This window comes from Mus caroli, unplaced genomic scaffold, assembly GCF_978045245.1.
Source record: "Mus caroli unplaced genomic scaffold, Mus_caroli_1 scaffold_12, whole genome shotgun sequence".
Classification (NCBI taxonomy): Eukaryota; Metazoa; Chordata; class Mammalia; order Rodentia; family Muridae; genus Mus; species Mus caroli.
This window is the reverse complement of record NW_028227267.1, coordinates 14,906,345-14,978,276: the sequence shown is the minus strand read 5'-3', so window position 1 is coordinate 14,978,276 and position 71,932 is coordinate 14,906,345. Positions and strand designations below refer to the sequence as shown.

Here is a 71,932-nt window from a genome sequence, read left to right as displayed (position 1 = left end):
GAGAGGCTTTGGAAATACCCAAGCCTTCTTGAGATGTCTTGGATCCCTCTAGATATGGCTGAGCCAGTGAGATAACTGGCCGCTGAAGGTACCTGGCACCAAGCCTGATTGCCCTGAGTTCAATTCCAGGACACATATGGTGGAAAGAGAGAAGCAACTTCCACATGTTGTCCTCTGACCTCCACATGGAGACACCATCACACACACACACACACACACACACACACGAAGTAAAATGTAATAAGGAATACTTTAAAGATATGCTTATGTTGGGATGTGCATCTACTGATGAATGCCTCCCAGTAGAGAAGCACGTGGCGGCTCAGCACCAGCCTGGAGCCTGGAGGGAATGAACACTCCTCCACCTGCAGAGTCAAGGGTGGAGTCCAGTCTGTGATGCAGGCATCCAGGAGACACTGGTGTACAAACCATACTGCTACAAATGGCAGCTGCGGCTGAGTGACAATGGGACACTCATGGCTAGAAGTCTGGAGCGCCCTCTGCTGGTTTCTACCTGCAAAAAGATGAACTTGGTACTGAAAACTTTTTTTTTTTTTTTTTAAATTAGGGGTCGTGTTACCCAGGCATCTCGCAAAGTAGGCGGGTCGCCTCAGATTGCAACCTATACCTGCTCAAAATTTCGTCTCACATAAGCAGTGAGGACTCGGGCGTCACCCCGAATTGTTATTTTCCTTACTTATAAGAACTCTTAATACCAGCCTGTAGGTTTTTGTAAATTTGAGCTAAGGTAAAAAGCTGCTTTCAATGTCCACAGTATTTCTTCTTGTGCGTCTGTGTGTGGTACTTTAAAGATATGCTGTGTGTGGTATGTGTGTGTATGTGTGACCAAAGGCCATCAGTCAATGTCATGTCTTCCTTAGTTTCTCCTCACTTAAAATTGTGTGTGTGCGCCGGGCAGTGGTGGCCCACGCCTTTAATCCCAGCACTTGGAAGGCAGAGGCAGGTGAATTTCTGAGTTCGAAGCTAGCCTGGTCTACAGAGTGAGTTCCAGGACAGCCAGGGCTACACAGAGAAACCCTGTCTCGGAAAAAAAAAAAAACCAACCAAACAAAAACCACAAAAATTGCGCGCGCACACACACTAAAGAGCACCACTGCCTGTGCCATAGTACACTTGTGGAAGTCAGAGGACAACCTTGTGAAATCGGTTCTTTCCTTCCACCTTTTCATGGGTTCAACAATCAAACTCCGGTAACCAGGCTTCTTAACAAGTGCTTTTAACGGCTGAGCCATGTCACCAACCCCCAACTTCTTTCTTGAGATTGCTATGTAGATCAGACAGGCTCAGAACTCACAAAGACCCATCTGTCTGTGCCTCCTGAGTGTTGGGACTAAAACTATGCACCCCCACGCCCAGCTGCCCACCTTATTTTTTGAGATGGGATCTCCCATTGAAGATAGAGTTCATGGATTCAGGGAGTCTAGCTGGCCAGGAAGTCACAGAATCCCGTCTCCGCCTTCCAAATACTGAGATTATCCGGCACGCGTCATGCTGACCTTTCCACAAGACTGGAGTGGGGGTGGGGAGGAGGAGGAATTTAGAATCCACCACTGGTGTGGCAAACACTGACTGAGGTCTCACCAGAGCCCCCATTTAGTCATTTATTTTTACTTCTGTGTGTTTTTGCATGCAGGGATGGATTCCCTAGAACTGGAGTTACAGGTGGATTTTAGCTGCCACGCCAGTGTTGGGAACCAACTCTGGTCATATGCCGGAGCCGTAACTGCTGAGCCATCTCTTCAGCTCCCCAACCCCAATACTGATTTTTGGGACAGGGTTTGTCTCTCTCTGTAGATCAGCCTGACCCTGAGTTGGCAGTGATCCTCCTGTCTCAGCATCCTGGTGCTGGGGTTACAGGGGGCACCACCTTGCAGAAGCAGCAGCAGCTCTTCTGAGTTCATGCTTCCTTTTCCTGTGTGCCCTTCCTCTCTTCTTGCTAACAGAGGATGAGGAGGAGTTTGGTGAGGTCCTCAGAGGTAACAGGCTTCAGGGCCACGATAGTTGAGTTGCCCCTTGAGCTGGGTGGAGGCCGCTCTGCCTGGCCTAAGCATGTAGTGTCACTGTGGCTACAACAGGGACATGGGTAAGATGCACCCCATCCTCTAAGCCCTCCGAGTCTAATCTTAACCAGAGCCATCAAGACCCACATTCTCAGGCTCCCCTCATTCTCAGGCTCCCCTCTTTACTCTCCTTACAGAACCCACCGTATAATGAGCGCCCGGCTTGCCACTTGAGCGTTCCAGGGAGCCAGACCATGGCACTTGTTTGGTCATCGGTTTTTTGTTGGTTTTGGTTTGGTAAAACCAGTTTTTCACTACATAGCCCTGGTTGGTGTTGAGCTCAGAATTACATCAGCTTTAGCCTCTCATGTGCTAGAATAAAGGTGTGCACCTTCATGCCTAGTACCTTAGCACCTGGGGGGTGGTTAGGTCATCATTGTGTCATTTTAAGATCTACCAGCATGGAAGAACAACAGCTCTAATCTGTCTGCACCTCACAGCAGCTGGTGGTAAGAAATGACAGGTGCAGAGAAGAGGTGTGCCTATTGGTTAGATGGGAAGGAGGAAGATAATCTAGTGCTTTGCTAAGATACAGAGGCCACATCTTTCTGTTACAGAGACTTTTTGTGATGGTGGGTAGGAGTGTAAGCTTGTAATGTTAACAGATCATGGGCCAGAGGCTTCCTCTGTGAATGCCCAGTTTTGGAAAGACACCATCTTTGAGGGCATTCTGGAGGTACTTCCTAATATAATAACTTAATAATTTAAGGAATTAATGCCCAGGTCTTAACTGGTGTCTTAGGGTTTCTACTGCTATGATGAAACACTATAACCAAAGAGCAATTTGGAGGGGAAAGGGTGTATATAGCTTAAGCTTCCACATCACAGTTCATTATCAAAGGAAGTCAGGACAGGAACTTAAGCAGGGCAGGAACCTGGAAGCAGAAGCAGGAGTTGATGCAGAGGCCACGAGGGGTGCACCTTACTGCTCATGGCTTGCTCAGCCTTTCTTTCTTTTTTTTTCTTTTCTTTTTTTTTTTTTTTTGGTTTTTCAAGACAGGGTTTCTCTGTGTAGCCCTGGCTGTCCTGCAACTCACTTTTGTAGGCCAGGCTGGCCTCAAACTCAGAAATCCGCCTGTCTCTGCCTCCTGAGTGCTGGGATTAAAGGCGTGCACTACCACGCCTGGCTTCAGCCTGCTTTCTTATAGAACTCAGGACCACCAGCCCAGGGATGGCCACTTCTGTAATGGGCTGAGACCTTCTCTATCAATCACCAATTAAGAAAATGTCCTACAGGCTTGCTCACAGCCTGACCTTATAGAGGCATCTTCTCAAGTGAGGTTCCCTTCTCTTAAATGACTTTAGTGTCAAGTTGACATAAAACTACCCAGCAAAGTTGGTTCTGGTTACAACCAAGGCCAGCGCACCTGTTGCCATTTTAAGCCTCTCTAAATGTCACTTTCCTTGCTGCCACTTCAAGTAACAGGTGCTTCTTCCAGCCCTCTACCCTTGTGCCAGTTTTCTGTTTACAATGATGTGTGGTTCATGATGTGTTCATGTGGGTGTGCTTGTGTCTGTGCTGATACGAGTGTGTGTGTGCGCGCATGTGTGTGTGTGTGTGTAAGACAAAGGCTACTGGTTATCTTCTTCAACCATTCTTTGCTTCCCCCCTCTTTTAAATTTATTTATTTTATGTATATGAGCACACTATCTTCAGACACACTAGAAGAGGGCATCAAATCCCATTACAGGTGGTTGTGAGCCACCATGTGGTTGTGGGATTTGAACTCAGGACCTCTGGAAGAGCAGTCAGTGCTCTTAACCTCTGAGCCATCTCTCCAGCCCCGCTTTCCTTTTTTTTTTTTTTTTTTTTTTAAGATGGGGTCTCTCACTGAATCAGATAGGCAGGCTGGCCAGTAAGCTGCATGAATCCTCATGTCCCTGTCTCCCCAGTGTGGGGGTTACAGAAGTACTGCTGAGCCAACTCCCCCGTCTCTGTAGGTTTGGGTTTGTTTAGTCTTGTCTTGTTTTTGACTCTTTCTGGAATTTTTGAAACAGTTTATTATGTAGCTAAGGATGATCTCAAACTCGTGACCTGTCTGCCCGTGGGATGTCAGCTGTGTGCCACAACACACCTGGGATGTCAGGTGTGGGATGTCAGCTGTGCGCCACGACACACCTGGGATGTCAGGTGTGGGATGTCAGCTGTGCGCCACGACACACCTGGCTCCTGCTTACTATTTGTTTTTAGTTCTAGCACTCTGGCTACCTGAAATGTCAATACTTGCCAAACAAAGATTTCAGAGAACACCTTAGCTAAACAGGAGAGGTTTCAATAAGCTTCCTGAAGTGAGAGACTATATACTGGTGAATAGGGGAGCAGAAATAAAGAGAGCTCACTGTACAGGATTTAGGCATGTTTGATTCGATCTTAAAGTGAGTTCTGGAAAGCAAGGAAGTACGGTATACTATTCTAGATTGGACGCTTCTGGAAAGAAGGGGCAGCTAGCTACTTGATTTTTATGAAGCAGCAGAGTGAGGAGTGTATGGCCACAGTGGCCATTACTTAATGCCTTTCCTGGCTCTGAGGCATGGTGACAGGCAAGGGTGAGTGAGCAGTCACACCCAGGCCTTGGCCGATGACTCACGAGTGTCCAGGACAGCCCGGCTGGACCAAGGGCAGTGACTAGTTGGCAGTACCAACGAAGCTTTTGTCTTTCACACACAGCAACTGGAAGATTGTTGAGGGCAAGCATGTCGTGTTTTAATCCCCAAAGCACCAGTTATCACACTGACATTCAAACATCTTCTTCCATCTTTGATCTTACACAGCTACAGTGGTGTCAGTCCTCCATCCAGGACAGATATTCTTGGAATCTTACAGAAGATGGTAGGGCCAGTAAACGATGTTGGCAGGTAGATGGGTGTCAACACTATTCTCATAAAACTTTTAAAATGAACCGATTGTATCTTTTCAACTCTCCCAAGGACTAGACAGGGCTTGGCCTTTTCCAGGTGGTCAGGGAAAACAATTGGAGAAAATATTTTCAATGACGGTGGATGACTAAGTTAAATATTATGCTGTAAGTAAAGTTGGGGAAACAGTCTCTATTCACTTTATATGGCCTTTCTTTCCCCCATTCACAATAGCATGATCTTAATGCTATTCTACCCAGGATGAAATCTGAGTTGGTTCTCCCAAGAGACTATAGGTCTTTCCAGAAAGAATAATACGCTGGGATGTTAAGAAGTGAAGAGAGCGCCCTTAATCCCAGCACTTGGGAGGCAGAGGCAGGCGGATTTCTGAGTTCGAGGCCAGCCTGGTCTACAGAGTGAGTTCCAGGACAGCCAGGGCTACACAGAGAAGCCCTGTCTCGGGAAAGTGAAGGGAGCGCCAGCTAGTGCGGGCGGGCAGGAGCTTGTCTGGTTTCTTCTTACTGTTTATGGATGGGGTTTTTGTTTTTGCTCTTTGTATGCATGTCTGTGCATCATGCACATGCCTGGTGCCCACGGGAATCAGACGGGCGTATCGGAGTTACCGACAGACTGCTGTGAGCTGCCATGAGGGTTATGGAAATTAAATTCTTTGAAGAGTCACTGAGGTATCTCTCTAGCCCCAGAGTCTCTTCTGATACCTCTTTTCTGACAGTCTCTTTTTCCCATGTGTGTGTGTGTGTGTGTGTGTGTGTGTGTGTGTGTGCACGTGTGACCTGTCAGGGTCAGAAGTCCACCTCAGGTGTCACACTCAGGAAATACTGTCCACCTTCTTGAAGTCAGCGTCTCTCATTAGCCTGGGACTTCCTAACTAGTTAGGCTGGACTGGCTGGCCAGGAAGCTCCAGGGACCCTCTTTGCATTAGTTCCATTTCTGTTGCTGTGATAAAACACCATGATCAAGGCAGCTTACAGAAGAGTTTCTTTCAGAAGGCTAGAGTCTGTGATGTGAACAGAGGAAGCAGGCGTGGTCTCTGGGACAGCAAGCTGAGAGCTCACATCTTGAACCACAAGCAGGAAACAGAGAAAACAAACTCAAAAAGGGAACTAACTCTTCAAACCCTCAAAGCCCATCTCAAATGAAACACTTCCTTCAACAAGGCCACAGCTCGCTGGGCGTGGTGGCACACGCCTTTAATCCCAGCACTTGGGAGGCAGAGGCAGGCGGATTTCTGAGTTAGAGGCCAGCCTGGTGAGTTCCAGGGCAGCCAGGGCTACACAGAGAAACCCTGTCTCGAAAAAACAAAACAAAAACAAAAACAACAAGGCCACACCTCCTAAGCCTCCCCCCAAATCACCACCAACTGGGGACCAAGTGCTCAAACCCCTGAGTCTGGGGGTGGGGGTGGGGCAGCATTTCTCTCTCAGAGTGTCACACTCCAGTCTCCACTGCTGGGATTCTAAGTATGAGTCACCACATCCAACATTTTTAATGTGGGCCCTGGGGATTGAACTCGGGTCCTCATGCATGTAAGACAGTACTTCACTAAGGAAGCTATCTCCCCAGCCCCATCTGTTTTCTAGGAAACTGGAGGCCAGACCCCTAGCCCAGGAGCCTTCACTGCATAAGGAGATAAGCTTGCTTCCTGTATACTTCTGCACCCAACCTTCCAGGGCTGCCTCTCTTTCTCCAGTGCAGAGAGTCATAGAGGCCTAGCCTATTTGCCTTGACAGGTATGCGTCATAAGCTTGTCAGTTGAGATCCCTGGCTCCTGGGGCACTATGTACCTTCCAATTCCTGAGTAACCAGGGCACTCCCTCAAGCAGGGAAGCATCAGGCTGCCTGCGTTTCTCTGTGTTCCCTAGAAGTCAGCAAAGCATAGAGGAGTTTGATAGGACAACTAACCTGAGATATTAATCTTGGTTTACACTGTATAGCTTGCCAACACCACTGTATCCTGGCAACGACAATTGTATTCTGTTTCTGATAAGGGTATACAAAGTCTGACTGCTTGCAATAAACTTGTCACAGTCTTGCTGTGACCTCTCCAACCACCCACGCCAGATAGATGACATTCCCACTGTCCATAATCAGGTAGCTCTGACTCAGTAAGCAAGGACTGGCACTTACACCCCAGAAGTGCAAGCCCCTATCATGTGTTTAACTCTACAAGAGGGTCAGCCATTTTGCCCCTCTGAGACCCACAGAGTGTTTGCGGTCTTATTTGCATGGTTACATTGTAACTGAATCTGCATATTGTTGACTCATTTCATATTACTGAAACTTCAGAGGGGGGAAAAAGTGAGTTTAAAACTTTCCCAGGCAGCTGAGTGTGGTGCTACACATCTTTAATTCCAGCAATAGGAAGCTAGGGCAGGAGGGTCTGAACTCAAGGCCAGCCTGGGCTCTACAGCAAAAGCCTGTCTCCAAAATAACAAAGCTTTGCCACAAACCCTTTATGAAAACAGGAGAGTCAGAAATGTATTCAGAAAATGTTCATAACAATGAAGCTGTAACCATTCCACACTTGCTTCTTATTTTACTAGTTTAAAAGCTCACACTTGGGTGGCAGGGGTGGAGCACCCCTTTAATCCCAGCACTCAGAAGGTAGAGGAAGGCTGATCTCTGAGTTCATGGCCAGCTTGGTCTGTAAGTTCTAGGACAGCCAGGGCTACACAGAGAAACCCTAAAGATAAAAACAAAACAAGCAGCTTGTTTTTATAGAACAGTAATAACAATCCACTCTTGGGCTGGGAATGACTTACTGGATGAGTACTTCCCACAACACACAATGCATCCCCAGGGCTTCAAAACAAAGTAAAACAAACTTCAAAGCAGACAAACATCCTGTGGCCCATCAAACCGGCAAAACCGAGAAAGAGCATAGTACTTTGGCAAAGGTATGGATTAGTAGACAAGCTCATATATTGCTAGTGAAAGAATTGTTATAACCTATTTTATTCAGTTATACTTTTTTCTTCCTTCCTTCCTTCTCTCTCTCTCTCTCTCTCTCTCTCTCTCTCTCTTTCTTTTTGAGACAGGGTTTCATGCAGTCCAGGTTGGATGGAATTCTCTACACAGCCAAGAATGAATGACCCTGAATAGGATCCTGAGTTTCTTGCCTCCACCTCTCAAATACTAGGATTACAGGTTTGAGCCAGTATGTTTGATGGTACAACCTCTTTTAAAGATGACTTGAAATTTTAAATTTTTTAAATTTTAAATTGAAAATGTACAAAGCCAAGCTGGGCATAGTAGCTACATCTCTTGATCCCAGCACTTGGGAGGCAGAGGCAGGCAAAGCTCTCTGAGTTTGGGGTCAGCCTGGCCTACAGAGTTCCAGGGTAGCCAAGGTTATATAGCGAGATAGGCTTCAGATAAGCCTTATACATAACACTCTACACTAGCTGAGTTCTTGCTGGTTTTTAAATGCTTTTAAATACTAACACTAATTGAATATTTATTACAGGTTGGTCTCAACTCATTCCTCTAAGAATTATAATCAGAAACGCCTGATGCAGCTAATCTGGAATGAATGTAACCTTAACACCCTCCCTAAAAACCATCTGTATTAATTGCTTGTCTTTTTGCTACAACAAAATGCTCACTGAAGTACCTGCAGGAAGGGTTTATTTAGGTTAGTGCCAATAGATACCATCCATCATGGCAGGAAAGGCCAGGCAGCAGGAGCATAAGGTCGTTGGTCAAAGGCAGAGAGCAATGAGCCCTAGGCTCAGCTGGCTTTCATGGTCATGATTAATTAATTAATTTATCTATCTCTTTTAAAAGATTTATTTATTTTATGTAAGTACACTGTTGCTGTTTTTAGACACACCAGAAGAGGGCATCGAATCCCATTACAGATGGTTGTGAGCCACGAGGTGGTTGCTGGGAATTGAACTCAGGACCTCTGGAAGAGCAGTCAGTGCTCTTAACTGCTGAGCCATCCCTCCAGCTCCTCGTGATTTGTTTAAAATGAAAAAATATAGTAAGAATCACAGGAGCCATTGTGGGGTCAATAAAAACATTTAGACTCTGGCCTGGACAGCTATGCTTCTCAAATTTCTTCACCAGATATGTATATCAAAATGCTTCAAATTGCATCCCTGTTACCACAGCCCTCTCTAGCTGGGTCTCTGCTACTCAAGCTCCACAAAGAACAGGTTCAAAGCTCATGCACTTTGCCTTTTTCTTAATGAAACCTGCATCTCACAGCTCTTAAGTTCAGACACCGCAACATTTCATCCAGGGCTCCTACGGCTAGAATGTGAACAACGTTTCATCCAGGGCTCCTACGGCTAGAATGTGAACAACGTTTCATCCAGGGCTCCTATGGCTGGCTAGAATGTGAGTAATCAAGGGGGTTCTTTATGCTGCTTTATGGAGGGAGCACCCTGAGCTGAAAACATAGCATTAAATTTAACTTTACATTTTTAATTTACTTTTCAAATTTAATTAAATTTAGACCATGCTACTGTACCAGAGGCCTTAAAGGTGTCATTTGGTCCTGTCCAAAGTGACAACTGAGGCACCTAACTGGGCTTCCTCCAAATCACCATCTCTTCTCCTAACATCTCTGAGAGGGCAATGGTAATTCTACTTCATGCTTGGGAGCCTAGGACTCCTGGAAGTGACTGGGATCCAGAATACCCTAGATTTACGTTACAGCAGCCAGTAGCAGTCTTTCTTGCTGGGTCAAAGGTTTCCTAAAAGCTGTGCACAGTCCCAGATCTTTCACTATCAAATAGTAGGGACTCTGGAGACTTCTCATCTCATTTGACCTCCTGTATACGTTTATAATCGTATTTCTCTTTTGGTGGTGCTAGGGGTTAAACTTGAGGCCTTGAATACCAGACAAGCACTCTTGTCACTGAGGTACACCCAGACTTTTAACTTACATTTTGACTTAATGCTCCTGTTTGTTGTACTTGGCTACCATGTCCCAACAGCTCCTCTGAGTCCAAAATGAAGGGCTCCCTTTTCTTAGTGGGAACATCCTCACATCTTCTTCTCTGCCTGATCTGGGGAGCCCAACCCCCAATCTTCTGAGGAATGTCACATAGTCTTTGGCAAATATACAAGTCCAACTCCTCTTTTGTGATAAGAACCCACCCAGAAAGAACCTGGGAATCCTGGACTGCCTCTCCATACAAATGAGGAATTTGCTGTACTTTAAACTCTAGCCAATGATTTACACTGACTCTGAAAAAACTCCTTCCCATTCTCCAAAGTTCATATATAGCCTCTGTTCACCCAAATAAAGTGTATGTGAATTAGTTGTTTCACTAAAGATTTTCTAAGAGAGTTGTTTCATTAAAATCCTCTGAGAAGTCCCACCCCCAAACCCACACTCACTCTCAGCCAGAAGGGGATCGATCCTGCAGAGCCTACCCAATCTGATAGATCAAGCATGGTGTACAGTGTCTGGACACCCTGAGGAAGTATACTGTGAGGAGCCACCCTCACAGTCACCGTTACAAGATGGCGCTGATATCCGTTGCTCGTAGTAAAGTGTGCACAGGCGTCAGGGTATCTTTCCATTACCTGAGCCCTGCCTCTCTTGTGGCGTTAACTGGCTGATAGTGGGCAGCCAATCCGGGTGGTGCACGTCTCCAACCGTACTTCGCAGCCTATAAAATATAAAAGGGAAGGGTTTTCTGCTCTCTGGGTCTCCTCTCCTGAAGCTGATCATCTATCTCTCAAGATGTATTAAAGCTTTGCTGCAGAAGGATCCAAGTGTCCTGCGTGCGTTTTCGCTGGCGAGAAGGTAGAGCGGCTCATCTGGTGCCGAAACCCGGGATTAACATCATTGGCATCAAGGAGAACCCCCCCCCCCCCCCGGAGATGGGGTGGGTTCAGAACTGCAGGGAAAAGGTAAGTTCGGAGAGGTATGTCTGATCGTGAACCTCTTATCCCTTTTGATTTCGGTATTAATCTAGATGCACCCTAAGAAGGGGCAGTAGAAGCTCTAGTCTTGGTTGCCCTGGCCTTCATTCCATTTATTCTGTCCATCGAGGCTGGTGCTGAAATTTTATTCTGTCCATCGAGGCTGGTGCTGAAATTTTTATTCTGTCCATCGAGGCTGGTGCTGAAATTCTTATTCTGTCCATCGAGGCTGGTGCTGAAATTTTTATTCTGTCCATCGAGGCTGGTGCTGAAATTTTTTTTTTTTTTTTTTTTTTTTTTTGGTTTTTCGAGACAGGGTTTCTCTGTATAGCCCTGGCTGTCCTGGAAATTTTTATTCTGTCCATCGAGGCTGGTGTTGAAATTTGAGGTGTGGTCAGTCCGACGTAGATAAGTGGCACCACCCACGTATCTTGTAAGCCTCCCGTAGATAAGGGAGCAGAGCACCGTGTTTACTTTCGGCTTTGCTTAAGGAGTACCATAAGTCGGGTGTAGATCAGCCGCAGGCACTCACTCTATCATGGGCTCCTCACAGTCAGTGATCACCGGCAGTGCTAAAGCAACTCGATCTGCAGGTCGCCTCCCGTATGCTGCAGAATTTTGTTAAGGAAGTGGATCGCGTTGCTCCCTGGTATGCCTGTTCGGGGTCTCTAACTGTAGCCTCATGGAATAAGCTAGGAAGGGACCTTGACTGTAAGCATGAAGAGGGAGACTTACGCCTGGGCACCAAGGCAATTTGGAAGCTGATAAAAAACTGTCTAAAGGATGAAACCTGCCGACCCGCCATTGTGGAGGGACAGGGAACACTAGAAGAGGTTCAGGACAGTATGTCAGAAACCGAACGGAGCGAGAGAATAGGAGCTCGAAAAAAGAAAGACATATCTAAAGGGACCTCCCCGGGATTCAGAAGGAAGGGGAGAGAGAAAGAAGGGCAGTGAAACTGAGCCCTCTACTAAGAAAAAGCCTTATACTAATTTTTATCCTATCCATGACTTGGAGGCCTTAGAGATTGGTAGTTCAGGGTCCGAAGATCTAGACCCCAGTGAGGAGGCTGAATTAGAGGAGGAGGCAGCAAAATATAAAGAACAAAGATATAACCCTGACCGATGGTCGCGATCAGGAAGTAATAAAAAGGGTAGCATACCAGCTACTGTACCCACAGCACCACCGCTTTATGAATTGCAGTATAGCGCTAACTCTTTTTTTCCTCAGGAAGAGTTAAAAAAGATACAGATGGCATTTCCAGTCTTTGATACTGGGGAGGCGGGGCGTATGCACGCCCCAGTGGACTATAAACAACTTAAAGAACTTGCTGAATCTGTCCGTAATTATGGGGTCAGTGCCAATTTTACTCTGGTTCAGGTTGAGAGATTCGCCAATATGGCCATGACCCCGTCAGATTGGCAAATGATAGCAAAGGCTACACTCCCTAATATGGGACAATATATGGAAACAGAAAGGGGGAGTCGACGAGGCTCTGCCCTTAACACCGAGAGTGGCCGTCTCCATGGCACTCTTTACTCTTAATTTTTTGAATCTTGATGAACAAGGCCGCACTGTGGCTGATTGTCACTGTTCAGAACCAAACAGACCTAGAGAAATTATCAAATGGAAAGATGTCTTAACTGGAAAATGGAGAGGCCCGGATCCTATTTTAATAAGATCCAGGGGAGTTATTTGTGTTTTTCCACAGGAAGAAGACAATCCTCTTTGGGTTCCAGAACGCCTCACCCGAAGGATCTCCCCTTCAGATGTGGACAAAAGAGGGAACACTGAAACAACGATGGATACTGACCCTTCTACTGGAGATCCTGGTTCCTAGTATATCGGGGGAATTGTGTTGGGGTATTATGTCCACCTTTCCCCTGCCCATGCCTGTCATGCATAGTGCACAAGTGTTTCCACATTTCTTTACTACTGATAGGGAGCTGGGACTTGCCTTTTTACCATTAGATGGGCAAATTCAGGCTCTGATGGAAAATAGAACTTTTCCCTCAAAGGAAGCCTGTGCTTTGTGATGATCTCTGACTTGAAAGACCAAAGCCAGTGTATATCCTTATATAGTGTTTGGCCCCCTTTCTGTGGGTGGTAAGTAAAAAAAGTTTAAATAGTAATCAATTAGAGTTAGATTACTTGCTTAATGAATGTTTCTATGCCCTGTGTTAGGATGCTACAAAGTATCCCTTTGCTTTGGTTACTCGCATGCCTAAATTTGTTCCAGTTCCTGTGGCAGCCCCTAGCAGTTTAAGCTTATTTAAAGAAAAGAGAGATTTTAGAATCTCTGCTATTATAGTTGGCTTGGTAGTAACAGCAGCAATAGCTGCCTCTATCACTGCTTCGGCCCTTGCCTTGTCTGCTATGGTTCAGACAACGCAAATCATCAATGACCTTTCGGCAAGAGTGACATCGGCCCTGGACAGGCAGGCCACGGCCAACTCCCAGATATAGGGAGGCCTCATGTTGGTAAACCAACGGATCGATCTGGTCCAAGAGCAGGTGGATGTCCTGTGGCAAATGGCTCAGCTGGGTTGCAAACATAAGCTGCCTGGCCTCTGTATCATCTCAGTACAAATTGAGATTTTTACAAGAGCAGCTAACCTGTCAAAGGCTTTGTCTTGTTCTTTGTTACAGAATTGGACCATAGAGGGAGCTGAGGATCGCCATCTTACAAGTCAATTCGACACGTCTTGACCTGTCATTGACGGAAGGATTTTCTACCTGGATTTCTGCAGCATTCTCCTACTTCAAGGAATGGGTGGGGGTGGGTTTGTTTGGAGTGGCTGTGTGCGGTGGAGTACTGCTCCTACTATGGATGATCTGCAAACTTAAAGCCCAAACAAGGAGGGACAGGATGGTAGTAACCCAGGCGCTTGTTGCTTTGGAGCATGGTGCCTCCCCCGATATACGATTATCGATGCTTAAGCAATAGGTCGCTGGCCGCTCAGCTCTTGCACCCCACGAGGCTAGTCTCATTGCACGGGATAGAGTGAGTGTGCTTCAGCAGCCCGGGAGAGTTGTACGGCTAAGCACTGCAGTAGAAAGGCTCTGCGGCATAAGATGAGCCTATTCTAGGGAGACATGTCATCTTGTATGAAGGTTGAGTGTCCAAGTGTCCTTCCCCCAGGAAAAACGACACGGGAGCAGACCAAGACCCCTCCTGGTGATGAGCCTGGGAGGAGGTTTTGTGTAAAGCCCCTATGCTTGCACACTGGGGATTTGACCTCTGTCTCCACTCTCAGTACTGGGTGGCCTGTTGCTTCTAAAAGAAAAGGGGGCCGGGCGTGGTGGCGCACGCCTTTAATCCCAGCACTCGGGAGGCAGAGGCAGGCGGATTTCTGAGTTCGAGGCCAGCCTGGTCTACAAAGTGAGTGCCAGGACAGCCAGGGCTATACAGAGAAACCCTGTCTCGAAAAAACCAAAAAAAAAAAAAAAAAAAAAAAAAAGAAAAGGGGGAGATGTGAGGAGCCGCCCTCACAGTCACCGTTACAAGATGGCGCTGACATCCGTTGCTCGTAGTAAAGTGTGCGCAGGCGTCAGGGTATCTTTCCATTACCTGAGCCCTGCCTCTCTCGTGGCGTTAACTGACTGATAGTGGGCAGCCAATCCGGGTGGTGCACGTCTCCAACCGTACTTCGCAGCCTTTAAAAGGGAAGGGTTTTCTGCTCTCTGGGTCTCCTCTCCTGAAGCTGATCATCTATCTCTCAAGATGTATTAAAGCTTTACTGCAGAAGGATCCAAGTGTCCTGCGTGCGTTTTCGCTGGCGAGCCGGTAGTGCGGGTCAGTATACATGCATACTACAGCTGGCGCTCAATGTGCAGCCAACAGGACCTCTGGTTTGAGGGGGGAAAAGGTGAGAACCCCAAACCCCTGAGTGGCCATGTCCTCTCCTTTGGCATCAGCCCAAAGGCCCAAGCCTCCACACTCTGAGGGCAGGCAATTTATCTCTTCCCACCCCTCCTGCAGCCTTCCTGCTGCCATCTGTCAGGGCTATGGTGGCACATGCCCAGCGAGCAATGCACAACTGGGATGCACATGTAGGAAGAGGGATCGGCCTGGTGGGCACAGACATGCTGGCAGCCAGCAGCAGTGGGGTGGGCCAGGCCAGATGTCTAAATGGAAAGGACCTACCAGACTATTGGCCCAGCCAGATACATGCTGCCAAGTTGAATCCTTGGGACAGACTGTGTGTGCTAGCCAGCAAGGAGCTCTGAGACCTAGGCATGGTGGGTGGAGTCTCACTGCTACACTTTGAGCTGCATGGCTAAGATGAAATAGCCCACTCAAAACTTAAAATTTTCATGCTTCTTTGCCTAAAATTTGCTTAAATGCTTGTTTTTCCCTAATAACAGGAATATAAGAATGCTTATGCTTTTAACACAAAATTGTTTACAGATTGCAAACAATGATAACACTGACATATCTAAAATTTATCTTTTTGTAAATGTAAAAAATCTTTTAAGCTTCAGAGAACTGCCTTGGATCTACCCTTCACAGGTCAAAGGGACTACTTCAACAACTATTATTTAATCTTCAATTAATAAAAATAAGATAATCTACTTAAGCCAGCTTATTTTTTCACAAAATCTTACTGCCTATTCCAGATACATAATTAACATGACTTTTCCTTTCTCAGTTACCCCAAGCAGATGACATAAAGGATCCCCAACCCCTTCCCTCTGCTTTCTTTACTGTAACACAGGCGACTTTTCACTTAAAGGATGCCAGACCAGGATTAAGATTCCTATAACATATACCCTTTGCCTTTCTCCTAGGCCTATACCAACAGACCACCCATGTGCTGCCAATCAAACTGTTAATAGCTTCACGTGTACATTACACCCTCCCTTCTTTCCATCAGTATCCTATCCTGCAGGCTTATCTCTATGTGAAAAGCCTGTTCCTGCAGGCTGAGTGGAGACAACAGATGTTCCTTCCTTTGCTGTGCTGGAAGAAACGGGACCTTCCGTATTCCTTGGATCTGCTGCCTGGCCACAACAGCTGCCTTCATCCATACACACCAGCTGACTGGAGACTTTCGAGACAAGCTTCATCAGGCAATGGCATCCACAGATGACAGCCTTGGGTCCCTGCTGTGACAGATGACTCTCTTGCTGGGGGTCATGACTCAAAACAGAAGATCACTAGACCAAATGACTGCTAAAGATGGGGGACGTGGACATTAATTGAGAAAAAAAGTTATGTCTATGTAAATGATTCAAATGTCAAGACCAGTGTTAATACCGTCAAAAAACTCTGATGAGATATGCTCTTGAGATTTCAATCCACCAAGCACGTAAGTGGGTTCGACAATCCCTTGTCTTCCTGGCTCCCAGCCCTCATTAGCCCTCTGGTTTTACTTTGATTCTTTTTTTTTTTTTCTTTTTGGTTTTTTGAGACAGGGTTTCTCTGTGTAGCCCTGGCTGTCCTGGAACTCACTCGGTAGACCAGGCTGGCCTCGAACTCAGAAATCCACCTGCCTCTGCCTCCCAAGTGCTGGGACTAAAGGCGTGCGCCACCACGCCCGGCCTTTACTTTGATTCTTATACCCTACCTCGTCCAATTATAAAATGGCAGATACACAGCATAACAAAAAGAACTGCCAATTGGGTTCTGGTTCAGTACCACATCGTTCCCAACATAGAGGCTGAGGACTTTTCACGACACCTCTCCATTAAAAAATTAGACAGGCGGAGATGCTGTTTACGGAACTACTCACATCAGAAAGTAGTTTCCTGTTAGCAGGGGGGCTTCCTGCTGCTTCCACTCATAATAAATGCAAATTCTGATAACTGCTCCCTGCTACATACAAGTAAATCCGGTTTTGAGAAGCTTTTTATACACATGTAAGAATCACATGTGTGTGTTAGCAGAGCTGCACACAGGACAACCTGCAGATCTTGGTTCTCTCCTTCCATCTTGTGGATCCTTCAGATAGAACTCAGGTCATCAGGCTTGGTACCTTTACCCATCGAGCCACCTTGGTGGCCTCGATCCTTCCTTCACCCTCTAAACCAGTGGCTCTCAACCTTAATGTGGTGACCCCCAACTAAAAACTTTTGTTGCTACTGCGTAACTACAATTTTGCTACTGTTATGAATCATGACATAGACATCTGATACATGGCAGAAGCGGGAAGGCGGTGGTCACAATCCACAGGCTGAACACTGTTGCTCTAAACCTCTGTTTAAACCAATGACTCATCCTTCCAGGACTTAAGTCCTGAATAGTTACTGAACTTTTCTTGAACCTCCCTTAGTACATAAGCCCTTATTCTCTCCAAACTACCACTAGATAGGGAGTTTGTCTGTTGCTTCAGTGATTCCCAAACATTTTCCCTCCACTTCTATGAGAAGTCCTAATGAGGAAAGATAAGATATGCTACCACTTTTGAATGAAAATGGCTTCAAGGTGTTTAAGAGAAGATTGAAATCAATTTACTCATCCAAAGAACGCTGTCTTGGTGCCTGCGGAATGGCTCATGGGTAAAAGCCCTAGCCAGAAAAGCCCAAGGCCTGAATTTCATCCCTGGAGCCCAGTGCCAAGGTAGGAGACTACCCACAGGCTCATCTTCCTGCCCTCCAGATCTATGGGGAAGTAACACTCACAAGCTAACAGCAGGTATTGGGGCCTTTTCTCCTCTGCAGAGTTCCTTCTCACTTTCCCTGTCTACTGAAAACAAAGGACATTTAGTGTCATCTTCCAGATGGATTATCTAAAACACAGGACCTATTTTACCCTCCTAAATTCAAGAAATTGTCTAGTCTTTGTATATGGGCATTGAGCCACCAAGGTCACAGCATTATCATAATCTGGCCCTCCATACAACCTGTGAGGCAGGCAACCTTAAGTTGGTTCCACAATCCCTGACAACTCAAGTTCAATCCCTGAGACACAACAGTGACCAGAGTTGTCTACTGACCTCCATGTGTGTACTGTGAGATGCAATTTAAATTCTTTTCTTCCTCCCCTCCTTCCATAATCCCATTCAACATATAGTTAGGTGGGGTCTGTCTAAAGCCAATACATTTTCCATTTCATCAAGTTATCTCTAGGTCTTTTCTGGAATGTTCTTTCCCTAAGTGTACAAAAGACAAGGCCAGTACTGTGGAGGTAGAGATCAAGTGGACAAGTTCACCCAAAGGTTAAGAGTATCCGGTTTTATGCTTAGCATCTCAATTAAGCCATAGTTAGAAGCTGCCACGCCCTGAACCACTCTTTACCTTCTTTCCCTTGTTCATTATTTTCCAAAGCCTATCTAACAGCCTGGCCATCTTCTCATGCAATCTACAATTAAACCAACATCAAACACACACATACTTTAGGGACTGGGGATTTAGCTTACAGCAGAGTCCTGATATGGTCAGTAAGGTTTTGATTTGAGAAAGGGTCTTGGGGGTGTGGTGGTGCAGCCTTTGATCCCAGCACTGGGAGACAGAGGCAGATGGATCTCTGTAGTTCTAGTGTAGGTCAACTAAGAAGACTACGCAGTGAGACTCTTTTGAGATGGGGTTTCACATATCCCAGGCTGGCCTTGACACAGATACCTAGCTGAGGTCGACCCTGGCCCTCCTCTTAGCACCATCTCTGAAGTACTGGGATAAGTGTACATCTTGTATTTAAGATCTGGGGTCTCATAAAGCTCTGGATGACCTCCAACTTGCTATGCAGCTATGCAGCAGAAGCAGGCCTTGAATTCTAATCTTCTTACCTCCATTTTCAACTGTCTGTCTGCTTCTTTTTTGTGCTGATGATCAAACCAAGGCCTCACACATGCTAGACACGTGCTCTCTGCCAGCCTTTCCTCTGCTCAGCTTCCTATCGTGAAACAGTTACCTGAGAGTTAGTAACTGCCACACATTACACCCTACAGCTTTAACACTGCTCTGCAGCAGTAAATGCACAGTAAGTATCTGTAGGTAACTACACAATAGGTAAATGCACAGGCCACCACCAACCCTGACAATTCAAGTTCAATCCCTGAGACACAACAGTGACCAGAGTTGTCTACTGACCTCCATGTGTGTACTGTGAAATGCAATTTAAATTCTTTCCTTCCTCCCCTCCTTCCTTCCTTTCCCTCCCGTGTTCCTTCCTAAAGGTGCAGTGTTTAACCATTTGGGGAAAAAACCCTGCCAGTCTAACCCTTAGGCTGGTGCAGGAGGACAGCAAGTCAAAGCCAAGAGGCACACAGGCTTGAGAGCAGACCACACACAGCAAGACTCTGTCTGAGACATAAAGACGCACTATATTAATAGTGCAAGGGTTATAACAAGCCACATACCAACTTTCAAATGCTTTATTTTTTAGTGTTTAAAACATTTTAATACAACAAAGTTATAAAATAATATATATTAGTTAAATCTGAATTTAATTTAGAATCAGGTATTTACTTATTACAACACTGTGCTTCACGGTCTGGCTACCACAGGGACTTTCATGTCTTCAAGTAACACTAGTTTCTCTGTGGGTAGGGAGACCTTTAGGTAGAATTCTCAAAACGAACGTGCTTGGCTTAGTCCAAGCAACCTGCTTCCCCACTGAGTAACAATTTCATTTCCTTTGTTCCACATCACAAATACTTCATTATCCTAACAATCCATGAATTCAATGAAAAATTATTAAAATTAAACATTTTAAAGATGTTAATAACAATAGGCTCGGTTTGGTTCGTCAGACAATCCAGTAGTTCAGATTAAAAGAGATGTGAAGTAACAATGGAAAAAAGAAAACAAACAATAGAATATTCCTTCTCCCGTCAAAGCACAAAGCTTCCTTATGCCAAGATGGGAAATTCACAGAATAAAGAGTCCTTTGATTAACACAGAGTAGAATGTATCCTCAAAAACAACTTAGTGTAGCTGGAGAAACAGCTTAGGGTTCACAGGCCTTTGTACTGAACTTGATACAGTAATTCATCATATTAGTTACGTAAAATCAGTGCCACTGAATTTACAGGCAAACCAACACCTACTTTTACAGTAATTTTAGTCATTTAAAGCTATTCATAAGGAGAACAAACAAACAAAACCCTTTCTCTTTCCATCCAGTAGCCTGAAGCGTCTCTGATGGTACTTTAATCCTCAGCTGCAGAGGTAACAGGGGTGGGTGCCTGGGACTAACCTCACTCTAATACACACAAACTGTTATGTAAAGTTGCCATTAAACCTGATATGCTGTGAGTCTCAGGACAGTCGGGGCTATCCAGAGAAACCCTGTCTCAAACAAACAAACAAAACAAAACAAAAAACTGACATGCTTGCTAGGCAGTAGTGGTGATGCTTGCCTTTAATCCCAGCAATTTGGGAGGCAGAGGCAGGAGAATGTCTGAGTTCCAGGACAGCCAAGGCCACAAGGAGACTCTGGCGCTCGCCATGGCTGACAAGAAACCCAAGGAAGGAGTCAAGACTGAGAACAACGATCATATTAATTTGAAGGTGGCGGGACAGGACGGTTCTGTGGTGCAGTGTAAGATTAAGAGGCATACACCACTTAGTAAACTAATGAAAGCCTATTGTGAACGGCAGGGTTTGTCAGTGAGGCAGGTCAGATTCCGGTTTGATGGGCAACCAATCAATGGAGGATGAAGATTGATGTCTGTGTTCCAGCAGCAGACTGGAGGTGTCTACTAAAAAGGGAGCCTGCTCCTTTACTCCAGAATTTGTTATAGACCAAGAATACATTCTCAATTAGAAAGCCACAGTTTGGTCCCGCCACATCCTGACTACACAGTACAGTTTTTTCTTCTTTCATTTCCCTGTCCCCATTTCTTTATGGTACATAAAGTAACTGGTGTGTGTGCACAAGCATTGTGCTCTTTTGTTTCTTTTCCTTTTTTAAACAAAATGGCCAATGTTCTGTTCTGGTTGACATCAGATGGAGATGGTCCCTTCTCCATTAGTGACATGCTCATTCAGCTCTCATCTTTATATTCCAGTAAGTTATTTTGCTCTCATTGTTTTTCTTTCTTTCTTTTTTTTTTTTTTCGAGACAGGGTTTCTTTGTAGCCCTGGCTGTCCTTGAACTCACTTTGTAGACCAGGCTGGCCTCGAACTCAGAAATCCGCCTGCCTCTGCCTCCCAAGTGCTGGGATTAAAGGCGTGCACCACCACACCCGGCTTCATTGTTTTAATAAAAGAACACAACAACACCAAATCCTTGCATGCCTTGTTCAATTGGAGAATTTTAATGTTTTTGATTTATCTTTGTAAAACCAAGGACAAACTTTTTTTTTTTTTTTTGAGACAGGGTTTCTCTGTGTAGCCCTGGCTGTCCTGGAACTCACTCTGTAGACCAGGCTGGCCTCGAACTCAGAAATCCTCCTGCCTCTGCCTACCTAGTGCTGGGATTAAAGGTGTGCTCCACCACACCCGGCTTCAAGGACAATCTTTATAACCTGTACATAGCTGTTACGTGTCTTTAGGGAATAAATTACTCTTGAACAAAATGATCTTAGTTTTCCCTTCAAGTCAAGCATCTTGTTTTTATAAGCTTGTTTAAAATGAAAACAAAAACAAAACCCACAACCAACAACAATAACAAAAAAACCAAACCAAACCAAAAAAAAAAGACCAAAAATCAAAAACAAAAAACAACAATAACAACACCTCCTGACATGCTTTGGTGCCTTTCACGCTGTCTGAAGGAAAGCAAGTGAACTATTCTAAAGATTGTTCTTGTCTCCTAAGTCTGTCAGCTGAGAGGGCGACTATACTGTTTGCTTTTGCTATGGGACTTCAATCCATAAGACCACCAAATAATTGAGTGTACTAAATCAGAGAGTTTAAGTCAAGAATATTGTAAACATTGTTAAGCATTTTGGATCTAGAATCTTTCAATTATAAATTTTCTTTTTGCTGAATATAAAGAAGATACATTTTTGCCACGAATCTGAATTTATATGAATTAAGTTTTACAAAAAGGTGTGTGTGGTGGTGTACACCTTTAATCCCAGCATGGGAGGCAAAGACAGGTGATCCCTGAATTAAGAGAAACCCTGCCTCTGAAAAAACAAAACAAAACAAAAAGAACCCCCCTCCCCCAAACAAACAACCAAACACTTTTGCACAAATGTTCCTGAAAGACTACTTGCTCTCTGCTATAGAAGGATCCAGCACCCCTGTTCCCCACTTATAACTTACAGAGTTTTGGAATTCTCAGTCCTAACAGGCTACAGGTAGAATGGGGCTGGTCACCACTTACAGTGTCAATGTTACGCTATTGGAAGTGGGTTTTCTTGGTTACAGTCCATATTATTTAAATTGACTGGTTCTAAGATGAAGCCCATTGCTTTAGAAAGGTATTTTTGCCACAGCAACTCTGGCCTCGTTGGGAAGTGTAACACAAAGGTTTCTGCCAAAACTATGTGGTGGTGAGAGCAAGCTTATGCTCCATACGAGCTCGTTCCTTTCCGCCCAGATCTACCTTTCAGTAAGATCCTGTTTGCACTGTGCCTTGCACACACAGCCCTGGGCTTCGCAGAACAGGGAGGGCAGCGACGCTGGGATTAGGATGTAGGCAATCCTTCCTTTGCATCCCCAACAACTCAAAACCTCTCCTTGCTTCCGTACTAAGCTGTCAAGGATAAAAGTCTCACACGACTGCAGAATCAAATACAGGGTTCAAAAGCGTGGAGCCTCTGCACGCAGCCACATCATGCCCAAAATGTAAACAGAAATTCTATCTTCATTATGGTTAGGTTTTAATAAGAAAAAAGATGTGAGGACAAAACCTGAAAACTAATGTTTCTCTCAGTTTTGAGACTTGAAGAGGATTAGCTCTGTAAACACTGTCTTATAGTAGCTACTAGGTTATACATCCAGCTTATCTGTTTCCTCCAAACAAACAGGAGTGACCCAAGGCCACTCAATCCGTACAGCAGGCTGCTGTCAGGCACTCTCACCATCATTAGCTCGGCAAGGGCAACGCCAGCTGCACCTGTCTCCTATTGTGTTCTATGATAGAACCCATATGGAGGAGAGAAGCCTGATGTTAAGATATTTAATATAGTTAGCATCTTAAAACTAATGTAGAAACACATTTTTGGAACATTTTCCCAAAAGCCAACACTGTCTCTCCCCCTCCCCCCAGGTAAACTGGATCCTGCTCTGTGGGGGGGGCGGGGGAATAAAAAGAGGGGTGGCAGTATATCCCTTGGCCCTAAGTCAAATTACTCAAACAAGCATGGCAAACCTTTTCTCCAGGATTATGAAGTTTCTTTAGATAAGATATTGGCGTTTTTGATCCTGGCTTGTAATAGAATCAATAATTTAAATACTGCAAGGATTTTGAAGTACAAGATTTAAAAACATAATTGAACTTGATTGCTTTACATCACCTCTCAGGTGAGAAATGAGCGCTGTCTCCAGCCTCCTCAGAGCAGGGCTTCTCAGCACGGGGGAGGCCCGTTTGTCTACTAGACAAACCCCCTTCCTGCCTAATCCACTCAGTGGCTTCCGAGAGGTGGAACTATGACTCCAACTGCAAAAATGACCATTCCGCCGCCGAGACAGAGGAGTAAACACCGGCTGTGGCCTGCGGGTGACTGCAGCGCACCTGCCTGCAGCTCTTGAGTCCTTGTTTGAAAATGAAACGTAAAGACTATACAATTAGTATTCCAATTCTACAACCAGGTTAAAACTGTTATGTACAACCAATAGAAAATAAAGTGACAAATGGTATCGGAGAGGTGGCAGTAATTACTGAAGCTAAAGTATTTAGTTCTTAACTGCCAAATTAAGACTCTAGAAAGAACATATGTATATAATTTTTTTTAAATAAAAAGTAAGAAGCCTTTTTCTATCCACGCATGTCTCAGACTGTGTACTTTCCATGGTCAGAAATGAGAACTTTCAGGAAAAAAAAAAACAACAAAAAGAGGACCCCCCCTACCCTACCCCCACCCGGAGAATTAGCACTGTGCCCACAGCTTGTTCTGTTCTGTTTTGGTTTTTTCCAGAAGAAAAGAATTCTCTGCATGCACATTTACTCACTCACTGACATAAGAACTCTAACATCTGGTAAAACACTCATGTGTTCACTTAAGTCACATTATTAAAAAGCAGTATATTGGGTTGTCATCTGCCTAACTAACAGTTACAACAAGTATTTAGTCCAGGACTTACAGCACTACAGGAACACCACTTTACTACTGGGAACACAGCCACTTCCCTCAGGAATCCTTTCTGTGCTCACACGGAAGCTTCCGAACAGATAAGGACCAGCAACTGATGCTGCACCTGTTCTGAAATGCTGACCCCGTACCTGCATTCGTGGGGAGGCCAGCGACACCTGATCAGCGTGTCACCTCACACGTTGCCCCTTGCATTCTTTTGTTTCACAAAAGCTGCTGCGTTCAATGTGTTTTTCTTTAAAATGGCTCAAAAGGTAAAACATATTCACCAGCAAGACACTCACTTTGCAGACATTCAGAGTAGTTCAATGAACACACGAGAACGGCTCACTAGGTAAGGAAAGCCAGCTGCAGAAATACTCTTGACTTGAGTCCTACTGGGAATCAGTAAAAATGCTTCAGCCAGCCCAAGCTGATGTGCTTGAGTTCGGTAAGCAAACACTCAGCATGCACAGGTAACGAACGGCCTGACATCACCCCGCTGGGTCTTCCTACAGTGAGGGGCGGAAACTCTTCCCATGACCTCTCCATTCAAACAGCTAGATAAGGAGTCTTGTGTGTTCTTTCTTGAGTTTTACAGTCACGGCCTTTCTCAGAACGGGAAACCTGTCAACACAGAAGCCAAATGCAACGTATCCAGGAGCCTGGGACAAAGTATTCATTTTCATTCCATAACTACTGTATATTTAACAACAAACTCATTACAGAGAGAGAGTCTTCATCCAATTAGTCTTTTCATTATTGCTGGTTTAGAAAATGGCCAACAATATTCATTAGGTACTGTGCCATTAACATTGCATTCAAAGAAAGAAAACATAGGAAACCAAATCCTCGCCCTCCTACTCTGATGGTACGCCCTGGTGTTAGCCAGAGTGTGGTAGTACAGAAAGAGTCTTGTTGTGATATAAAAGGCAATAAACACGTCAATGGAATAGTGTTCATGGGCAGCCAAGATGAAGAAGATTCCAAAGAGGTTGAGAACCCAGGATAGAGTGTGCAAGAAATTCCAGCTTCTTGGTGTATCTAGGAAAAGGAAAGAAGGGCCATTTAATAACACATTCCTGCCGTGCTTCTTAGCCACATGTTTCTCAGGGTAGGCTCTAAGCTTCCGCGCCCCTAACCTCTGCCCCGCACCCTTTATTTCGGCTCTGTCTCATGTAGCCCAGGCTGCTGACCTGGATGTGTAGCTGAGGATGAACTTGAACTAGGATCTACAGGCATCTGTCGTCACACCTAGCTTTATGTGGTGCTGGGGATCAAACCTGGGGCTTCCCGTGTGGCAGGCAAGCAGTCCAGACTGAGTTGTATTCCACCCCAGCCGCCTATTCTTTCTCACTTCCTCCCTAGCTCCTTCTCTGCAACAAGCTATCTAATATGCATAGAAGCATTAAAGATATACTTACACTCTGTGACAAAGAAATTCAGCATGGTTAGAACAACTGTGTGGCCACTGAACATGTAGTCTCCACAAGTGTGGACGCCAGTCAGAGTCATTCCAAAGCCGCTCCAGATGGCAAATGCCCGTCGTAGTTTCTCCCACACACTTCCATATATCTACAAAGAACGCTGTGAGTTAGTTCTTCAAATGCTTACTGAGGCTCAGAGCTTGCCCAAATCCATTTCAGGCAATTCATGATTCAGAAATAAGAGCATCCAGGTAAAGGCAACTGGTCTAACTCAGCTAATTCAAGGTGGGCCCAGAGAATTAGCAGAGCTTGACTGTACTTAGAAAATGCTAATTAAATGAAATCATCCTAATCCAAACTCCTTTACAGTAAAAAGGTCAAGGCAGGCATATAGCGTACGTTCATATACCAACACTTCAGAGGCAGTATATCTATCTTTGTGAGCTTGGGGCCAGCCTGGTCGACAACCAGGGCAACCAGGGTTGCACAGAGAGACCTCATCTAAAGATAATAACAAAAGCAAAAAGTGCAAAGTCAATGTCAAGAATGACGGCACATGTTCAGAGTCAGATTCAGGAGGGGCAGGAATCCAAGGCTAGTCTTGGTCACAGAGGACAGCCCAGGTTACACGACATTTTATCTTAAACAACAAGCAGCCAGGCAGTGGTGGTGTACCCCTTTAATCCAAGCACTTGGGCAGCAGAGGCAGTCACAGATCTCTGAGTTCAAAGCCAATCAGATATACAGAGCAAGTTCCAAAACAGTCACAGCTACTCAGAAAAACCCTGCCTCAAATAGTCACTATAAAATAAGAACATCCCCAATGTTAAGGCCTAGGTAAAATGTTAAGGCCTAGGTTGTCTGTATAGCAGCCATTTTGTGCTGTTACTGTTGTAAGGAAACTTTGTCATGTGCTGTTACTAGGACCCTTTCTCATTCCTGAACTGACTGCGTATTCGGTTACCTTCTGTGCTTTGATGCTCCTGGAGACTAATCACAATAGAGGTCAGTTAGAACTCCTTTCTTTACTTAGTCACAATAAGCTTGGACCTGGACCAACAACCCAGCAACACTTCCTGCATCTAGGTATCAACTTTTTTGTTTCTTGCCTTTATAAGCTAACCCTGGGATGGACCCCAACATAAGAAAGACACCTGCACCAATACAAGAAACCATTTGGAGTAAAACTTCCATTTTGAGTAGGAGGTTGAATGAATACTAGACAAGGCAAGTCCCCTGCCACAGTGGAACACCCCAACCAATGAGGACAGGATAAATGTACAACATAGACATGTTCCTAAGGAAATCCCCTATCCCTAAATTCTGACTGGCAGAATAACTTAGCACAGATGTTTTCGTATCTCAGGCTCTATAGGAGTCTAGCTGGGCACCACAGTTCAGCTCCCAAGTCTGTACTGTGTCCCTGATGGATCAGTCTTAGGGTGTGTGTTCAATAAACCAGCCCTGTTTGACAGAGATCTGTGTCTGAGTAGTTTGTGCAACAACTTCCAGTCCCTAACAACCACATTTTGCTTTATTTACTTACTTTTCTCCCATAATGTCCATGTTTAAATCTCTATTAAAATATTTTAATAAGCTCTAACGTTCTTTTAAAAAGGAAAAATATTAAAAAGAAGCAGCAAGGACATGAACTATGCTGTAACTTCCAGGCTATCATTTATTAACTATTCTCCCTGTCCTCACTGTCACAGAAACTCAGACACTGGCGAGGCCATGAACTCAACCAGATCTTAGCCCTCTAGGCCTTCCCTATAGCTACAGGGAGCCATGTTCTGTACAATAAGTTGTATGCAAAAATGTGAAAGCTCTATAGGATGGCTACAGAGACTAACATAGAGGAGCTCCTTTCTACCACCCCATTTGCCTTCTACTGACTACCCAAACATAGCAACTGAAGCTCCAGCAGCCATGGAGGACCACAATCTGGCTTTGAGATGCAAGTCTCAGGCAGGATAGAAGAGAAAGACCAGAGGGTTACAGATGTTTCGTAAGTCAATCATACCAGAACATTTGTGTGTGTGTGTGTGGGGGGGGGGGGGAGTGGGGGGCGGGCGGTTAAAAAGGAGAGATATTTTGAGACAGGGTTTCTCTGTGTAGCTCTAGCTGTCCTGGAACTTGCTCTGTAGACCAGGCTGGCCTCAAACACAAGAGATATGTTTGCCTCTGCCTCTGAGTTCTGGGATTAAAGGTGTGCACCACCACCACTGGGCTGGATAGTATCTTAATCATGGACAGGGGACAAACAAGTAATGCTAAGCCGGGCGTGGTGGCGCACGCCTTTAGTCCCAGCACTCGGGAGGCAGAGGCAGGCGGATTTCTGAGTTCGAGGCCAGCCTGGTCTACAAAGTGAGTGCCAGAACAGCCAGGGCTACACAGAGAAACCCTGTCTCGAAAAAACCAAAACAAAAACAAAAACAAAAAAAAAACCAAACAAACAAGTAATGCTACTCCCAAATAATTACCACTCAGTAATTCAAGCCTTTTCATTTTTTCCCATTCTGCATTTCTCATACATCCTTCTAGAAACAGAACTGAAATAGAAAAGAATGAATAGGAAGCTGTCTAGATACAATATGCAAATTAGCTTTGTGTTGCTAAGTTTTAAAAATAGGCATGTTCTTAGTTCTGTCTTGGTTCCATGATTTCAAGCCATTAATTTATCACAATGAAATGCCTCTGGTTGGTCTCAATGTAAGGGATTTGACATCTGGCTTTTATCCCATCATGCTCTACTTTTTATGATTGCTATAAATAATGTAGGTTAATAGGCAGGCTACATTATACTTTAAAACAATTAGCAGCATTTAGGGCAGATTTAGATGGAAATATCCATACGTTAACTAATTAATAAAAAAAGTCACTGGAGACAGAAAGAAAGCTGTCCAAACAGGAGTGTGACATCTAATTTGTTCTAATAGCATAAGTTTCTTTGCATAAAGATCCAGCTTTCTCTTAAGTGGCTATTCTGATAAACCTCCTTAGGATTATCAGGAAATTCTTATCCATATAACAGGAAAGCAAAATGTTCTACCTCAAATACATTCCTTTCAGATCTCTGGATCTGGTTATTCATAAAACTGCACTAGGTAATAGGTTTAAAAATCTCTCCTTGAAGCCGGGCAGTGGTGGCACACGCCTTTAATCCCAGAATCTGGGAGGCAGAGGCAGGCGGATTTCTGAGTTGGAGGCCAGCCTGGTCTACAGAGCGAGTTCCAGGACAACCAGGGCTACACAGAGAAACCCTGCCTCAAACAAAACAAACAAAAACAAACAAACAAAAACAAAACAAAACAAAACTCCTTGAATAAAAAGAAGTATCTATCTATATTAGTTTAAGCAACAGATGCAAACACAAAAGTGTGGGGAACCTCCAGATCTGCCTAGGAAAGGCCTTTTGCGGAAGGCGGAGATCGTGGGTCTGACACCTTCTAGCCCAGACACAGATGGCCCATGTGTCCACATGCTGCTACCTGGAAAATCTTGTCAGGACAATAAGACTGTCACTAGTGGCACCAAGCAGTTCCTTTCCTGATCTTGCCAAGGTTGGTATTACCACTCCAAAAGCCCCACGCCATTGTTCCTTTACATAGGAAAGACATGAAGTTTATGTCAACATGTTGGCAGAGGCTCCTAACTCTGTACATAGCTCTGGAGTATTATTAAATTTATATGCCCTTTCTTTTGTTAGTCATCAAGACTAAAACTGTCAAACTTTCTGAGGGGAAACACAACTTCACTATAGTTTGTTTACAGTTTCGTTTGAATTTCCTAATCAGTTAGCATACTATTGGGGGAAAATGTTTTTACCCTCACTTCAGACCATGTACAGAAACAATTTGGGGAGATTAGAGTCTATATAAAAATGAAGACCATAAACCGCTAGCTACTGTCTTTCCTAGCTGGCACTGACTACGACGGACAGACACTAAGGAGTGTGGGTGGGAAAGGGAACCAAGTGGCTGCTGCTAAGGATGCAGGGAGCCCGCCATCCTCAGCCATCCCCATCTTCAGTCAAATGCAGCACTGTTACCACTGCCAAAGGAGGTTCCAAGTGCTGTGACAGTCAGTGCACAACTCTGGGTCACGGACTTGTTCTAAAACAGTCAGAGCACTCTTGGTGAGTCAAGGACTCCTTAGCTGTCACAAGGAGGCCCAAAGCAGAAGAAAAGCCTGGCAGAAGAAAAGTCTGCCTTCTCTGCACATCCATCTCATTTACTGTGGGCGAGTCACATGCCTAACTTCTCAAAGGCATATTAACCACGGCTTCTACTCAACGCAATTCACCTCTCTTCAAGGCTGAGATGAAGGTACAATGAAACTCAAGGAGGAAAACTGAGGCACCTATTGTCAGCTGCCCCAGTGTCCCTTCCAAACCTATTGTCCTAAACTTGCAGTGATGCTGGAGCCCCACAGGAAGGTTACCCCATCGTGAAATCACAAGCAAGAGCAATCATGTCATGAGAGCTGGCTATCTCCTCAAGCAATAACAAGGACTGAGGTAATCACCAACCAGACCACACTTAGACCAAGGCAGCCTTACTATGTGTACTTCTCATGATTACCTCAAATTTTTCTCTATTTAAACCTAAAGTTCAATTGGTACCCTAAGACCGCAGTTGGTGATGGGGGGGGGGGTTTGTCACTGGATCCCGGTGTCTGTTTCTCTTCCCAAAGTGGCTGCAAAGACTGTCTGTCTTGCAGCAAGCACTCCTGTCCCTTTAAGTGGTACAATGAATGGGTGGGTGGGTGGCTCAGCTTAGCCTGCTGGGACTGGGAGGTTGGTACTGGACTGGAGGTGGCTCTGAGGTTAAGAATATATACTGTTCTTTTCAAGGACCCCAGTGAGTTCCTAGCCCTCATCAAGGATGGCTCACAACTGCGTCTGACTCTAGCTCCAAGGAATGCAACACTCTGGCCTTTGTGGGCACTCACACACATGTGCATATCCAGACAGAGATACATACACACAATGTTAAAAATTAGTCTTTAAAACTTAAACCAGGCATGACAGTGCACAGTTTTAATCCCAGCACTCAGGAGGCAGAGGCAGGAGGCTTTCTCAAGGGCAGTTTAATCTAAAAACCAAAATTTTAGAATAGCCAGGGGTAGACATTGAGAAACTCTGTCTTAAAAAAACAAAACAAAACAAACAAAAACAAAAATGAAACACAACAACAACAAAACCCAACCAACCCCCCCCAAAAAAAACAAAACAAAAAAACAACCTTTGATAATCATTTAAGGCTATAAATCAAAGAAATAATTGTTTTGAAGACAAAGATAGCTATGAACACAGCTAATAAACTGGGTCAGTAATACAGGAGACACTCATGGTGGTGCCCTACAGTCTACTTTCAAGGAATGTATTTAAAGTAGCTGGGGAGGGGAGGGTAGGAGGTGGGATATTTTATTTATATAAGTTATTAATACAACTAAATTAAAGTTGTTTCTTTTTTGTTAATGTAATTTCTAAAACAAAGTCGATTTTCTCAATTGCTTAAAAGGAAATTACAGAGAGCAGTAACCAGGAGACGCTTAAGATCTGTCTGCATACAAAGCCAAGTAATATAGGGAAGGACTGTCACTCTGATGATGTGTTTTCAGCAGGGTCTTATATCTCAGGCCGAGCTGGGCCTTACTATGTGCTCTGGCTGTCCTCAAACCTGCCAATCTCTTGCCACAGCCTCCTTTGTGCTGGGATTACAGGCAGAAGTTGCCATGCCTAGTTCCTGGTGACTGTTTTTCATTGTTTTGTTTTGCTAAGGAAATGCATGAATGGATCTGGCAAGATGGTTCAGTGGGCAGACACACTTGTGAGCAGACCTAATGACTGGACTTCAACCCCTGGTTTCACAAAACAAGAGGAGAGAGAACTGGCTCTCAAGAGCTATCCCCTGATCTGTTCTTGCTTTGGCATGTATGTGCCCACACTTGCATGTGATGTGAGTACCCCTAACTTTAAGACGCTTTGACAGGCGTTTTTTGAGTGGTGTCTGGAGGCTGTAAAAAGCAAATGCGGACGATGCTCATCACTGCTCTTCAGAAAAAAACAAGCTACAGAAAAAGCACAAGGTTGCAACTGTACCTCTGTCCAAAATACCTGAAAACTACCTTTGTTCTTTTGCCTTTTTTTAAAATTTATTTTTTACACTCTATATTCCATCCCCCCACGACCAAAATTAGCTTTTTTCAAGTACACGTTTTAGAACTATGTATCACAATTTTCAATGTGCCTATCGTTAATAATAATTCTATTTCCAAAACCTTAGAGGTAAACATAGTGCTTGCCTAGCATGTACAAGGCCTTGGGGTCAAGGTCCCTCTGAATGAAGCAGAAAAGCTCTCCTGTCTAAGGATACTTACTATGGCACTGTTTAAAACACCTTGGAAACAACCACATTTTACATCATCTGCAAGTCGGGGGGCGGGGGGGGGGGCGGGGGAGAAGGTGGGAAAGCTTACAATGGACTATCCCACAGCTATTAAAGTGGTGACCTTTTTAAACAGATGGCAATAATTGTGTACTCATTTTTAAAAAGTAATTAATAAGGCTAGGGAGATGCTTCCAAGCAAAAATGCCTTAAATTCAGAGCCCGAAAACCCATGCCAAGAAAAAAGAAAAAGGCTGGCCTGATATACTGGAAATCCCCAGGGCAGCTATCAGCCATGCTAGCAGAACTAGTAGCTCCAGGTTAAGTCAGAGACCCTGAGCCCTGCATCAACACACACACACCTACATCAGGCCCCACACATATACAAAAGAGGAAAAAGTAACATGCTAGCACCTTAAACGTCAGCTACAGAACAACCTCTGCAATTCATCCATCATTCAAAAGGTGTCCATCAATATCAATTTATGAAATAAATAAAAACTCTACTGAAAAATTATTTGTGTTGCTTAGTGTGGTACCTAGCATCTTTAATCCTAGCAGTTGTGAGGCAGAGGCAGGAGGATTTCTGTGAGGAGTTTCAGGCCAGCCTGATCTACATAGTGAGTTCTAGGCTATCTAGAGCTGCATAGAGTATGTCTCCAAGAAAGGAAGGGCTGGAGGCAGGAAGGAAAGAAAGAAGAAACTTCAAACCAGACCTGTGTAACTGTTAAGTTTTACTTGTAGGATGGCATGAAAAAGGTTCTATATGAGTTTTTTGCTTTTTTAACATACATTTATAGATCATTTGAGTTCTTACAAGAAACTTGTACAACTCCATAATAAAAGAATCTTTTTCTGCCAAGTGGCAGTGGCACATGCCTTTACTCCCAGGATTCAACAAACAGGGGCAGGTGGATTTCTGAGTTTAAGGCCAGCCAGCGTGGTCTACAGAGGGAGTTCCAGGACAGCCAGGAATACACAGTGAAACCCTGCCTTGAAAAAACAAACAAAAACGGCTTTTCTATATTGAAAACCACAAAATGCCCCAATAATTTCTAACCTTAAAAAGATTTGCTTCCAGTAAGTCTGACCTTTCACAGCCCCTCTCTCACTGCCCAGTCTCCTGGGTTGAACACCTGGAGAGCTGTGTTCCCCTTCCTCTTGGCAGTAGTTTTAGCTCTTCATCTCCTTTGCGTGCTTAATCTTCCTTCCCTAACTGGCACGTCAGCTATTTCTACTGTGGTAGCAAAGGCAATGGCACCTAATTTTGTTTTACAAACGTTAAAACAACAACAAAGGTATTAATGTAACCATCAAGTCCTTTGTCTGCCTATGTAGGTTAATTTTTTTTTTTTTTTTTGGCCAAATTTAACCATTTGCAACAATTTTGTCTATCAAGGACAGGATTGGTCTTTGACTTTTGTCCCCGTTTCTTTTAGACTGGGTCTTTCTCTATTGTCCTGGAACTCAGTATGTAATCAGGTTGGCCTCAAATTCAGAGATGCATCTGCCTCTCTGCCTTCCCAAAAGAGGGGATTAAAGGTGTGGTACTACATCCGCTGAGAGGCTCAACTTTTAAAATTATTTTACAGATTTGTTCTTTAAGTAGTGGGGTGGGGGTAGGTCCTAGGGACTGAACCTCAGTACCCCCTGCACATCAGACAAGCACTCTACCACTGAGCTTAAATTTACAAAGCAGATCTTACCCTAGATCTAAAAGTAAAAACAATAAAATTTACAACCCCCTCTTTTGTTCCCTATGGGCATAATTTGCCCTGTCTGTTTAATTAGAAGACTATATCTACTATACAACAAAACAAAATGTATAAAGCATATACCAAAACCAGAGGAAAGGTTGACAGAGTGTTGAACTCATCTGAACCGGAAAATGCTTAAGGAAAAGGAAGGCTCGGAGCCATGAAGGGGCCACAGAATCACATGAAGAACTAAAGATGCTGAGTGTATGGAGAACGATATGACCACACATGAGGGTATGATCATGAAACCCACTATAGTATATAATACATGCTAAAAAAACATTGTAGGGGCTGGAGAGATGGCTCAGTGGTTCAGAGCACTGACTGCTCTTCCAAAGGTCCTGAGTTCAAATCCCAGCAACCACATGGTGGCTTACAACCATCCAAAATGAGATCTGATACCCTCTTCTGGTGTGTCTGAGGACAGCTACAGTGTACCTAGATATAATAATAAATAAATCTTAAAAAAAAAAAAAAAAAAAAAAAAGAACTGGACATGGTGGTGCAAAAAAAAAAAAATCTTTTTTTTTTTTTTTTTTTTTTTTTACAATTAAAAAAAAAGATGCTGAGTGTGGTGAGAAAGGGAAAATGCAGCAGAAAAGGATGATTTCCCATTGTCCCACAGCACGGAACAAATATCCACAGATGAAATCACAGGGAGGGAGTCTAGCTTAGGGTTACTTAACCCGGTTATTTCCGGAAGTTTACTACCGATATGGCAAATACAAACAAAACAAAACAAAAAAAACCCAAAAACCCACATTTTAACACAGAAAGCAAGCTCTTTACCCTCCTGCATATACTGTGTCATTAATCCAACAAGAACAAGAGAGAACAGAGAGGAGGTAGCAGGCTACCTTTCCAGTACACTGCAGGTGCTGTCCTGGCACGGAGAGGGAGGTCACAAACATGGTAAAGCAGCGAAGCAAGAATACAGTGCCCATCAGACTACAGAGCCTTCGCAGAAGGATCGACCTGTGAACAGAGCGACCAAAGCAGAAATCAGAGACACTCCAAACGCTGAGGCATCAAATACTTTTCTAGAGAGAAAGCAATAAAAAACCACTAGCCTTTAAGGCAGAAATCTTTCTCCCCACTTATATGTTCTGTACTAAAGGGGAAACCATAAAGACAAATGTGACAGTGTTTACCTCTGGCCGGGCTGTGACTGGAGTTAATAATGAAAGGACTAGAGGAGCACTCAGATGGTATGCTAAAATCTAGACGTTTGCTCCCAAGTTGTTTACTAAATGCAGATCTGTTAACTTAGAGGGAGAAAGATTCATTACATTTAAATTACACCTCTATAAAGTATTTGGGATGTGTATATATGTATGTGGTTTTATTACTAAGCTTGTACTCAAAGTAATGGGTTTAGTTATAAATGTGTCATATCTTATTCTAACTCAGGAGAGGACTCTTAGAAAACCATGTAAAATATCGTCATCCAATAGAATTCTACAGTGATGGGGATGGTCTACGTACCATGTAGCCTGCTAGATACAATGTGCTGGAGCACCTGAAATGACCCTCATGTAACAAAGATCCGAATTTAATATCATCTCATTAAAATCACAATAGCCACATGCAGGTAGTGCAGATATGAAAGAGCATCCTTTCAGGGGTAAAATACGGCCATACCAAAGTGGAAATTTTCAAGACACAAGTACTATTGTGAAGCTTAGTATCAGAACTATTATAATTTACTAAAAATAAAAAAATTACTCAGTACTTGCTATGAGATACAAAGATGGCCCAATGTAGCCACCCAGGGTTTCTGGGTCCTGGTTTGAATTTTTATTTTTAAAAACTGAGTTTCTCTGTGTAACCTGCTGTCCTGGAACTTACTCTGTTGACCAGGCTGGTTTTGAACTCAGAGACCCACCACCTATCTCTGCCTTCTGAGCACTGGGATTAAAGGTGTGACCCACAACCACCACTGGCTTTACTCAAAAAAAAAATTTAAGATTTACTTTTATTGTTTTTAATTACAATGCGTAGGTATGTATGTTTGCCTCTGGGTGTGTGCATGGAAGGGCAGGTAGCCTTGGGGGCCAGAGGGGCAGGATCTGAGAGAATCAGCATGGGCACTGGGAACTCAACTCTGATGCTAGGAAGAGTAAGTATCAAGTGCTTTTTACTCGAGAGTCATGTTGCTAGACCCTTAAACTGTTTATAGTAGGGTAAGGTTAGTCAGAAGATCTACTACAAGAATGGCTATATGGGGGGCTGGTGAGATGGCTCAGTGGGTAAGAGCACCCGACTGCTCTTCCGAAGGTCCAGAGTTCAAATCCCAGCAACCACATGGTGGCTCACAACCATCCGCAACGAGATCTGGCGCCCTCTTCTGGAGTGTCTGAAGACAGCTACAGTGTACTTACATATAATAAATCTTTAAAAAAAAAAAAAAAAAGAATGGCTATATGACAGTCATTCTAAGCTGTTCCTAACTTAAACTTAAGCTATGAAACTAAGCTCTTAAATACTAAGTTTTATGTTAAGTACATCTAAAACGAAAACTTTGAGTAATCATAAACTGTGACATCATTTATGCCATTATTTCTTTAAATGCCCTAAATTTAAACAGACAAAGCATTTGGGAAGCTTTCCCTCAAAAGTAGCACTGAACATAAGACAAGGTATGTTTCAATCTTTAGTGTACACATCTGGATGGAGTTTAGGAACCTGCATTTATTTCAACAACGTTTCAGAGATTCACAATCAAAGTGATACAAAGATGACACCTGAGAAATATGTTTGAGGCTGGAGAGATGGCTCAGATGTTAAGAGTACATGCTGCTCTTCTAGAGGACCCTGGCTCAATTCCCGGCACCCACACAGCACCCCACAACTGCCTGCTACTCGAGTTCCAGGGGAACTGATACCCTCAAACAGACATGCAAGCAAAACATGGAGGGGGGGGATGTAGGGAGGAAGGAAGGGAGGGAGAGGGAGGGAGTGAGAATGAGAGAGAGAGAGAGAGAGAGAGAGAGAGAGAGAGAGAGAGAGAGAGAACACCATTACTTGGATTTATCTGGTCACTAGTATGCTTCACTGAGTCTACCAAAGTTTCTGAGAGGTTAAATTTTTTTTTTTTTAACCAAGTTTTGGAGACTGGCATTTTCATCTAGCCTTTGATCACAGCTTTTGTGCCCATGGATTTTGCCTGAATTTTTTTCTTAGACACTTTTGTCTAGCATCTACTCTGAGAAATTCCCTGAATTTCTTACAAGGTTAAATTTGCTTTTATTTTCAGGAGTGGGTAGATTAAAATCCACAGGGTCTTCTTGTAAGGCAAAGTTAACCAGAAAGCAGTGATATACACACTTTTAAATCATTTCATTTTAAAATATGAGCACCCACAGGACACAATGTGCAATGAGAAATGGGTTCATTATGGCCTCAAAATGGGACAAAAATAGCAGTCATCAACCTTTGTTTTCACCTTCAGCGTACTAAAATAGCTGCGGCTAGGATGTGTGTGGCTATCACAGACCTTCCTGAGAAGAGAGGCCCTCAAGTTGCAAGACACCACCTCACTCCTTTTCAGGATCCTAAAAGCAATGGGGCAGCGAGCGGCTAACCACAGGACAGTGTTTACTGTTTCTTCATCACTAAGCCTTGTTTTCTTTCCTTTTTTTTTTTTTCATTTTTTTTGTTAGATATTTTCTTCATTTACATTTCAAATGCTATCCTGAAAGTCCCCTATACCCTCCCCCACCCTGCCCTGCTCCCCTACCCACCCACTCCCACTTCTTGGCCCTGGCATTCCCCTGTACTGAGGCATATAAAGTTTGCAATACCAAGGAGCCTCTCTTCCCAGTGATGGCCGACTAGGTCATCTTCTGCTACATATGCAGCTAGAGATACGAGCTCTGGGGGTACTGGTTAGTTCATATTGTTGTTCCACCTATAGGGTTGCAGACCCCTTCAGCTCCTTGGGTACTTTCTCTAGCTCCTCCATTGGGGGCCCTGTGTTCCATCCAATAGATGACTGTGAGCATCTACTTCTGTATTTGCCAGGCACTGGCATAGCCTCACACGAGACAGCTATATCAGGGTCCTTTCAGCAAAAGGCGCCTTCTTACCCTTATGCCTTCCTTGCTGTCTTTATAATTGTTTAAAATGCCTTCCCTTGGTTACTTCTTGATGAAATTGCCGAGAAGCCCTCTCTCTCCAGCTAGCAACTTCTCTACCATCTCAGATATACAGAGCACAGAAGACAGTCTTGTTTAATGGGCTTTCCCTCCTCCATTCAAACACTTAACCAAACACTGGCCTCGGAAGTATTTCTGTCTTTCTATAGAAGTGGCATTCCTAGCTTATGTCTAAGGAAAGGCGGACAAGGAGCAAGAGGCAGACATAGACTAGCAAGGACTGACTGACTAAGGCCGATTATCCTTTTGCTTATAAAATACATGTACAATATTACTAAACTTATTGGTCTCACGACCTTTTAAAACTAAACCCAATTTTCCTATGTCACTGAATAGAAGGAAATCTTCCAGGGAAATGCAGAGCGAAGGACTGGGCTTGACAATCCTACATGAGAGTCAGCCATTTCCAGTCTCAAGGAATCGGTGAATACCTGTGCTTGTGAAGAAGGAGAACCAGGATCCAAATGTAGCACAGAATCACGCCACACACTTCAGTCATGGAGAAGGCCCACGGGATCCTAGGAACACTGCAACAGAAAAACAGTTCTTTCTGGAACTGAACACATGCAGATGCACCCTGCAACTCAACACTTTTCGAACAGCAACCTCAGAACTGCTCTGTAGAACGTCACTTCTCTTAGGAAATATCTGCAAAGCCTAGGGAGTAGAAAATCTGCTTCAAAGGGTATTGCACTCATCAGAACCTACTCGCTGTCGCAGACTTCCTGGAGTAGTTCTCTATAAAGAAACAACCCTTCCCTCCCACTCTATTGCACACAACTGCTTTTTTAAAAAAAAAAAAAAACAGCAGACTTTGTTTTTAACTATGTCTATGTATATATGTGTATCTGTGTGCATGTGAATACAGGAGATTGAGGAAACTAGAAAAGAGCCTCAGAGCCCTTGGAGTTTGAGTTACAGCAACTGCAAGCTGCCTGGAGTGGGCATAGGTCCTTTGCAAGTGCGGTACACATGACACTCTGAGCCCTCTGAGCCATCTCTCCAGCCCAGCACCCAACTTCTGAAACTGCAGGTTTAGGACTGAATGAGTGAGGGAGCTTACAAGTGAATACACAAGAAGGAAACAAATAAGGAAAAAATGGCTTACAGTCAAAGTTTTCTGAACTGAGAACAACCAAAAACCAAGTCCTCATCTAACAAGTAATGAGTCTGAGGTGTTTCTGGAGGTGCCCACCTAGCCAACAGTGCACTGCACAACTTTACTGCAGTCTTGGTTCTGAACACAAACATGTTCTTCCAACTGCATGCCACTGCTGCATCCAACACTAGTGAATGCTGCCGTAACACCTCAGCTCAGATTCAAAGGCTGCTATATGTTAGTTTACCAAGTCTTCTGCTCGGAGAGAACAGACACGCAATCACCCATTTTTCTATTTGCTACTCCTTAGCATGTAAGCAACAAGCTACCACATTCTTGGGTTGTTATTGCTGGGTGGCACTGGTACATGCCTTTCATCTCAGCACTTGGGAGGCACAGGTAGATGAATCTGAGTTCAAGGCCAGCTTGCTCTACAAAGAGTTCCAGGACAACCAGGGCTACACAGAGAAACCCTGCCTTAAAAAACAAAAAACAAACAATAACAAACAAACAAACAGTTAAAAAAACTGCTGTTGAGTGTCATTTAAAAAAAAAAAAGGTAGTGTCACACACCTTTAGATCTAGAACTCAAGAGGCAGAGGCAGGGGATCTCGAGTTCAAGGCAAGCAAGGACTACAAAATGAGTTCCTAGGTAGCTGGGATACACAGAGAAACTTTGTCTTAAAAAAAAAAAAAAAAACAACAAAGAATTGTTACATGAATTTTGGCTCTTGGTTAGAATAGATTTAACAATTTCTAACTGATCCTGAACTCAGCATTTTGTATTATGAATTTATGTGGGGGGAGTCTTAGAATTGAGGACTATAAATAAATAAATAAATAAATAACACTGATGAACTCTGAGAAACAAAGAAGATCCCTCTGTCCTCAAGTATCAAATATTCAGCCAACGTAGTATTATGTACACTTGCCTTCTCAACTTAATAGCAAAATTATATGCATGCCAAAAGAATTATCTGGAGATAAATTTATGATATATTATCAGCAAATGTTTGATTTGCTAGAACCAAGGGCATGTGCCATGATACCCTTAAAATTTATTAATAATATACATAAGCCACTCGTGGTAGGCAAATACCTTTGTTCTTAGCACTTAGGAGGCAGAAATCTCTGAGTTTGAGGCCAGCCTGGTCTACAAGAAGAGTTCAAGGACAGGGGCCTGGAGAAATGGCTCAGAGGTTAAGCGCACCAAAGGACCCGAGTACAATCCCCAGCACCCACAGGGCAGCTCACAACTGTCTGTAATTCCAGTTCCAGGAGATCTGGAACCCTCACACAAACATACATGCAGGCAAAACACCAATGTGTATAAAAAAAAGTTAAGAAAAAAAAGAGTTCAAGGACAACCAGGGCTACACGGTGAGACTCTGCCCCCACAAAATTACACACACACACACACACACACAGACACACAATTTTACAAACTTAGGAAAAAAGTAAATCTACTTCCTTCTCAAAACTAATGCTAATTCCTGCTCCCCAGAGGGAGTTTACTCTATTTCATCCCACAGTAAATCTTCATAATGCACACACACACTCTACACCCTGCTTCCTTCGTGTCTCTCATCCACTATTTAATAATTTTGCTTAAGAACAGCTGTTCTTAAGCTTTTAGTCAATATAAACTTATATTCATACAAAAGTTATACTGAAACTCTTTCCTGTAAAACTCCTTGTAACTTTCTAGATCCAATGAAAGCCTCTATTTAAACAGATTTCTCTGTCTTACTGATGCTCTCCCTGCCTCTTCCTCCCCATCTCCCATTACTCCTCCTGGTACAACGGCATATAATGGCATTCTTCCTCCCTTCTATTTTTATTTCTCTTCCTATGGTCTTGCCCTTTGCCTTATCATAGCAACCTACACTCATGATTATAAACCAAACCTTGACATTATTACTATTTCTTCTCATAACTTCAAGCATAATATGTAATTATGGCATATATTATAAATATATTTATTAACATAAAATATAAATGTTTAGGCATAACATATAAAAATAGATAAAAAACAAAACCAAACAAACCCCAGTTCATCCCTACAAGCAGTACACCATCTTACAATACAGTCTCCCCAAACAAAGGCCCCGTGATCAAGCTCTAAGCCTACTTCTTTGTAATCCTTCACTGACCTTATAGCAATGATCTGATTGTTTCCAACTCCTGTGCCCTCTTACTATCATCAATTTATATGGAAAAAAAATCCTGGTCCATCTGAAAAACTTACAAGAATAAGTACTTACTACTCTTTTTTTCTTTCTTTCTTTCTTTTTTTTGGTTTTTCAAGACAGGGTTTCTCTGCATAGCCCTGGCTATCCTGGAACTCACTCTGTAGACCAGGCTGGCCTCGAACTCAGAAATCCGCCTGCCTCTGCCTCCCGAGTGCTGGGATTAGAGGCATGTGCCACCACGCCCGGCAGTACTTACTACTCTTAAGTCACCCAATTATTTGTATTTAATATTTTTGCCATATTGCTTCATTTCACACATTTAGATTCCTCCAGAGTAAGTTACAGATACACCTCCCTCTAACTACACATATCTCTGAGAACAGGGATGGACCTTCAGGCATCTGCTCCCTGAGAACTGCAGGACTGACTCTGCATCATCGGCTAATATGCAGCCATGGTCATACTTTTTAATTATCCTCAACATGTCCTTTGCAACTACATTTTCTTGATTAGGATTCAATTAACATGTCCCTTCAATTTCCCTCATGATTCCCCCTGGGTTTTATTATGACATTTCTGGAGAATCTAGATCAGCTATTATGCACAATGTTCCTTTTTGTATATCTATCTCCTAATGATCAAATTTAGGTTAAAGTTTTCTGAGGAGTGAGATTATCAGAATATCATCGAGGTGATGCTTTGAACATCCTATCCAGTGCCTAGGTTCAGTTTGCTCCACTGTGATGGTGGATCTGACCACGTGGTTAACGATGACCTTTGTCAGGTTCCAGCACTGTTTCCTCTGCAATGGAGTAATGTGGAAATTGGCCCTTCAATCATGTGAATATGCTGCTGCTCTGCGGTTGTCCATCAAATGGATATTAGCACCCACTAATAGCTTGCCAGAATCAGCTGCACATTGACGGATGCAGACACAGTCTCATTTCTCATCCAGTATTTCTCATCTGTTCCAGTCATAGAGTGTTTTCCTTTAAAATCCATTACTATCTTAAAAAAAAAAAAAAAACAGGAAGAATAGTTTATTGAGAATACAATAAGGGGCTGGTGAGATCGCTCAGTGGTTAAGAGCGCCGACTGCTCTTCCAAAGGTCCTGAGTTCAAATCCCAGCAACCACATGGTGGCTCACAACCATCCGTAACGAAATCTGATGCTCTCTTCTGCAGTGTCTGAAGACAGCTACAGTGTACTTAAATAAATAAATAAATAAAAGAATTCTGAGAATACACTAAGAGGTGAGCAGGCTGGGTACCAACTAGAATACTATTCCTTGGAACAGGCGGTCTCATTACTCTTTTTGATATCCCCACAAGATAGCTGCAAACGTAGCTCAATGTGCACTCTGCCCTGGGCTCAATCAATAGCAATGGAAAGCAAGGTGGTACTCCTTATTTTTAAAGATCACTGATGTAAAAACCTTACTGTTCTTTTTGTTTGTTTGTTTTTCATAATCAAACTATTTATTTTTATTTAATATATACTTAGTTTTATTCAGTATATAATAAGAACAGAATCAATCCCTGAATTAATTTGTACTATTACAAATAAATTTAATTAATATAAAATAGCCCATTACAAACAGCTTCCTAACAAAGTATCTCTCACACACTGCCCAGAATTTGAATCTGTGGCCCGCCTATCTCAGTTTCCAGAGTACAGGTATGAGCCACCATGCTTAGCAAAGCATATCCTTTGATGGCACCAAACACAGCAAATGGAGCACACATGCCAGCTCTAACCACAATGCAATTACCCTACTTACTACCACTGTGTGAGTCTAGAAACTTCTATAAACGCAGCATCTAGAAACAAAACTCACCTGTCCAGGAATATATCTGGGAGTGGTGGGTAGGTCTGCATGTCAGGCACTCGCTCATGAACGATAACCATAATGAAAGACGTAAACCCAAATACTATAAAGACATATACACAACTCAGGATGGTCTTCCAGTACTCTGGGTCCAGTCTTCGAGCAGAATGTTTGTTTTTGCCATTCATGTACTGGTACTGATCAGAACTCAAGTCAGGGATGGGCCCATCACAGCTGTGAGTGGGCTCTCCGTTACAGAGCCAGTCTGCACTCTGAAGAGCACTAAGGAATGGAGTCATGGGACTCATAGGACTGTCACTGTTGTAGCCCATCTCTTCCAAAACATCAATATGTATTTTCTGCAATTTTCGGACTGAGAGCATTAACCGTTTAATGTCTCCTAGGACTTTGATTTCCAGAGGAGGAGAACGGAGATCATATTCAGTCAGCGTGAGCAACGTGATTCCATCAAGGCGGTGCTTGTTGCATAAAATGTCCACATACTCAAAGAAACCTTCGTCCTTCAGCCACACAGCCACATGCTTGGTAGTCCAGCGGCGAATGCAGAGTTGACTAGGACCTGCCATTTCTTTCTCCACTTCCTGTCAAGGGAAAACAGGGAAACAAAACAAAACCTTGAATGTAGTTCAACATCTTCATTAAAAACCAAATGCAAGTACACATACCAAAACACAATAAAGTATCTATACTGCCCCCACTGGCATCTCTAGTCAGAGAAACAAAAGTGATTTAGCAACGAGTGATTCCAATAGATTAGCACTTTTATGAGGCTGACAGCAACGGTTCTGGTGTTATGGAGGGCTGTTGCTGAACCCAGGACTTAGAGGTAAGAGCAGTGATCTACCCTGATCTACCACCACAGCTTTAGCACTTTATAGAAAGGTATTTTACAAATGGCATTTCCACAGCATGTCAGCCATGATCACTTCAAAAGATTACTACTGAGAACAATGATGCACTGGATATAATGGGGGGGGGGGAGAGGGGGCATTTTAATACTTTTTATAAAATGTAATCTATAAAAGATATATTAGAAAAAATTAATTTCTGAAATTGTCTTGTCATAGAAAAAAATTCTCCATTTGAGGAGGAAAAGAACACAAATTATAGATGGTATTATTCCAGGAAACTGAATATAGATAGATTTGAACATTTCTATCTACTAGTTATGAAATAATTTATCTAACAGATTAAAGGTTTAAAAACAGCTGTGAGCTCAGTTCCTAATAGTTTTGTTGTTTTTCAGAGAGGGCTCCTCTGTGCAGCCCAGGCTGTCCTGGAACTAGATCTGTAGACCAGGATTGCCTCAAACTCACAAAGATCCACCTGCCTCTCTGACTCCTGAGAGCTGCGATTAAAGCATGCACCGACACTGCTGGCTCCTCCCTGCGAGTCCCACTGGAGAACTGAAAAGGCCCTTCTTAGAATTAGTTGTCAAAGTTTGAAAAAAAACTGACATGCCAATGAAGCAAAACTCAGATTATAGTTATAAAAGACTACTTAATACAGCTTTTTAAAGCACTCATGGTTTTTGCTGCTTTGATCTTACTCAGCTATTTATACTCTTTTTATTTTGTAAAACCTGGGTCTATTTCAATTTTTAAAATGTATCAGATACATGGGAGACAAAGGCCTATATGAGAAAGAAAAGGGTAACAAAAAACTTCTTCTCATGTGTCTACTTCTTAACTATTAAAGCCAGTGGGTTTTCTAGATTTAAAATAACTCACTATATTTCCTTCTGAGTTGTTTAAAAACAGGATAGGTTTTATTTAATCCACAATGATACAGTGACTATCTAGCTTTTTAAAAAAAAAGAATAAACCCAAGTGTCGTAAAATATTCTGGATAGATGTGTTATATATTTCTTTTGTGAACGTTCATTAGACTATAGTATTTGGGAAAAGGCTTGCTTTAAAAAGTGAAGCAAAACAATACAAATGAGTATCCCCCAGGACAAAGGTTTTCTACAACACCCAGGACAGCATCATCTTCCTCTCCTCCCTCTGGTCTCCTGATTTAACCTTCACTGTGGCTTTATAGCACACATTCTGGAGTCAGAAAACCTTCCTGGCTTCTCTAGGTTAAGGAAGTGAAAGGCAGGTGATAAACACTTGTCTAAGGCCTGTCATCACTGAACAAAAGCAGACATTTTAACTAGTAAGCTCACTCCTACCATCAAAAACATTCAGGAAATAAGAAACAGACATGAGAAAATTTACCCAAAAACAAAAATGTCCAGCATGACATCATCAACTCACATTTTTCTTTCCCAATCTTAGAAAATGAACATCCTACCACCCATCTACTACAGGGAGCACTGCTGCAAAGTTACATATGTAGAATTCCATTAACTATGGTTCTGCGATGTTTGAGTTTACACTCATTGCTGGGTGGTTTCATCCTCCCTGCTTCATCTGTATCCTCCTCCCCCGGTGCTGATTAAATCATCAGACTTGGATACCCAAGGAGATGTGCTGTAAACTCAGCAGCAGTTACCAAGCAGCAAACCTCATCTACAACAACCAACATTCCCCGCTCTATCTCTATTCTGCTCCTTTCCCTTCGCCAAGGGCTCACCGCCAGCGGGTTCCAAGTCACTCCCATCCTTGGAGCACGGCTCTTAGGACAATTTCATCTCATACTCGGAGCAAAATAATTTTCTCTTCTTTCATGTTTCTCCCCCACACTAACTCACCAGTTCTTTCAACTTCAATCAAGCTAGCTGCCTTTGATGCCCATGCTTTAGCCACTAGATAATTGGAGTTGTAACACAGAAGCCAGCCTTTGAGCCTGCTGTGAGAATGCCCTAAAAGCATGACACATTCCACTGCTCTGCCTCATCAGGTTAGTGCATGTCCTTTAATTGTGTGCTACTTCAGAATAGTTACAGGGCCACAGTAACCAATAGTTAGCTCCAACTGTGAGAGCATGTATTAAAGAAGAATATAAAAAATGATAGTAAGCTTTAAGGTCCATTTAATAACAGTCATGTTGAACCACAAGAATTGCAGGGAACAGAAGACTTTGAATAAAGAACATGTCAGATTACTAGTTCTATACAAACCAAATGAATTTTAGTCAATAAATGTTCAAGGATGCTTTCCATTTTAATAACTGATTCATATCAATTATCAGCAGGACCGCTGCTTCTGGCCAAGATATAAGAGCAGAACAAATTTTACTCTGATTTAAAATAATCAATCAATCAATAAAATATATGAAAAAACAACTCAAAATGCTAGACCATCAGCCACCCCCACCCCGACAGTAAACAACTGAGGTGAGCTCATATCACTTCAGCTTAATGCCTTGAAAGTGTTCAAGCCAGGAGAGCCATAAGGTGAGACACAGGTTCCTGTGTCTCTCTGAGGCCTGGCAGACATGCTGAGCTGAGCTGAGCTGATGGCTGTGACTGTATCTGTGGGCTGAATACAACAGAGACCCTCAGATGGGGCTATGCAGAGATCCACAAAAGGTCTCCCTTGAATACTCATCAGAACATGCATGAGATGGAAAAGAAACCATCCAAAAGGTTTCCTAACTTCACACACGGACAAGAAAAAGCCTATCTCAACCAGGCTGAACAATAATTCACAACCCATGGGGCTTTAGGAAGAACACACAACAATACCAGAAGGACAAAATAAAATCTAAACCATTGTTCTCCACTACGGCTAATTCTCCTCACTTTCCAGGGGTATCCTTCAGCATGTGGATGCAATCTTTATGGTCACTACTTGTGGAGAGGGTGACTAGCATGGAGAAGGTAGACACTAGAGATGCTGGTAAAATCTTATAGTGTTGCCAGCTGTGGTGGTACATACCATAACCTCAGCACTCTGGAGGCCACCGCAAGAGGACAGAGAGAGTTCAAGGCCAGAGTGAACCACAGAGAGAGAATTTAGGAGGACTAGATAGTGAGAGCCTCTGTGCTGCCTGAATTGATCTAACTTGACAACAGGTTAGAGTAATTTGAGAGGAGGGGACCCCAGCTGAGAAATGCCTCCACAAAAGACTGGGCTGTAAGCATGCCTGGAGAGCATTTTCTTAATTAGTGATTGATGATGGAGAACCCAGCCCATTGTGGGTGGGGCCATCCCTAGGTTGGTGGTTCTGGGTTCTATAAGAAAGCAGGCAGAGCAAGCTATTAGAGCAAGCCAGTAAACAGCACCCCTCCCTGGCCACTGCATCAGCTCTTGCCTCTAGATTCTTATCCTGACCTTCGGTGATGAACAATGATGTAGAAGTATAAGCCAAAATAAATGTTTTTAATCCTAGCATTCAGGAGACAGAGGCAAGTAGATCTCTATGAGTTCAAGGCCAGCCTGGTTATATAGCAAGTTCCATACCAGCCAGATCTACATAGAGACCCTGCCTCAAAACAAAAAACAGCAGAAAACTATGGGGGTAACTAGAATTATCTCTCTGAAAACAAAGAACTGTTTGGCCCTTAAATGTTATTTTGCTGCTAATGAGAAAAATTACCCTAGGGAAGACTTTTCTCTGCATCTTGTGACTTCAGGAATATTTCTAACATATATAAGAATATAAAGGTATCTAGAATCCATAAACAAGACATTGAAATTCATGAAAACGATCCCATAGAAACTGACCAGAACAGAGAGAGATAACAGAATTTAGCTGGGCGTGGTGGCGTCCGCCTTTAACCCCAGCACTTGGGAGGCAGAGGCAGGCGAATTTCTGAGTTCAAGGCCAGCCTGGTCTACAGAGTGAGTTCCAGGACAGCCAGGGCTACACAGAGAAACCCTGTCTCGAAAAATCATCCCCCCCAAAGAAATTTATGTAATGATAACTGTACTATACATTTAAGTATGTTAAATAGAAAGCAGGCATGCTGGGACACGCCTATAACCAGCACTAAAGAGGACGAGTCAGTAACATCTAAAATTTGGGGCTAGTCTAGGCTACACAGTGAGTGTGGGGCAAAGCCCCGCTGGACAGTGAGGCCAGGTCTTCTTCCCTCAGGAACTAGAAAGAGAGAAAATTAGGCACTCGAACCTGTGTTCTCAGATATGGCCTACTTTCTCTCTGAGCTCCTCCTTCCTTCTTTCTCTTAGCCATCTTGTTTTAAATCTATGTTGAAAACATCTCTTAATAAAAATCTCTGCCAGGCAGTGGTGGCGCCCACCTTTAATCCCAGTACTTGGGAGGCAGAGGCAGGCGGATTTCTGAAGGGCCAGCCTGGTCTACAGAGTGAGTTCCAGGACAGCCAGGGCTACACAGAGAAACCCTGTCTCAAAAACAAAGAAACAAACCAACCTCCAACTCTGAGACTAGAGAGATGACTCCACAGTGAGGAGCAACTGCAGCTCCTCCAGAGGACTCAGGTTGGCATTCAGATGGCAACTCACGTTTGTCTATAAGCCTAGGCGCAGGGGAATCTAGCGTTCTCTTCTGGCTTTTATGGGCACCAGGCACACACATGGTGTACAGACACACATCATGCAGGCACAACGCCCATAAATAAACATAAAATGATTTAAAAATGTAATTCCCAACTATGGAGGCTGGAGAGAGGGCTCAGCGGTTAAAGGACATGATGCTCTTATAAAGGACCTGAGACTACAAGTCGGGTGGCTCACAGCTCCCTGTAGCTCCATCTCTAGGTGCTCTTTACCAACACCTAAAATCATGTGCACATACCCGAAGACAGATACCTATGTGTGCACACATGAAATGAAATGGATCATAAAAGCCCCAGCTCTGCTTCAAAGGGGCTCACCCTGAGATCCTTTTCTGCATAAACACCACTAATCCCAGTTTGGTCTAAGTTGAAGTCCCTAAAAGATTTGGGGAATTCCTTGGGTTGCTGGAGTGACAGGGTGGAACTCAGCCTCCTTCTCTTACCCTCTTGATATGACTTTCTTACGCATGTTCCCCTTGAAGGACAGCTGATTCCCTTCAAATGACAACTCCCTCCCATCTATGTCCTTCTTGTGTCTCCCCAGGAGCAGACAGGTTAAAACTTGGTAAGTAGGGCCCATGTTCCTATTTAGCATGGAAGAAATTACAGACAACTTCAAAGGGATCAGCTGGGCATGAGTTTAATCCCACAGCTCAGGAGACAGCGGCAGGTAGATTGCTGTGACCTCAAGTTCTGCCTGATCTATACAGTGCGTTCCAGGACAGGCAGGGCTACATAATGCAACCATGTCTACAGGTAGGGGTGTGTGTGTGTGTGTGTGTGTGTGTGAGAGAGAGACAGAGACAGAGACAGAGACAGTGAGAGACAGAGAGAGACGGAGAGAGAGAAAGGAGGCAGGGCAGAAAGAAACACAGGAAAAATTATATGGGAAGAGAAATCCCTCACTCTGAAGTCTGACTGAAGCCTCCTGTTTACTGAGAAGCAGGAATCCAGCACAATTAACAACTTCTGTAAAAGCTACCAACAATAGAGATACTCCTTTCACACATAGATGTTCTATGTTAAAGTTATAAATGACCAGGCATAAAGCCTAAATGTGTCTGACCCACTGTGAAGCCTCATTCTTTTCCCTAAATATTTTTCTGAAAATCTCAAACAAGACTGTTAACTTCGCTTACAGCAAAGGCACCTCGAGATCTAGACTTTTACCTTATCAGTCCTGTCCAGTGCCCTTCAGGATCTCCTTTAGTTTTTTGCAACCCCCTTTGATAACTGCTTCAAATTCACCAAAATCACATCCCTAAGTGTTGTAAGGACAATGAAGTGGCTCTCAGAGAGGCTACACCACAGCCCTGCTTTCTTCCTGAGCAGCTCCTCCCAACCCAGCTTAACATCTATAAAACTCATTAACAGCTAACAACCCCCAACTCTGCTCTAAGGAGGGGGCGGGGGAAGGGAGGGGGAGGGGAAGAGAGAATATTACCACAGTAATGGCAATAAAAGAGATGAGGACAGACATCATTAACGGGGTGAGGTGGGGGGTGGGGGGAGGGGCTGGGCTGCAAGATGGTTCTGTGGGTAAAGGCATTTGCTGCCAAGCCAGACAACCTGAGTTTGATGCCTGGAACACACATGTGAAAAGAGAGAATAGGCTCTGTCAAGTTGTCTGCTGACCTAATCCTGACTTCCTGCATAAATAAATGCAAACAAAACACTCAAATCTTTAAAGAAATTGAGTATGTAATACACTCTTACCAAGAAAATTTCAGGCCCAGAGGGCTTCACTGGTGGTGTGCTGGCTCAGGCCTTTAATCCCAGCACTTGGGAGGTAGAGGTAAGGGGGTCTCTAAATTCAAGGCCAGCCAGAGTGAATTCCAGGACAACCTGAGCTACATAGAGAAACTGTCTTGAAAAGCTAACCAACCAAATAAATACAATTCTCTACAAGCCCTTCAAGGAAAGGCTATTTATGAATTAAGTCCTGAAAACAGAATCAAGAGATAACAAAAAAGCCAATACAATGAACTGTTAGCCCTCATGCACAGAGCTACAAAAACAAATTTAATGACATAAAATTAAAACCAAGTGGCATTTATCTCAACAATGCCAAGCTAATTTTGTATCTGAAAATAAAAGTAGCCAACTCCCCATATTAACAAGGTAAGAGAGCAAAACCACAAAACCATCAAACTATGAAGAAAACATTTGACAAAATTCATCCATCATTTCTGATTGTAAAAACCCATCAAACTAAAAATACAAAGAAATAGCACAACTTGATAAAAGCATCTTTGAGGAGCCTGCTAGTATCAGATTTCATGAGGAAAGCCTTCGTCTTGATGCCTGGGATAAAGATGATTCTTGATGCCCCTAGTAAACATCAAAGGCTCTAACAAAGGCAACAAGGCCAAGTGAAGCAAAAGGTGTGTAGATAACCCGACCGCTCGCTCATACAGAAGCCCCAAAGGTGCTGTGGTAGGAAATCCACTAAAACCGGAAAACAAGGATGACAGACACACAGTCAGTAAGCGGTCCACAGTTAGGGGACCAACGGTGCACATAGCTCAGTGGTGGAGTGCATGCTCATACGGAGGAAGGCCTACTAAAAACCCATCCCCAACACATACATACATGCATACATACAATGCATACAAGCATGCATATTGGCCAGATGTGGTGGCACATGCCTAGAGTCCTAGCACCTGGAAGGCAGAGGCAGGGAAATCTCTGTGACTTCCAGGCTAGTCTAACTTACATAACAAGTTCCAGGCCAGCAGAGGCTACACAGTGAGACCCTGTCTCAAAAAAACAAAACAAAACTAAACTAAACAATCAAACAAACATCAACAACAACTACAACCACAAAAGTGTCTAAAGAATTAATATGAAGTTTAGCAAGAGCATTACATAAAAGTTAAATATCCACCATCAACTACAGGCCTGGCTCAGGTGGTGAACTGCTTGAACACTCACTGGATTCCCAGTACCTATGTGAGAACCACTTAAAAAGACTGAGGGGGCGGGGCAGAAAAGGAGCAGGGCACCAGCCCCAGCAGTGGGGAGGTGGAGACAGGTGGATCCATCCCTACAGCGAGCGCACAGGCCAGTCAGCCACCCAAATGTGTAGGCTCCAAGTTCCCACATTCAGTGAGCGATCTCATCTCAAAAACAAACATGCATATGTATGTATGTATATATGTATGCATTTGTATATACGTGATACATATTCAAGGAGCATTTTAAAACTATAAAAATTACAACCTATAAAACTAATAGTTATATTTCTCTCACATATAAAATTTCTCTAAAGGAGACCTTATCCTGGCACAAGTGCTGATGAGTGTTCTGAAACATGGAGACTACACTGTACCAGTCACCACACTGGCATGTCCAATTCCTCACTGTTAACAGCTGTTCACCAAGTTATCACTATTACCATATCACCACAGGTTGCATTTCTATAAAGAGAATACATATATCAAAGACTCCAAGAGGTTATCTAAACACTAGCGCAATGACATCATTCCATCTTGATTCACTGTGGTTGGCTGTGCTGCTGAGGCTCACGGAGTGACCCTGCCTGGCTCGGTGCACACTAACTGTAACCCTTTGTTTCCCACAGGGCTGGGGTCCCATGCATGTACACTATTGGCATCTGGATCCACATTTAAGAGCACTGCACACAAAGCATGTTCCTCTCCCAAAGGTATTTTGTTTTGGCACTACTGGGGACTGAAGCCAAGCCTCCTGTACTCTCTCCAAGGGCTCTATCCCCAAGACCCCCAGGGCTGAAGTGTTAACTGGCATGTATAAGCGAAGCATTGCAATTTGAGATAAAAACTAAAAGCACATTCTGAAGTCATGAGCAACTAAGAAATCCTGCAACAAAGGTTAATACTGTCTTATCAAGACACAAAGTCCACTCCTGCACTCAGCCTTGGTCTATCAGGCGGTCTTAGTTCATTCTAAGTTATAGATAATAGATAAAATGAAAGTAGCTGACTGTTCTGTATAGCATGCAACAAATAACACTTTATCTTTTGTATGTACTCTGGTTACTCAGTTAAGACTTACTGAGCACATCGGCTGTCTTAAACTTCTCTTCTGATCAGATTAGTTTAAATCCTGCTGACTAAAGAGTTCAGAGTTCAATCCCTACCACCCTCGGTTGCTTGAGTCAGGCCTCACTAGGAGCCCAAGATGAGCTCCACATTGAGGATTACTAGTGAGCACCACCATGCTCAGCTTGAGTCCAGTATATTTCCTAGAATGCATTTATTTACTTGTTGGGGGAGGGGAGGTACATGCACCTGCGTGTGCAGACATGTCTGCTCCATCACAGAGATGGCCTGCTCTATCACAGAGATGTCCTTCTCCATCACAGAGATAGCCTGCTCCATCACAGAGATAGCCTGCTCCATCACAGAGATAGCCTGCTCCATCACAGAGATAGCCTGCTCTATTGCAGAGATATCTGCTCTATCACAGAGATAGCCTGCTCTATCACTTCCCATCCTGTTCTCACTAAACTAAGATGGTGGTCAGTAAGCCCCAGTAACCCATACTGTCTCCACTCGCAACAGTGTAATGCTGAGGTTACAGATGCCCTCCTCCACAGGTCCTCCAGACTTGTGCAGCAAGCACCCTACCTGTAAGAGTCATTTCTCCAACCTCTGGGATGATATGTTTCTATTTCTAGCTATCTATCTTTGTGAAATGAAAAAAAAAAGGTTAAAATAAATCTAACTTGAAGTCTGTTTTATTTTTTTTAAAGATAATTTAATTCTAAACTGAGGGTAGGGTTTTGTGAACATCATTGTTATCTAAATTATTTATATAACTCAAAAGAGATATAATTTGTTTTTGGAACAGGATCTCCTTTAACCCACTATATAACCAAGGATAGCCTTGAATCCCTGACTCTTAGCCACCCAAATGCTAGAATCATAGGTGAGACAAGGTGGCCTCTGATCTGTGGTTCTCCGGCCTAACTGTGCTAGTACAGACAAGCCACCACCCTGAGCTTGAGTTCAGCTTATTTTCTATGATATTCTATTTACCTCCTTGATGAAATGAGAACAGCTTAGAATAAACACCAGCTTTAAATCTGCTGTTCTGGCCGAGCAATGGTGGCGCACACCTTTAATTCCAGCACTTGGGAGGCAGAGGCAGGAGAATTTCTGGTCAGTGGTTGGTGTTGTGTTAGAGTTGAAGCTCATGTCCAGACAGACCACACCAGGCCAATACAGTTCCATGTGAGAGAGGTTTATTATGGGGGAAGGGGGCAAAAGGTGGTGACAAAGATGAAGGGGGTAAAAGAACAGAGGTCAGGAGGGTCTGCCTTTTATTTGGGTTGTGATGTAACTGCTTGCAGGTAAGGATGGGAAGTGAGCCAGGTAGATGCTGGGAATGTGGGAATGCATGGCAATTGCCATGGCAACAGATGCAAGAGTTCCTGTTGCCTGTGGGTGATGTCACCTTCATCACTGGATTTGGAGGCGACCTGCAACTATAAGGCCGGTTCCTGATGCCAACAGTTGGTCATAAACACAAACCCTGGACGATACGGTGATTAGTATAACTACCCAGATGGAGGTTTATGAAAGCATTTGGCTTTGAGACTGGAGATACAGCTCAGTAGTTTAGAGCACTTTTTCTTCCAAAGGACCCAAGTCCTGTTCCCAGTCCCCACACTGGCTCCAGAATCACCACATACACGTGTATGTATGCATGCAGTCACATACACAACTAAAAATAATAAAATACATCTTAACATAGCTGCCTTTTTATTCCTTTCTTTCTTTCTTTCTTTCTTTCTTTCTTTCTTTCTTTCTTTCTAAGGCAAGGTCTCATATAGGTCACTATAGAACACATCAGAAAATTTAAGCCACAGTGAAGACTACTATACCTACACCTATCATATAACCATATAACCCATCAATTAGACTCCTGACTATCTCCTCCAAAGAAATGAGAACATATGTTGACACAAACTCCTACATGCAAATGACTGCAGCACTATTTGTAGTAGTTGAGATGTCCAAGAAACCAAAAGATTCCATGTCGACAACCCAGCAATAAAAATGAGTGAGTTATTGTATATTCAATACTTTGGGTGAGTTTCAAGGGCATTAGACTTGAGGGAAAGCCAGTCTTAAAAGATCATATACTGTGTGGTTCTACTGATGGAACACTTTTAACCTGACAGGATTATATAAATGGAATTGATTAGTTGTTGCCAAGAATTAGAGAGATGGAAGAGAAGGAACAACCCTTCACTGGGATTGGAACAATAATTATAAGAATCTATTCTTGATAAAATGACAGTTTCTGTTTGATACTATTCTACAGTTATGTAAGATATGACTACAGCAGAAAAGTGGATAAAAGTGCATGGGTTTTCTGTACTTTTTAAAAACAAAACAAGAGTTTGCTACTCCCTGTTAGTCAATATTTCAAAGGAAGAAGTTTAAAAGTTCTTTTTCTCTTTAAAGAACTACAAACTGGAAATGGCCTTTTCTAGTTTGAAAAAAGTATGAGAAGCTGGAGTCCCAGCATGCACTGCTCTTCCAGGACCCAGAGTCGGTTCCCATTACCCAATCAGGAGGCTTCTAACCACCTGTAACTCTAGCTCCAGGAGATCTGACATTCTAGCCTCCACAGGCACCTGCACTCACATGCACATGTGCATGCACACACACAATTAAAAAAAAAACAAAAATAAATAATTAAAAACTATTAATAGTTATTCCTAGGGTGGGTTCTTCACTATAACTTTCTTTCTTTTTTTTTTTTTTTTTTTTTTGGTTTTTTCCCGAGACAGGGTTTCTCTGTGTAGCCCTGGCTGTCCTGGAACTCACTTTGTAGACCAGGCTGGCCTCAAACTCAGAAATCCTCCTGCCTCTGCCTCCCAAGTGCTGGGGTTAAAGGCATGTGCCACCACGCCCGGCTCACTCTAACTTTTTAAAGTTTGTTTTGTATGTTTAGTATGTAATGCTTGATGATTAGAAAGAAAAAGAATTTTAGAAAATTAAAACACTAGTTTCAGTGAAGTATACTTCACTTAAATAGATATAAACAGAAAATCAGATAATTTGTGTATGTCTACAAACACTAATAGAAGATACAGAATGCTGAGTCAATCAGCAAACCATAACTACAGACCAACTCTGTCCCCTGTTAACTGTACCTGTAACTCAAAAATGCTTTCGGCTTTATTCCAGGGAGAACCAAGAGATCGTAAACAGTTATCTGAGGCTCTGAACACATCACTTTGGTAATCAGCAGGACAGAATACTTACAATGTTAACACTGGCAGTGATCTAAGATCTAGTATAACTGTTCAATACCCAGTAGAATAAACTAAGGGTAAGGAGCTAAATTTGAGAGAGCATGCCAACAGAATCTGATATAAAACTTAGATAGAAAGAACAATGGTTAAGAGTGCTGTCTCCTGAGCCAGGTGGTGGCAGAGGTGGTGGCTGAGGCGGCGGCGGCAGCAGCAGTGGCAGTGCACACCTTCAATTCCAGCACTTGGGAAGCAGAGGCAAGTGCATCTCTCAGTTTGAGACTAGCCTGGATGCCTTTAATCCAAGGACTCTGGAGGCAGAGGCAGACAAACCTCTGAGTTTGAGACCAGCCTGGTCTACAGAGTGAGTTCCAAGACAGCGAGGGCTACACAGAGAAACCCTGTCTCAAAAAACCAAGAGTGCTGCCTCCCAGCTGGCCAGATGGCACAAATATGAGTTTGACACCCAGGAACCACATGCCAGGAGAGAGCAAAAGCTGAAAGCTGTCATCTGATCTGATGCAAAGGAGGCTCTGGTATATGTCACAGTGTGGGGTATAGGTACACTCACAAATAAGTAAACCAATAGATTATACACAACAACATTTAATATGAAATGTAAGTTAAGTATTTCAACAGCAGTGGTATTACTTACAAATTCTTTTCAGTGCTACAGCTTAAACCCAGGGCCTCAGACATACTGGCAAATGCTCTATCTCCAAGCTACACTCCTAGCACTTACCAACAGTGTGTGTGGTGGGGTGGGGGGTGGGGGGGGTGTCTCATAACACTGGCTGTCCTGGAACTTACTAGGAAAACTAGGCTGGCCTCCAATTCAGAGTTCTGCATGCCTCTGCCTCCAGAGTGCTGGAATTAAGAGTATAAATCAATAACGTTTTTAAAGGTATACACAGGTAACAAAAGCAAAAGGCAATGAGATGGTAGCAGCTAAGAAGCTTCCTACAGCAAAGGAAACCACCAACATAGTGTTGAGACAATTTACACAACAGTTACTTAGCTAACAAAGGAGTTATATCCAGAATATTATAAATCCCTCAAAAAACTGAGAACCAGCTTGTTAGCTCAGCACCTGCCTAGGAACTCAGCTCACGGTGCACCAGCTGTAACCCCCACGTGCCTGGAGACTGAACTGGGAGGATGGAAAGCTCAGTGTCTGCCTTGAGTTTCAAGGACCTTGGACTTCAGGGTGGCTTCACAGACAGCTTGGGCAAATCAGCGAGAGCCAGTCTCAAAATAACACTGCACTGGGCTAGGGCAATAGCACAGGATTAGCCATGTGCAAGGGCTCAAACCCGACCATGGGAAATCAAAGGAACCGAGAAAATATAAATCTACTCCATCTGTAATGATTTAGTATCAAAACCCCCAAACAAACAAACAAACAAACACCGGTGAGGATGGGAACATAACTAATATAGTATCAAGAACTATATAAAGGTCGCTGGACGGTAGTGCACGCCTTTAATCCTAGCACTTGGGAGACAGAGGCAGGTGGGTCTCTGAGTTCCAAGGCCAGCCTGGTCTACAGAATGAGTTCCAGGACAAAAAATGTCTATGAAGGTGCCTTAAAAATCCAAAAGCAAGCCATGTGTTGTGGCGGAGACCCAGAGCTCTGGAGGTAGAGACAGAAGGACGAGGAGTTCAAGGCCATCCTCAGTTATAGAATAAATTCAAGGTCAGCTCAGGTTATCTAACACCTTGTCTCAAAAACCAAAAACCCCTCCAACCTCCACTTTTAAGTAGTTCTCTGTTACACTCTGTACCTGCCTTTCAGCTGGGGGAGGGGCTGCCTGTGGAGCCCACCTCCTCCTTACCCAGGCCTCTCTCCAGGCACATGTAACAGCTTGCTGAGCCACCCTCCTTGTTATGATATACTTTCTCTATACACCTTAGAAAGCAACAGGGCCATTCAGGTGACAGCAGATGCTGGCGAGGATGTGGAGAAAGAAGAACACTCCTCCATAGCTGGTGGGATTGCAAGCTTGTACAACCATTCTGGAAATCAGTCTGGTGGTTCCTCAGAAAATTGGACATAGTACTACCAGAGGATCCTGCAATACCTCTCTTGGGCATATATCCAGAAGATGTTCCAACTGGTAAGAAGGACACATGCTCCACTAAGTTCATAGCAGCCTTATTTATAATAGCCAGAAACTGGAAAGAACCCAAATGCCCCTCAACAGAGGAATGGATACAGAAAATGTGGTACATTTACACAATGGAGTACTACTCAGCTATTAAAAAGAATGAACTTATGAAATTCCTAGGCAAATGGATGGACCTGGAGGGTATCATCCTGAGTGAGGTAACACAATCACAAAAGAACTCACATGATATGTACTCACTGATAAGTGGATATTAGCCCAGAAACTTAGAATACCCAAGATATGAGATACAATTTGCAAAACACATGAACGAAGACCAAAGTGTGAACACTTTGCCCTTTCTTAGAATTGGGAACAAAACACCCATGGAAGGAGTTACAGAGACAAAGTTTGGAGCTGAGAAGAAAGGATGGACCATCTAATGACTGCCATACCCGGGGATCCATCTGATAATCAGCCTCTAAATGCTGACACCATTGCATACACCAGCAAGATTTTGCTGAAAGGGGGCCTAGCAAACACAGAAGTGGATGCTCACAGTCAGCTATTGGATGGAACACGGGGCCCCCAATGGAGGAGCCAGAGAAAGTACCCAAGGAGCTAAAGAGGTCTGCAACCCTATAGGTGGAACAACAATATGAACTAACCAGTACCCCCCCCCCCCCCAGCTCGTGTCTCTAGCTGCATATGTAGCAGAAGATGGCCTAGTCGGCCATCATTGGGAAGAGAGGCCCCTTGGTCTTACAAACTTTCTATGCCTCAGTACGGGGGAACGCCAGGGCCAAGAAGTGGGAGTAGGTGGGTAGGGGAGTGGGGGGGGGATATGGGGGACTTTTGGGATAGCATTGGAAATGTAAATGAAGAAAATACCTAATAAAAATAAAAAAGCAACAGGGCCAACAATGCATCAACTATCTGATAGCACAAGTCACATAAACCATTTCCATAAGTGATAAAGAAACGGAATCTGATTAACACTACAACCACTGGAAATGATGTCAGCGTATCAAAGAAAGACCTTTACACTTAAGTTTATTATGAAAGCTTAAAAACAAGACCAACCTAGATGGCCATCAAACACATCAAGAGATGAAGAGAATCACAAAGGCGTGTAATTCAGCCAAACAACAAACAGAAAGCAATCGCTAAGACGCTGAGGTTGGAGGAGCTCAGGAGTCTCCAGCTGGTCCAGATGCCATAAGAGGGATTCTCAAATCAAATACATAGCTCTCATGCTTCATCAGAGAACGTTTTGTGCAGTGGCCAGCAGTTAATTAAAACCACCCACGCACCTCACAGTTAGTCAAAGTGCAAAGAGTCTGTGGCGCACTCATCTTATCCACTTATCAGGCCCGCTCCCCACAAGGCCCAGGAACCATCTTGAAAGAGGTGGAAAGATTAAGAGCCAGAGTTCTCAAAGGACAAGTGCAAAACTGCCTTTTGGATATGACAGAACTGCTACACTTAAGGACTCATAGAGCCATCGTTCCTTCCTTCACAAAGGCAAACTGGACCACTCCAGCCGGGAGAGGCTTGAAAGCGCCATCCCACGCTGAGAAGCCATTGACAGCTGATGGCTTCTAGGGAAGGAGGAGTGTTTCAGTGGTGTGTGTGTGTGTGTGTGTGTGTGTGTGTGTGTGTGTGTGTGTGTGTGAGGTTAAGGGTGTGGCCCCATAGGCCAAAGCTCCAGGGGATGCTCTTATACCCAAGAGTATATGGGCAGCACAAATTGGACTACAAGACTGGTTATTTTTTCAAAAAACAACAACAAAAAGAATTTAAAATGGGAGGAGGCTGGGGTGGTGGGGGTGGATCTGGGAGAGTTCATGGAAAGAAATGAGGGGTGAATACGATCAAAATACATTGTATATATTAAACTCTCGAAGAATTAAAATGGTATTTAAAAAAATAAAACGTTTCAATCATTTTCACTAAAATGAGTGGACAAGAGGATATTACACCAAGTACGGTAAGTCAGGCATAAAGGCAGTCAGTTCCTCCCTCCCTCCCTCCCTCCCTCCCTCCCTCCCTCCCTCCCTCCTCCCACTCATCCCCACCCCCCCAATCAAAAAGAAGCAAAACTGATAGAGTCCAGTGACTGCTAGAGTCTGGGAAAGGGAGGAGAGGAAGATAAAGGGAGGCTGGCTAATATGTTCACCAAAACCAGATAGACAGAAGTAGCAGTTCTGGGGCTGGGAGTGTTGCTCAGAGAGATGGAGTGCTTCTTGTTGGAGGGCCTGAATTCAGTCTCTACCAGACCAATAAAAGGGAAGAAGATACAAGTAACATTTTACAGACTGAGCAAGTTATATTTAGAAATGTGTACATGGGGCTGGAGAAATGGCTCAGTGGTTAAGAGCACCAACTGCTCTTCCGAAGGTCCTGAGTTCAAATCCCAGCAACCACAAGGTGGCTCACAACCATCCATAATGAGATCTGATGCCCTCTTCTGGTGCATCTGAAGACAGCTACAGTGTACTTAGATATAATAATAATAATAATAATAATAATAATAATAATAATAAAAAATAAATAAATCTTTAAAAAAAAGTGTACATACACCCAGACTTATGCATGCAGTATCAACTAAGGAAAAAAGAGGTCATGAAGTTCAAAAAGAGCAAGTAAGGGTATACAGGATGGTTTGGAAGACGGAAAAGGAAGGAAAGAATGTAATTATATCAAATAAAATAAAATAAGATTAAGGAAGGGAGAAAGGAAGGGAAGGAGGGGGAGGAAGGAGAAGTGTTTGTTTGGTAGCAGAATGGGATTACTACAGTTAACCTATTATGTATTTTATTAACAATCCTAAGAGAGGTGTTCCACACCACCAAATAATACTTGTAATAGTAAGGAGACTTGTAATAGTAAGGAGACAGAGCCAGGCAGTGGTGGCGCATGCCTTTAATCCCAGTACTTGGGAGGCAGGGACAGGCAGATTTCTGAGTTCGAGGCCAGCCTGGTCTACAGAGTGAGTTCCAAGACAGCCAAGGCTACACAGAGAAACCCTGTCTCAAAAACAAACAAACAAACAAACAAACAAAAGCAACAAACAATAGTAAGGAGACAGAAATGTTAATTACCTTGATCTGATTTTTAAAACAAATCACACTGGGAGCTGGGGAGCTGGCTCAGTGGGTTAAGAATGCTTGCTGTGCAAACATCAGGACCTGAGTCCAACACTCACCTAAAACCCCAATACTGAACCAGGTGGCAGCACACACCTAAGCCCAGCGCTCCGGAGGCAGAGGCAGGCAGATCTCTGAGTTTGATGCCAGCCTGGTCTACAGAGTGAGTTCCGGTCAGCCAAGATAGGCACACAAAGAAACCCTGTTTTGAAACTCCCACAGGAAAAAAAAAAAAAGCCCAGCACAGCAGAGTGTGATGAAACAGGGCACAAGACTTCCTCTGGCTCCATGAGCACATGTCGCAAAAGCAGGAGCGTACAAACACCCCCCCAAAACAGCTTTCTCTTAAAAAAGATTCTGCTCACACACACACACACAGAGTATCTCGTACAAATGTGCAATTTTAACTTATATCCATTTTTAATGTTTAAAGACATGGGGAACTGGAAAGATGGCTCAGGCAGTAAAATAGTTGCCACATGAGCATGAGGGAAGTTGAGATTCAATCACCCACATAAGAAAGCCACATACAGACAGCAGTGTTTGCCTGTAATCCCAGCGTGGGCTGGGAGGGACAGCAGAATTCCTTAAGCCCTCTAGCCAGCCTGTCTATGTGCTTAGTGAGCTATCTAGTCTTAAACTATAACTTAAAGAAGTGCCTAAAGACATCCAGTGCAACCTTAGCCTTCTCTCTCTCTCTCTCTCTCTCTCTCTCTCTCTCTCTCTCACACACACACACACACACACACACACACACACTCACTCACACAGAGTTTAAACACAAGTGCTAAGTGCTAACTAACCTGCTGATTTGAGTTTATAAATTATGAATATACATTGAATTACCACTCTATGCCTCACAAACACATAACTGAAACATTTTTTAATTAAAATAAAAATACAAATTTATACAATTGGTTGTTGTTGATATCTAAAAGTACACTTTGGGAAGAAACAGGAATTTCTGAAAAAATGACAGGCACTCCTAACTAAAAAGATACAAAACTCCACCAGGCTTAATATATCAATACACAAGAGACCACATGGGTTCTAATTCATCATTAGACAATCTTTAGAATAGAGAAGACACATCAATAAAATCAAACTCTTACCCTTGATCTGCTCAGTTTTACAAAAGTCAATTTCTCTGCTCAGATGGTAACCACAGCGATCTAAATGTGCTTGGTCTTTTATTGTTTTGCAGTACTGGGGACTGAACCTGGGACCTCAAGCAGCACCCTAGACAAGAGCTCTGCCACTGAGCTATGTATCTCAGCCCTGATGAATTTTTCTTATAAGATTCTCAAGTGTGTCTGTGTAAATGTGCACACACTTTTTGTGTGTACAAAAACCCTCTAAGACACTGAGTTACAGCTACATGAAGCACTCCTCCTTTACCTTTAGATTCTGTGACAGCTGTACAATCAAGTGACCCTAAACCAGCAGTTCTCACCAGTGGGGTGTGGGGTGTGACCCTCGGCAGGGTGTCAATGACCTTTGCACAGTCGACCTTTGCACAGAGGTCGACCATCTGCATATCAGCTATTTACATTATGATTCATAACAGTAGCAAAATTACTAAGTCGCAACAAAAATAATTTATGGTAGGAGGTCCCCACAGCCCAAGGAGCTGTAATAAGGGGCTGCAGCGTTAGGAAGGTTGAGAACCACTGCCCTAGATGATTTTATAACTGAAGAAACTCAATTTATAAACAGAGACTATGGTGTTTGCAAAATTACTGTTTTGATAATCAACTCAAGTTTTAAATTTTTTATTGTTTCTAAGTGGTGTTGAATAAAAACCGCCAAGCAGTCATGCACACTGCATGCCTTTGGTCCCAGCACTAGGGAAGCAGAGGCAGGTGACTCTCTGAAGCCAGCCTGCTCTATAAAGCAAGTTCCAGGACAGCCAGGGCTACACAGAAAAATAAAATCTTGTCTCAAAACAAAACAAGAAGAAAAGAAAAAAAAAAAAAAAAAAGCTAAAAAAGTAAAAACCATATCTCAAGGCAGGACAACAGTCTTCAAAATTATGATCAGGACTAGGCTGGGTGTGGCAGAACATGCCCTTAATTCTAATATCTGAGAGATTCTGATCTATGGGATGAGACCTTGTTTGGGGCGTGGGGGAGACTGAAGGGGAGTTAATTGAGTAAATAATAAGGCTAATACACTTCTAGGGCTGTAAAAGTTCTACTTTCCTGGTAGGATGCTTGACTGACTTAAAGAAGGCCTGAACTGGATCCCTAACACTAAAGAAAACTCTCCTTAGGGAAATAGTAACAATGAACATAGCTTTACTTGTTTTCTTTTTATCTTTCTTTCTTCTTCTTTTGGTTGTTTGAGACAACATTTATCTGTGTACCAGCCCTGGCTGTCCTGGAACTCAATTTCTAAAGCAGGGCTCAAACTCACGATCCACCTGCCTCTGCCACCGAGTGCTGGGACTAACGGTGTGGGCCAACATACCAGCTGCCACACATAGCTTTTCAATCCATACATTGGTAGGCTACGGCTTTGGCTCTACATACATTCCTTGGGAAAACTTGCATAATTCACACTGTCTTGTGGCTGCCCTCTTACATGCGATCACTCTTTAACCCTTTCTTAACTGTGTACATGTATGGTAGAGATACATCTAAAAGACAGAACGCTGGAGTTGGTCATTAGCGTGGCAAGCTTTCTTTGGAACAACAAAATAATGAGAGTACTATTTTCTTGTAGGGCGGGGTTCTCTCACAGAGAGTGGGTTCTTATAGGGATTGCAATGCCACGTGTCAGGTGGTCATTCTCCAGTACTACAAACACAATCTGAGAGTGCTAAAATGAACACCAGAAATGCCTGCTAGAAATTTTACTTTTATTTCTGTAAAAATAAAAATTTTATTTAATCTTTGAATGATTGTAAATTATTCAAGAAAAATTCATAATATTTATTAACCAAAACAAACAAACAAAATCAATGTGAACTGGCGAGGTGGTTCAATGGGCAAAGGTGCCAAATCTGACAACCATGTTTAGGAGCCACACAGTGGACGGAGAGAACGGATTATTCAAGTTGCCTTTTGACCTCCACACCAGGGCCATGGCTCGCCTGACACTCCCTCCCATAATAAATCAATAAGTAAGTAAATATAAGGAAATAAATAGTATTTTTAAAAACCACACTCAGGACAAACTAAGCCCAATGCCAATTTAACCTAATATAGTCTATGTAATATGCACACAACAAACACAAATTATGCCAATTTTTAGATTCATAAACAAAAGCAAAAACCATAAACCATACCACACTTTGGGCATTTCTATCTAAATTTCATGATTAACAACTCTGTAACAGTAATTTGGTTCTCCAGCTTTTCTCTATTCCATTTGAAATATGTAAAATTCTAAATAATAACATTTTGGTGAGCAAATCAAAACTTTCTAAATTTATCCAAAGAAATCTTACTTTTCTTAGCGAGCTGAGGACGTCTTTTTCTGAACCACGTCATAGGAGCTCAGCAGTGTAAAACAGCTGCGGAGATTCCAAAGCAACTCCTACCTTCTGCATCCCAGGCCGGCAGTGGCCTTAGCATACCTGAATACCACCTCTGAGCAGGCGACAGCAGGGGCCTGAGCCTGCTCCCTGCCTTTAATCAGCACCCTCTTGGCTGAGCCTCTATTCTGAGACACAAGTGTGTTTGCTGTCCTAAGCATGTACTAGCATACTCACGAGTTCTCGTGTATATTAAAGAAACATAAGTCTTGTCTGGCTTCATCAGACCTTTAAATCAGAGCTACTACTACTGAGTTTTACCTAGTTCTATCCACATAGAGAAGGAGAAAATGTGACAGACAGCAGTGGCAAATTTAGAGCCTTGGCTACACCAAAAGTTTGATAGCAATCAAAATTTCGTGGGAAACTTAGTGCAATATTCCTGACCTAAAACCCACTGGTAACAGCACACAAGTAAGCAAGCTGAATCTACAAAACCTTGATTCTTAGTCGGGCTGGTAGTTTGACATATTGACAAGCCTTTTATTTTTATTTTTTACTGTCAACTGAACTCAGAGTTCGAGCACACTAGGAAAAAACTATCAACTGAACTAGTTTGTCTGACTTCCCTCCCCCTCTTTTTGAGATAGGGATGAGTTTGGTTGGCCTTGACTCCTGATCCTCCCAGTTTGTCCTGAGTGCCAGGATTAAGTGTATAAACCATAGTGCCCAGATTAAAATCTTTATTTTTGTAAGCTCTCTCCCCAAATCTAGTCAATGAAACAGAATATTCTGGACCAAAACTTCATAATCTAGTACATACCATGAAAACGTAATAGTTAACCTTTAAAATTAAATTACAAGACAGAAAAGACATCTTTTAAGTAAATAGCCATGCTAGTCACAACTAGTAATAAACGGCAAATATTACATCAGGCTTCTAAGCAAACATCTTAAGAAGATTTTTTAACAAGCTAGTGAATACGGTTCTCCTCCTCCAACCCAGAACCTGCTGAGTGCTATGTAAACGCTCTACACTTAGTTACAGCCTAATACGGCATTTTCCTAAGACAAAATAATAACAGCATCCATTAAAACATCTGGATTTAACAAGTTTCCCCAAAACTGTTCAACCTTAGCTCTGAGAAGAGTCAGAACAATGTCTAGGTCAGCTAGCAAAGTGTTAAAGTACTGAAGACTTGATATCAAAACCAAGGTATTTACAGGCAGGCAGCAGCGTAGCATGACCAGCAGCAGCTCTGCAGAATGAGGAGACTGCTACTGAAATGTTTCTCTAATTGCACCTGCCAATTCTGCAGCTGCAGCTGGGAAGGCACCTTCTGCCTTACAGTATCTGCTTTACAGTAAAACTCATTTTCTTTACAATTAGGTGGCTGTGAGAACTGACAAACGGAAATGAAACTACAGCCATCATTAGGCATAATTTTATTACCATTACCCATTAATTTTGTAACTCCAACAGTTTCTCTCCTTAATCTCATAATGTTAGGCAGAATTGTTGTATTCCAGTTCAGTAAACTTTCATCCATCAAAATTTTTACTCAGCTAAATTTGGCTGGGTGAGGTAGGTCATGCCTGTAATCCAAACACTCTGGAGGCTAACTCAGGGAAATCCTGAGTTAAAGGTTAGCCTGTGTTATACATCAAGACTGCTTCAAAAAAAAAAAAAAATCAGCGCTAATACAAAAACAAGTTCTTTTGAAGGTGCCCAGTATGTCAGGGAAAACAAACAGCAATGCTACATAAAAATTCAGTCATCGGGGGGCTGGTGAGATGGCTCAGTGGGTAAGAGCACCCGACTGCTCTTCCGAAGGTCCAGAGTTCAAATCCCAGCAACCACATGGTGGCTCACAACCATCCGTAACGAGATCTAGCGCCCTCTTCTGGAGTGTCTGAAGACAGCGACAGTGTACTTACATGTAATAATAATAATAATAATAATAAAAAGACAACACAAATAGCTTGTGAACCAGCTTCTTAAAAAAAAAAAAAATTCAGTCATCGAAAGATCATCTTTGCTAAAGATCTACCATCTGACAGCCTCAGAAGAGCAAAAGAATTTCCTATTCTTTGAGGAAATTATTATCCACTGAGCATTTGCCGGTCTGATATTAAGGTCCATTCACAGAAACCAATTTAAAAGCTTGTTGCAACCAGTAGATGATCATCTTGTGAGGCTGAAGCAGTAGAGGCTTGTTTAAAGTAGAAAATAATTAAAAGTAGGATTTGAAATGCCCAACAACATAGCCAAACCTATCTGATAAGCTGCAAGGAGCCTTAATGAGCCTCAGTTAAAAGTCAAAGGAGTCACGATACCATTTCTTATTTATATGAACACATAAAGTTTTGGGATCAATATTTTTCTGGCAGAGTGACAGCTTTGGTACTACATCTACCAGAAAAAGCACCTGTGTGCTTACACATTTCTTTTGTCAGCTGCCAACTATAACCTCCCTTTGCTACCTTTAGGTTTCTTGATCACGATAGAAAAAAAAAATCCATTCATGTGAAAAAAAATCTGCTAAATAGCAAGAGAATACTGATCCTGAAAAGGCTGTTAAAATTACCTCTCAAATTTTGTACGCGGTAACTCCAATCCTCGAGTTACCAATGGGACGATCCTGTAGGATTCTGGACTATGGGTGGCTTCACTTCTTGTCGTAAATGACCTCTTAAACCCAAGAATTTCCACGGACCATATTTCCACCCTGTGGCCAATATGCGGGCCAACTCAAGCTGTATTCAAGTGTTAACAATTCGCACTGAATTATCTGTAAAATCCAAGCGTCCAAATTCCCCTTGCAGGTTTAATTCTTTAAATTTAAAGGTAATGTATTTAAGACTTACACTTGCCTGACATCTGAACCTTCTTAAGAACGAAGTACAGAGGAGAAGAAATCACTCGCGTCAGAAGAAATCTGAGTGACATCTTTATTTTCACAAATCACTACCCTCTACGAACATCACTTCCTCTCTCCGATCGCCTCCCCCAGTCCCTGTACGAGAATCAGCGATGCATACCCGCCCCTCGCAATCTAGCTTCTTAAAGGGATCACAAACAGGCAAGCTCCAAAGCGGTCATCCACTACCCAAAGATTTTTGACACCTTGAAAGACACTTACCTGTAAAAAAGCCAAGGCCCTAAATTAGATCCCCAAGGGCTCCTTTTTTTCCCCTGGACTTTTCCTCTCTAACCTTTAGGCCAAGCTACTTCCCACCCGACAGCACCTCCCTCTTTCCAGGCAACCCTAACTCCCGCCCTGCGAAACCAGCCACCATTCCCACCGAGTCAGGTGGCTGTCAGTCCCCACCCGGCTGCCTCGCCCTCATGCGGGTTACAGGCGGCCCGGGGCCAGCTCTCCCTATCCCTCATCTCTATGGCTACAACCCAGGGCACCTCCTCCTCCGGGTCCGGATTCCGGGGACCCCTCTTGCACGTCCCTTCTACCCTAGCCGGGTAGCAAGGGCCCAGCCCCTGCGCCTCGTCCCTTGTTGCCCGCGGGTCAGCTCAACCCCTTGATTTTCTCCGGATTCCATTCCAGAGCGGCCTCCCCTGGCTTCCCCAACCGTCTCCCCGCGGCCCTTGGCGCCCCCGGCTCTCCACTCACCCTTGGCTGCAGGCGCCCCCCAATCTCCCCTCTCATCAGCCTCGGCGCCCGCTCACCTCCGCGGTGGGAGCCGGGCTGCCGGGACCCAGCTCGGAGCCGGTGTCTAAGGCGCCGTCGGAGTCGGGGGTCCTCGGCGCGTAGGCGGGGCGCAACGCCTCGAGAGGCAGACGCGAAGGCCGGGGCAGGGAGCCGGAGCGCAGGCGGGAGCCGGCTCGGCTACCAGCGGGCATCGCTCCGGCCCCTTCGGAGCCGTGCCGCCAGCAGCGGCCAGCCGAACCGGAACTGCTTCGGGAGGCGGGGCGCTACGGGGAGGGGGCGGGTCCAAAACCGGAAGAGGAGGGGGAAACCCAAGGGAGAGGGTGAGAGCGCTTGCGTCATGGCCAAGCATTAAAGGGTTTTTAATGAAGATAGGAGAAGGCCTGTGGGTTGTTGACTGGGGTTGGAGCCTAGGAAGAGGCTATATCCTGAGCCCTTTGAAGGGGCTAGCCCCTTCTCAGTCAGTCCTCAAGTAGCATCATTTATTTGTTTTTCCTCCTTTGGTGTTTTCGAGACAAGGTTCCTCTGTGTGTAGCTTCAGCTGTCCTGGAACTCACTCTGTAGACCAGGCTGGCCTCAAACTCACAGAGACCCACCTGCCTCTTCCTCTCAAGTGCTGAGATTAAAGGCGAGTGCCACCACTGCCCAGCCCCGTTTATTGCCCCTTGATTTTGTACTGTGCTAGAGACTATACTTTAAACCATTGTTTCAACTCTGCCCGTAGATCTCATAGAAAGGTCAAGAAACATTGTAGCCTGACGTAGCACAATTAATCCAAGCTGGTACCCAAGCCCAAGCTAACCTAAGACAGAACCTGGGTTCTTTCCTGCTACTACCATACCCCACCTTAACGGAATGTCCCCTTCTAAAGCAAGCCTAACATTGGCAGAATCCACGTATGAAGCCATCTGCAGCTTGAAATCTCAGCCCTCTTTGACTCTACTTTCTTGAACAATGCAGGACGGGCTTTAGTAGTTCTGAGGGAGAAGGGGGCAGGTTCTAAGATGGACAGGAGGAGAACAGGGGCAGCCAGGAATCTGCCTAGTATGTTCAGAACCTTCAAGGGCTCCATGACATGGCATGAGACACTGCAAAATATCTCATCTCCTGCAGCCCTTGTAGGCAGAGATCTCGTCCCCGTGCTTCTATAGGGGTAGAGGTGTAGCTCAGTGGTTAGAGCACTTGCTGCTCTTGCTGGAGACTCAGGTTTAATACCCCTCCACCTCAATGCCTCAAGTTCAATGCCACATGCCACCTCACAACCATCTAAAACTCTAATTCCAGGAGATCCACACACCCCCCTTTTCTGGATACAGCAGGCGTGGGATGCATGTGGCCCACATACATATTTGTAGGCACTCAAATGTAATTTTAAAACGTATTTTATATGTATAAATGTTTGCCTGCATGTATTATCTGTGCTCTTAACCACTGAGCCATCTCTCCAGTCCCAATAAAATATTTTTAATTATAAAAATAATGTTTAAAAAGTGGTTCTGATGTCCAAAGATTCTCAGAGCCTTGGGCAATGATCACCTCTCTGACATAAAAGGATCTATCAAAAATTCATGTTGAAACCTAATCACCATAGTAATAGTAAGATGAATACTTTAGGGATGGATTAGACCACAAGGGCTCCACCCACGTGTGGCATTCACACAGGTATAAAAAGGAAGCTACAGGAATTTCTCAGCCTCCGTGTGTGTGTGTGTGTGTGTGTGTGTGTGTGTGTGTGTGTGTGTTGTATGACACAGCTTAGGTGTAGAAGTCATAGAACAGCTTGTGGGAGTTGAACATCTCCTCGTACTGTGTGGGTCCCAAGAATCAAACTCAGTTCATCAGGTTTGGTGGCCAAATGCCTTTACGTGGTGCCATCTCACCATCTTGGCTTTAATTCCAATGTTCCATGCAGCCAGCTAGGTTGTACCTGGGAAGAATCCCTGCTTAGCTGCTGGTGCTCATTCCACCACACACTCAACACATGTTTAGTTTCCAGGCTACCTGTTTTTTCATTAGACCCGTGGTTCTCAACCTTCCTAATCCCAAGACGCGTTTATATAGTTCCCCATGTTGTGGTGAGCTCCAACCATACGATTATTCTTGTTGTTACTTCATAACTGGAATTTTGCCACTATTATAAATCTTGATGTAAATAAATATTTGATGTGCAGGAAAAAAAAAAAAGGATCTATCAGCTTTCTCTTAAGAAAAAAAAATCTGCTATCTTCGTTATAGAACCATCGTTCTGTGTGAACCCTACGGCACACATCAGATGCTTTTCTCCTCCCTGTGTGCTTAAGTTTCTGTGACTCCACAACTCTGACAATGTCTCCTGTGTTCCACAATCCAAAGGCTCCAACACAGCCGATATCGGTGTCCCACCCCGTTTGTGGCCCACTTAGACATGCAAGGGTCTTTTCTAACATTCAATCCTCAGTGCTTTTCTCTGCTTTAACTCTTGTCATTGGAACCCGTCTATGCAGGCTCTAAACCTACGAATGAACCTATTCAAACACCTGCCCTGTTAGGCGCAGTGAACCTTTAGTTTAACCCTTGCAACAACTCTCCAGGACAGGTAAACTCTTAACTTTACAGAAGGAACTGACAGAGGTGGAGAGAGGTCGTGACTTGTAGGGGTCCAACTCCATGTTCTCGGAGACTTTAGGGATGGGAGTCGGCTCAAGGGAAATAGGTCTTGCTGCGTTCAGAGGCCCCTGGGACTTGCTGAGTCACTTTGTCCCACCTGTCAATGCCAATCTCTGACAAGGAGAAATACCACAGAAGAGCAGACCTGACCGCAGGCAGAGGGGTAGACAGGCTGGCCCATGGCTGATGCCTCCATCCCAAAACTTGGAGAAGAAAAAGAAGCCACACCTTGCCCCAGTATCCTGCAGCTAGAGGAGCTCCTGAGGGCCGGGAGAGCCTCTTGTAGCAGAGTGGATGAAGTCTGGCCCAACGTTTTCATCGGAGATGCGTGAGTGGCTGCTGACAGGGTTGTAGGAGTCGGGCAAGAAGTGGCAATCCTTGAAATCTTTGCCTGAGGAGGTGGCTAGAGCAACAGAACTAGTTGCTTCTAACCTGCCCCAGGCCAGGAATTTTCTCCTGACTCCTAAATTCCAGGAGCGATTCGGTGACGAGTTTCTAACACTAGGGGGAGCCCGAGCGTTTTTTTGGGGGGTGGGGGGGAGCAAGATCTGAGAGACTTCCTGGCTGGAAGATCCCTGGGGTCTTCAGGCCCATCTTAAGACAACTAACCAGTCTGCAAAGCAACAACGTTTGGAATATAAAATGGTATAGACATAGATCATACTTTCTGGTCCCAGCTTGCCTCCAGTGGACACTGAGTGGGTGGAGAAGCCTGACTTAGGATGACTCAGAAAAGGTGTCACTGCTAACTATTTGTAGATTAGTAGCAGGTATGACGTGGTGACCAAGTGATCTAGATGATATTTATGAGTAGTAGGACACGTGGCACGAAGGGAGGGGCAGCTAGTTCTCGGGGCTGAAGCAATCTCTTCCTTCTTTCCTTTGCTGGGGGCAGGCTGCCCAAGACAGCAAAAAAGGTCAAAAATGTCCCTTGCAGCACCAACTTAACCAACAGAACTCCCTGAGGCTGGGACGGAGAGCTGCAGACTCAGCTCAGTACTGATGGTTCCTAGCTCCGCCTTTACCCTTATGGTTTCACCTTTCCCAAAGCAGAGTCAAACAAGCCTCCTTCAGGACCCAGAGACTCAGCCCCAATCCAGCCCCCCTTTCTGCCCTTCTCAGGACCACAGCTAATAACCGATTTAAGCTGTGGAAGTTGGGGATCACCCACGTGCTGAACGCCGCCCACGGAGGACTCTACTGTCAGGGGGGTCCTGACTTCTACGGCAGCAGTGTGAGCTACCTGGGGATCCCAGCCCACGACCTCCCTGATTTCAATATCAGCACCTACTTCTCCTCAGCAGCTGACTTCATCCACCGAGCCCTCACCATACCTGGAGGTAGGACCCAAGATGCAATAGGTCTGGAGA

General features: G+C 43.7%; 2 protein-coding genes, 1 non-coding gene and 1 pseudogene across 5 annotated transcripts in view; 2 read left to right on the top strand and 2 right to left on the bottom strand.

Moving 5' to 3' along the window:
- Positions 1–565: 565 nt before the first annotated feature.
- LOC115029351 (U12 minor spliceosomal RNA) lies at positions 566–707 on the bottom strand. The gene has a single exon (XR_003834907.1). It is a non-coding gene; the product is annotated as a U12 minor spliceosomal RNA (small nuclear RNA).
- A 19,524-nt stretch (positions 708–20,231) lies between these two features.
- On the top strand, positions 20,232–22,367 carry LOC147001651 (small ubiquitin-related modifier 2 pseudogene; annotated as a pseudogene).
- Positions 20,813–68,151, bottom strand: Samd8 (sterile alpha motif domain containing 8). Of its 3 annotated transcripts, none has more exons than XM_021182431.3 (6): positions 67,937–68,151; positions 42,831–43,423; positions 38,133–38,228; positions 34,402–34,519; positions 25,393–25,543; positions 20,813–25,012 (listed from the first exon to the last, which is right to left on the bottom strand). In XM_021182431.3, the coding sequence occupies exons 1-6, from the start codon at positions 68,108–68,110 to the stop codon at positions 24,708–24,710; spliced, it is 1,437 nt and encodes a 478-aa protein (XP_021038090.1). In that variant the 5' UTR covers positions 68,111–68,151; the 3' UTR covers positions 20,813–24,707. The 3 variants fall into 3 exon arrangements, with proteins under 3 accessions (XP_021038090.1, XP_021038091.1, XP_029324912.1); XM_021182432.3 differs by having other exon boundaries at positions 67,881–68,122; XM_029469052.2 differs by lacking the exon at positions 67,937–68,151 and adding an exon at positions 67,120–67,200.
- Positions 68,152–70,741: 2,590 nt separating this feature from the next.
- Dusp13a (dual specificity phosphatase 13A) overlaps positions 70,742–71,932 on the top strand; it is a 1,250-nt gene continuing 59 nt past the window's right edge. Inside the window, exons 1-2 of the mRNA XM_021182524.3 lie at positions 70,742–70,890; positions 71,685–71,932. The exon at positions 71,685–71,932 is cut by the window's right edge and continues 59 nt beyond it. Of these exons, the coding sequence (XP_021038183.2) occupies positions 70,742–70,890; positions 71,685–71,932 (397 nt within the window). The remainder of the gene's footprint in view (positions 70,891–71,684) is intronic.

What these genes read in the sequence shown, in the direction of transcription:
- Samd8 (XM_021182431.3), bottom strand. Translation starts at nt 68,110, where the DNA reads ATGCCCGCTGGTAGCCGAGCCGGCTCCCGCCTGCGCTCCGGCTCCCTG. An exon ending in ACCTGCAGTGTACTGGAAAG is followed by an intron (nt 25,544 to 34,401) that starts GTAGCCTGCTAC and finishes CGTTCTTTGTAG; the next exon opens with ATATATGGAAGTGTGTGGGA. An exon ending in GAATTTCTTTGTCACAGAGT is followed by an intron (nt 25,013 to 25,392) that starts GTAAGTATATCT and finishes TCCTTTTCCTAG; the next exon opens with ATACACCAAGAAGCTGGAAT.